The sequence below is a fragment of the Anguilla anguilla genome, chromosome 14 (genome assembly GCF_013347855.1).
Source record: "Anguilla anguilla isolate fAngAng1 chromosome 14, fAngAng1.pri, whole genome shotgun sequence".
In the NCBI taxonomy this organism is placed as follows: Eukaryota; Metazoa; Chordata; class Actinopteri; order Anguilliformes; family Anguillidae; genus Anguilla; species Anguilla anguilla.
Window position 1 is genome coordinate 523,078 of NC_049214.1, and position 51,257 is coordinate 574,334.

Genomic DNA, 51,257 nt, shown 5'->3' on the forward strand with positions numbered 1-51,257 from the left:
GATTCCAGTAAGTAACTTAGGTAACACATTGACCATTGTTGCTTTGTTTAAAGACATACAGGTTTCTATGAAGTGATTTTCCCTGGCTAGCATCATGGTTAAAGAGACCCCACAACAGCAAAGTTTTCTCCATTAAATCTACTCAATCCGTGTTTATATGAGTCCAGTAGGAACCATGCGTACTCTATTAAGAGTTAAATGTGGAATATCAGAGTTGATGTTACACCAAGCTTTTTTTTCTGTGCGGGAAGTTTGAAGGAGAGGTGACTGTTGGGGGGTGCTGACCGGGAGCTTTCCTGAATGTTGATGTTTCATGAGCAATGGCATCTTAAAGCACGGGAATCTTAGGAAAGGAAATAATCATAAAAAACTCCTGGGTCATTACAGACAGCACTTCTCCTGACATGGGGGCTGTGGAAAACAAAACTACAACTCCCAGATGTGATAGTGAGCACGCAGTTAACAAAACTACAACTCCCAGATGTGATAGTGAGCATGCAGTTTAGCAAAATAAATAAGTTTTCTGAGGGCAGCTGTACATATCTGTCTCAACCCTGTTCCTGCAGATCTACCGTCCCGCAGGTTCCCGTCCTAACCCTAACCCTAACCCTAACCCTACCGTCCAGCAGGTTCCCATTTCAACCCTAATCTGGCTCACCTGACTCAACTAATTAGCAGCTCGGCGAAATCTACATCTGTTGAATGAGGAGTGCTTTGTTAGGGCAGGAGTGAAAACCTACAGGATGGTGGATCTCCAGGAGCAGGGATGGACAGCCCTATTCTAGCTGTTGGATGATGTGTGCTTTGTTAGGGCAGGAGTGAAAACCTACAGGATGGTGGATCTCCAGGAGCAGGGTTGGGCAGCCCTGCTCTAGCTGTTGGATGATGTGTGCTTTGTTAGGGCAGGAGTGAAAACCTACAGGATGGTAGATCTCCAGGAGCAGGGATGGACAGCCCTATTCTAGCTGTTGGATGATGTGTGCTTTGTTAGGGCAGGAGTGAAAACCTACAGGATGGTAGATCTCCAGGAGCAGGGTTGGGCAGCCCTGCTCTAGCTGTTGGATGATGTGTGCTTTGTTAGGGCAGGAGTGAAAACCTACAGGATGGTAGATCTCCAGGAGCAGGGTTGGGCAGCCCTGCTCTACTGAGTGCTTACAGAGATGTAGCTGCTTTCCTGGTGGCTTGTGTCTTCCCAGGCGTTCGGTTTGGAATAATGACCTTCATGGCTGATTTAAAGAGTTCCTCCGGAAAATCCTGCTCATGCATCAATGCAAACTAGCCAGACAACCAGTGAACAAATGAGAGGCTATTCTTAGTCTCCCCACACCAATTCTAACCCAGATAACTTCAAACCTACATTCAGGAACCCACTCAGTATATTGGTCTTTGCCTGTCCTCCACCTGAGCTCTTATCTGATAAGGCCCTTGTATAATTTAAAGCAAATATATGTGCCCTCTTTTCATTTTCCTTTAAAAATCTTTGAAGTAATGGTACTTCCATTTTTCGCGATTTGAGTGGGAATTGCAGTCTGAATGTTTTTCACAGGTTCTTTTACGGTAACACATTTCTTTCCTGAGAAGAGTTCCTGGTGGGTTGATCATTAATGAGTGTGGAGTTTACTTTAGTACACATTCATCGACATATACACACGCACGCACACACACACACACACACACACACACACACTCACCTATATGCGTACTGACCAGGAGCGATTCCTCCTTTTCTAACACACACTCCAGCGCATACTCTCAAACACGTACCTGCGTGTGTATGGTGCTCCTGCCCTAAACCACACAGGGGTCCAGCTTCTGCTCCAGTACTCTGCACAGCAGGGGTGAACGGTACCACAGTCCTTCTCCTCACTGCAACACACTAGCACAGAAGATGGAACGGGATTACTTTGGGTTCTCCTGGGTCAGGAGCGCAGAGAACACCAGCTCCACCTACGCCATCAACAACCCGGCCGACATCTCCGTCATAGTCATCTACTTTCTGGTGGTCCTGGCCGTTGGGATATGGGTGAGTCTGAATCTCCTAAAGTGTCAGTGTGCGACTCCCCTGTGATAAGCAAAAGATTTTCCAGACTTGGGAATAGTTAACCTTGATTTAGTTTACAGAATGTCAGGTTTGTAGTCGCCTCAATGAAAAAAAACAAAAAACAAAAAAAAAAACAAAAAAAAAAAAAAAGGTCAGGTGAACACATCTACTGTCATTGGTCACAAAGGACAGAGCATAAGAATTTTTCAGTTCACCTCTAACATAACAGTTGCATGGATTGTCTGTAATTTTCCAGTGAGCAAAAACCTAAATCTAGACATCTAGAGGGATGGATATCTAAGTTGGTTTAGCTCAGGTTTTACCCAGATATAACCTGACTATGTCCTAGTTGGCTAGAAATCTTTTATCTTTCAAACAAATGTAGCCAGGTTTTCACCTGAACGTCTAGACATCTACATTTATATCCAAGTAAAATCTGAGCTAACTGGAGCTAACCTGTGATTACCTTCTATGTTTTTGATCAAAAAATCTCTCAACCTAGATATCCACCCCTCTAGATGTCTAGTTTCGGGCTTTTTCTCACTGAGTTACTGGTTACCCATTAGTTGGAGATGTACTTGTGTAAATAGAACAGATTTGGTCTAAGAGACCCCATTGTGGAATCACTCACTCTTTACCTATGTATTTAGCATATTCGATAGTGTTTTGAAAGTAGAAATGTTGTTCCCTCAGATTTTGTGTTCTGTAGCTGCGAGTTAAGATATGATGATTGGCCTACCATACATGTGGAAGTTCTCTGTGGAAGTGCTTCCCTGTTGCACATGCAGAAGTTCTCTGGGGAAGTGCTTCCCTGTTGCACATGTGGAAGTCACTGCACCCCCAGTACTGGAACTTACTGGAAGTGGCTGGTTTTTTTAGTAACAAGGCAAGTTGATTATACAGTGACTCCGCTCAAAGGTTTTCTGGGCCTAATATGGTGGCTGATTTTAAGGCGTAAAAAAAACCCCAACAAAGAGCCTGTGACCTCTGGTCAAGCTCTCCAGGGTTCTACAGTACCCTGCATTGTAATACACATAACCCATTGTAATACACATAACCACATCGTGTTGCAGGTTTCATATATAGAGTATAACATTACATGCTCCTTTCCACTCTTTCCATAAGTTTAATTAAATATTTTGTACCAAATTTAATTAAAGAAGTGGAAATATGCTGTTGATATCACTGCTATCACTGAGGGATACATAGATGTATGTGTTTAAAAGCAAGTGATAATCATCTTAGATGATTTTTATTTGTTAAAATTTTTCAAAATTTCTCAACTTCTTTATGTACTGTCCCCTTTATTTGTCTGATGAAACTCGGAAACATGCCGGTTTTAAACACAACTTAAAAAAAAAAACTTCTTTCTTCCACTGAAAAAAAAAAACTCAGTGGTGTTTTTTTCCTGCTGATACTGTTGTACTGTTCCGTGCACTTTGATCATTCAGTGAAGTAGCATCAGAGTCCCTTACTTTTATTCACAATTTAATCTCAAAACCAGAACATTCAAGTGCTCAGAACACTGTTATTTTCCAGTGTAAATGATTGTCCTCACTTACGTCTGATTTGTTGTTACACATACTGATAGCAGCAGAAGCATATGGTCAGGGTGCGACTGCTTCTACAGCTAACGTCAGACTGCGGAGGAACATAAATGAGGCATTTCTCTAAACCATGGTAACGAAACTACCATGACACAACATCCCATGATGCTTTTCCAGTGATGACCCAAAGCAAGATGTTAAGCATTAAATGAACTATTATGAGGTAGTTTATTCCACTGTAATGCAGTACATTTAATCCCCTACAGACTCATGTAACCTGCATTAAGAGTGTGAGGATAAATAACACTGTATGGATGCACTGCAACTGCTGAGATGGCTCCTCCTCTTCTGTCTTTGACAGGCAATGCTGAGCACCAATCGTGGGACAGTGGGAGGGTTCTTCCTGGCAGGACGCAGTATGGTGTGGTGGCCGGTGAGTGAGTGTGGTTCTAAAGAGGATGGAGGTGACGTGAGGTTGATGGAGAATCGCAAGCATTGCACCCTAAATCTCAAACAGACAATACATCCAAATGTTCAGCAAGCATTACACCTGAAGCTAAATCAGGCAATACACCTCAATCTGAAGCAGGCATTACACTGGAAGCTACTGTAAATCAGGCATTACACCTGAACGTCAAACAGGTATTAAATCAGAATCTTAATTGACATAATTGGACAGAGAGAGAGATAGAGAAAGAGAAAAAGACAGAAAGAGTGAGAGAGAGAGAGAGCAGCTGAAAACCAAATGACAGCAGAACCAGTAAAAACAATAAAACATTTCTGGAGTGGGAGATGTAACGGAGGGTGGATATCACAGCACTGTGCCATCGTTCCTCTGTAGAGCTGCCTCATCTGCAGAATGCCTTCATAACATCCGAAAAGATGAGAGATTCAAGTTCTCAACTCTGCTACTTTCAGACAGCCATTCCTGTACACAGCAAAAAATAAAAATAAATCTTTTGAAGTAATATTAACACTATTATTAACTGTAATATTATCACCAATATGAACAGTAATATTAAAACTAACATTAACTAATGTTAACAGGAATAATACCCTGTGATGATGTCATTAAGCTTACTGTGCTCATGTGATCTGCACTGACCAATGGCTGATGTGCCCTGTCTCTGGCATCCTGCAGATTGGCGCCTCTCTCTTCGCCAGTAACATCGGCAGCGGCCATTTTGTGGGCCTGGCAGGGACGGGAGCAGCTGCTGGCATCGCCATTGGCGGGTTTGAGTGGAACGTGAGTCATGGAATGAATGCTATTCGCATATTATTAGGATTATGATCATTATACAGTAATAATAATGATGATGATGATAATAATAATAATAATAATAATAATAATAATAATAATAATAAAATTCTAATAGTATTTGAAGTATACTACTACTACTGTACTAATAATAATAATAATAATAAAAATAATACTTTTAAAACTGTAATTATAATTTAAATTGAGTAGCAGTAGTGGTGGTCATAATAGTTGTTATAATAATGATAATATTCATCTTCATGGGGTCACTGTAGCCTTGGTGGGGACGTGCTGTACTCCAGTGTGAGTAAGACTTACGGGGATGATGGGTGTGTTTCAGGCCCTGGTGGTGGTGGTCATCCTCGGCTGGCTCTTCGTCCCTATCTACATCAAAGCTGGGGTAAGTGTGTGTCTATATCTTTATCCCTTATGTGTCTGTATCTTTTATCTGTTATCTGTATTTGTATTTCTGTCCATTTCTGTTTTATGTACTTGTATCTGTGGTTGTGATTTGTACTCAGGCTATATCTGTATCTGTTATCTGTTATTAGTTCTGTTACCTGTAGCTGTTGTTTCCTGTGTGTGTATAGTGTGTGTGCCCTGTGAAACATGCCTGTGTGTATACGGGGTGTGTGCCCTGTGAAACATGCCTGTGTGTGTATATGGTGTGTGTGCCCTGTGAAACATGCCTGTGTGTGTATACGCTGTGTGTGCCCTGTGAAACATGCCTGTGTGTGTATATGGTGTGTGTGCCCTGTGAAACATGCCTGTGTGTGTATACGCTGTGTGTGCCCTGTGAAACATGCCTGTGTGTGTATACGGGGTGTGTGCCCTGTGAAACATGTCTGTGTGTATATGGTGTGTGTGCCCTGTGAAACATGCCTGTGTGTGTATACGCTGTGTGTGCCCTGTGAAACATGCCTGTGTGTGTATACGCTGTGTGTGCCCTGTGAAACATGCCTGTGTTTCCTCTCTGGGCGATGCACCTGTGTGTTATCTGTTTTTTTGTCTGTCAACACCTGTATCTGTTTCCCAACACTCTGTGTTATCGGTAACTGTACCGGAGTCTGTATGTGTTTCTGAACTTGGTTTGTGAGGTCCGTGTTAATGCCCTGTGCTGAACACTGCCCAGGTCGTGACTCTCTTACTAAACGCAGTTTGTGGAGTCCGTGTTAATGCCCTGTGCTGAACACTGCCCAGATCGTGACTCTCTTACTGAACGCAGTTTGTGGAGTCCGTGTTAATGCCCTGTGCTGAACACTGCCCAGGTCGTGACTCTCTTACTGAACGCAGTTTGTGGAGTCCGTGTTAATGCCCTGTGCTGAACACTGCCCAGGTCGTGACGATGCCAGAGTACCTGAAGAAGCGGTTTGGGGGCCAGCGCATACGGATCTACCTGTCTGTGCTGTCTCTGCTGCTCTACGTCTTCACCAAGATCTCTGTGAGTGCAGCGCTGGGCACTGGTAACCAGGGAGGGGGCCAAACACATCAGGGTTTAATAGAGAGAAGTCAGACGAAGACTCTTCATTTAGAGCTTAACATTCGGAGACATGCTCCCCGGACTGGCCAGTAGGGGGCGCTTGTGGGTGATGGGACATTGTCATCCCGGGCAGATGAAACAGAACCAGCTGTGCCCCCCCTTGCACGGCTGCAGACCAGAGTTTGGCTCTGTCACAGAATCGATACCAGGCCGTGGGGCCCAACCACACTGTAGAACAGCGCCTTAACTGTGCCACCCAAGTCCTTACATTCTGGAGCTGCATCACTCAGCAGTTTACAGCCATAAACCAGAATTTATGGGCATAACAGCTTTAGCACCTTAGACAACATTGACAAACATTAAAGCAACAAGCAAAGAAAACACAACACACTTCCAATTAGATTTAAAACATGTGATTCCATCAAGCCTACTATAAAACTTGATAACAAATACCTTTTAAAAAAAAAAAAAAGAATTCCAGAAACATGTTTTATTTAATATTCCCTGTAGAATATTTCTTGTTGTTTATTTACTTTCCCTTCTCTCTCTCTCTCCCTCTCTCTCTCTCTCTCTCTCTCTCTTTCAGGCAGATATGTTCTCAGGGGCCATTTTCATTAACCAGGCACTGGGGCTCAACATTTACCTGGCTGTGGTGCTCCTGCTTATGATCACTGCTCTCTACACCGTCACAGGTCTGTCCGTCCGTCTGTCCATCTGTCTGTCCGTTCGTCTGTCTGTCCGTCCGTCTGTCCTTCCCCTCTCTGCTGCCAGTCCCTCTGTCCGATGTTCATATATTTCCATACAGCAAAATAGGCCAATTTTTTTAAAAGAAAAAAAAAAGAAGCATAATGTACATACATATAAACAGAGACACGTTATATTTATTTTTTCTAGTTAAATGTGAATGTGCTCATTATGCAAAACCGGGGACATCAAACACTCGCGCATGATTGCCACCAAATGAGGTCACTTATTTTAGTTTATTATTTCTCTCATTTCATCACTAGCTATGTTTCCCCTTCACATAGACTAGATACACAGCAATGTTCACAGGCTAATATTTAGCATTGCCAGCTAACAACTGCCTATCGGCTGTATTGTTAACAGTGCATTTGTCAAATAAACTTTGATTTGATTTAATCACTCGGCTATCTCCAGTTAATAGACTAGACATGTTATCTCATGTTATTAATAGGCAGATTATAGCTTGCCTTCGTGCAAATGTGGCAAACTGTATCTGTCTGTGGTATTGACCACATGTCCAAGTTTTATCCACAACAGACACTTTTCCAAGTTTGCGTTTGGCTTGGAGAATGGAATAAAAATATCCCCCTCAGGGTAACGCGTGTCATTTTTGCAAGTTCCTAAAGAGCAGCTTTTAACCACCTACAGAAGCTTTGTAACTTGTAGCTAACTAGCTAATGAAAGTTGTTTTGCCCCTCTATCAGCTATACTGTTGCAGACATTGTCGGAGCTAGATGTCGGAGGAAGTAGTATAGTAGTATATAGCAGCCGTTTCTAAGCAGGGATTGGTGGACTGCAGTGTTAATCGTTAATTTGCTCTAGGTCTACATTCTTTGCGGCATTAACTCTGCAGGGCTGGACTTATTGACAGTCTCTCTGACCTTTCGTGGCCTTTTCTACACACGTGAACAATTGAATCTTGCTGGCGACCGCTGCGCCCTGCCTGCCTAAAATCCACATCATGTCTGTCGGCGAACGATGAAAGGTGACGTTTGAAAACAACCGCCAACAGTGGGTGGGAAAAATAAGCATTTTTGAAAAGTAGGGGGGGTACGCCCATGCTCTCCAGGTACAGGACGCTGAGTTATTTGTGCCCACAGCAGGTAAAGCCCTGAGTCATGCTGTTGTTGTACGCTTTACGTAACGTTCAGGTGGTCTTGAGGAAATTATTTGCCACAGACACACCCAAGCAGACATGTCCATTTCTCAGCCAATAGTGGCTTGCGTTTGGCCTCGGGAGGTAATAGCGCAACAGGCAATAAAGGTGCAATTGCCTCTGCAATCTCCAGCACTTATCTTCACAGAAACACGAGACTGAGCAGAGTAAAGTTCATCCTTTTAGCTTTACGACATTAAAATCGCTGCAAGATGAATCTTTAAAATACACAGTGCCTTGCTTACAACATTTTATTTTATCAACCCAATGAGCGATTAACCTTATCTTGCTGGCAGCAGTTGGCAAAGTGCTCGCTGTAGACCTCCTTTATTCATGCTCTCCTACGTTTATCAGTTCATCAAGAGTGTTCTCCGACACGATAAAACTTCTAGTGGTCGTTGTTACCACGTTAATACTTCACCTGATTTTATTGATTATAAAATTGCAAAAATACATTTATTACAAAACTTTCATTGGAGATGTTCATGTGTGAACATTGTCGACTGATCTCATGATGTGATCTCGTGTTCTGTGGGTTTTTGGAGGGAACCCGTTCCCATCGATGATTGATTTCTGAACAACAAGCAAACTGAATTTGTGTAAAAGTATGTATGGTTCCCGCAGAAGTCTGTGTGATTATTAACTTGCAAAAACGAGTTCCATCAGCAGAGTTGAGCTAGGATGGGACATGTACAGTAAAGGCTGCACATCTTGGTCCAGGATGACATCTTTCAGATTGCTGGAATATACAGATGTACATAAAATATATGGACACTTATCTATGCATAATCTATTAATATTTTCATTTGATTATGCTGCCTTGTATTCAGTGAAATTTGGTTTTGATTATAAAACATTTTAAGGGGCCATTCCAAACATGGAGCCTCAGAGAGCAAAATAATGCAAATAAATACCAATGTATTGTTTTCAGTTCTATTTACATAACTGTCAGAGCAAAGAATGGATGGATGAGTCATTTTTATTGGGCTGAAGTTTACTGACATCGCTTGTTGGTTACATTCATTATTTTCATACCTGAAATCTCTTGTAGCACTGCGCATTTACATCTTTATACAAAGGCAACCAAAAGAAAAAACAGCGTATTAGAAATGAATTGTAACATCACCATGGAGATAACCAGCAGACACTGAAATTAGGCCCATTTTGGCTCAACGTTGCTTAACTTTTTCATTATTATGTATTTTAGTCTATGCCTAAAAATGAACTGTTGAATTGTGTGCGTATAACGTGTGTGTGTATAACATATGTGTGTATTCCTGTGTGTGTGTGTGTTTGTGTGTGCAGGGGGTCTGGCTGCAGTAATCTACACGGACACCCTTCAGGCGATTATCATGGTGATCGGGTCCTTCATCCTCATGGGATACGGTGAGTGCCCCTCCCTTTCTGTACCAGTCTCCCTCTCACTCTGCTGACTCTGGATCAGTGTTCATGTTCATAAAGCTGTCATAAGGAGTAGGAGAGCTCTGACTCTGGATCACTGTTCATGTTCATAAAGCTGTCATAAGGAGTAGGAGAGCTCTGATTCTGGATCACTGTTCATGTTTATAAAGCTGTCATAAGGAGCAGGAGAGCTTTGACTCTGGATCAGTGTTATGTTCATAAAGCTGTCATAAGGAGTAGGAGAACTCTGACTCTGGATCAGTGTTTGTGTTCATAACTCTGGACTCTGGATCTGATTCTAGTGCAGTGATCCTCCACTGTGTTTCTTTATGCCCAACCCTGTTCCTGGAGATCTACCATCCTGTAGGTTTTCACTCCAACCCTAACAAAGCACACCTCGTTCAACAGCTGGAGAACTTGTTGAGTAGAAAGGTGTGCTAAATTAGGGTTGAAATGAAAATCTACGGGACAGTAGCTCTCCAGGAAGAGCATTGGGCAGCCCTGCTCTATGAATACATGCCCAGCAGTATCACCACAGCCCACGAACCCTTCCTGTCTCTGCAGCCTTCAATGCGGTGGGCGGTTATGAGAACTTTGTGGATAAGTACATGAACGCCATCCCAACACTCGTCAGCCCCAACATCAGCGCGAGCTGCTACACCCCCCGACCCGACTCCTTCCACATCTTCCGGGACCCCCTCACCGGGGACATGCCCTGGCCCGGCCTGGTCTTCGGGCTCACCATTCTGGCCACCTGGTACTGGTGCACCGACCAGGTATGGCGCCCCATAGATCAGGGGTGTCCAGTTTCATCCGAAAAGGGCCGGTATCAATGGGTGCAGGTTTTTGTTATAGCCCCGCTCTGCAACACCTGCTTCTACTTATCAACGTCTCAATTGAAGACCGTGATTTGTTAATTAGTTGAATCAGGTGTCGTAGTACTGGGCTACAGCAAAACCCTGCACCCTTTTCAGATGAGATTGGACACCCCTGACATAGACACACACAGATTGCCGCCCCCCCCGCCTTTCCCGAATGGACAGGAATGAAAGTGTCATTTTTAAGTGTCAGGTTTAAGTTTAATTTTGATGTATAATTTGTGTAATATTGGGATGTGAGTGCACCAGACTGCCCTGTGGCTAATGTTGCGGCGAAGGTTGTGGCTAACGTTGAGGCTAACGTTGTGGCTAACGTAAGTGTCTTGTCCCAGGTGATCGTGCAGCGCTGCCTGTCGGCTAAGAACTTGTCGCACGTGAAGGCGGGCTGCATTCTGTGTGGCTACTTGAAGCTGCTGCCCATGTTCATCATGGTGTTCCCCGGCATGATCAGTCGCATCCTGTACACAGGTGAGGGCGGGGTCAGGCACGGGGGGGGGGGGGGGGGGGGTGGAGTCAGGCATGGGGCAAAAAAATAAATTTAGAGCCCCTTAGTGTTTTACTCTGTATTCATCTATTTTCAGTCCTTTTATTTTATTGTGTTTAGTTTCTTGTACTTTTCTACTCACTGGCTCTAGGGGACTCAAGCCTACATGGCCCAATGATAATTGTAAAAGCATATTATAAGGTGCACTTAAAATGAAACTGAGAGCTTTGACAGTGTAGAGATATTCACAGTAAAGCCAGCCGATGGATGGGTGGGGTTCTGAGGTGAACAGGTGTGAGGCTCACCTGTACCTATCTGTCCGTTTTCACCACAGATGTGGTGGCCTGTGCGATCCCAGAGGAGTGCAAGAAGTACTGCGGCACCACGGTGGGCTGCACTAACATCGCCTACCCCAAAATGGTGGTGGACCTCATGCCCCGAGGTAGGACATCCTCTTACGTCTGCAATGCAATAATAATATGCTTGCACAAGGTCTTTAAGGTATTGCTTTTCATTGTGCATTTAATAGTGTTTTCCTGTAAATAAAACTATGAAAAGTACTATTCAATTCTCAGCAGATGCTTTTAGCCAAGACTACTTTCAGAAGGTGCATTGAACATGTCCAGAAAACCCACCACTAAAACTAGAGATAAATAAATCGATCAAATCAGTGCCATCATACAGTTGTGCTATCTACAAAACAATGGGAGAGGAAGGTTTGTTTATTTTAAAAAAGCATTAATTAAGGTGTAGTCTCAAAGGCAGCCTTTCAGGGTATTGTGGAAAGCAGCCAGTGTTTCTGTCCTGACCAGGCAGGGAACGGTGTTCCACCACTGGGGCACCAAAGTGGAAAAATGTTGGCTGATGATGGTTGTCTGTTTTCTCTGGAGTAAACTCCCCTGCTTTTCTCTGTTCCTCTGCCTCCCCTCCACCCCCTCCACCCCTCCTCTCCCCCTGTCTTCCTCTCTCTTCCCATGACGCAGGTCTCAGAGGCCTGATGCTCTCGGTGATGTTGGCCTCGCTCATGAGCTCCCTCACCTCCATCTTCAACAGCGCCAGCACCCTCTTCACCATGGACATCTACACCAAGATCCGCCGCACCGCCTCGGAGAAGGAGCTCATGATCGCCGGCAGGTAACTCTCACAGCCGAGGGGCGGAGTCAGCCCGGGCTCCATGACCAGGCCTGGGTTTTTAACTGAGGGTCCTTGAAGGACCAGTTGGGGGGCCCTGGCCAAACTTGTTATGCAATAATTAAAGACTTGGGAAAATATTTGAAAAATATGAAACCTTTTTGGGTCCCCTGGACCCATTTGAGCCAGGGTGGGGTTCCCTGGATCAGAAAAGTTTGAAAACCCCAGATTTATTTGATTTATTTAATCTCCCATGTTTGATATTCAACATGGGAGATCGAAAACTCAGCACACACAAAACCCCCCCCCCCCCCGGAAATAAAATGGTGTCCCCCTAGCCCATGTTTTGCTGTCAGACCAGGAACAAATAATAGCTTGAAATACTGGAAGGCATCAGACATAAACTCTGTGTGTGCATGTGTTTGTGTGTGTGTTTGCGTGTGTGTTTGCATGTGTGTTTCCGCGTGTGTGTTTGTGCGCGTTTGCGCGTGTGTTTGTGTGTGTGTTTGCGTGTGTGTTTGCGCGTGTTTGTGTGTGTGTTTGCGTGTGTGTGTTTGTGCGTGCGTTTGTGTGTGTGTTTGCGTGTGTGTGTTTGTGCGTGTGTTTGCGTATGTGTTTGTGCGTGTGTTTGCGCGTGTGTTTGCGCGTAGGCTGTTTATCCTGGCTCTGATTGGTGTGTTTGCGCGTAGGCTGTTTATCCTGGCTCTGATTGGTGTGTTTGCGTGTAGGCTGTTTATCCTGTCTCTGATTGGTGTGTTTGTGCGTAGGCTGTTAATCCTGGCTCTGATTGGTGTGTTTGCGTGTAGGCTGTTTATCCTGTCTCTGATTGGTGTGTTTGCACGTAGGCTGTTTATCCTGGCTCTGATTGGTGTGTTTGTGCGTAGGCTGTTTATCCTGGCTCTGATTGGTGTGAGCATCGCCTGGATCCCCATCGTCCAAACTGCTCAGAGTGGTCAGCTCTTCGACTACATCCAGTCCATCACCAGCTACCTCGGGCCGCCCATCGCCTCCGTCTTCCTCCTCGCCATCTTCTGCAAGCGCGTCAACGAGCCGGTAGGCTGCCATTGGCCGTTACACCCGCTCCGTCCCGTTCCACCTCTGTGAATGCATGCTGAGAGTACTCTGGCACAGAAGGACAGGCTCACACCAGCCACACGCTGTAGACCGGTGGTGGGCGCAGTGAGCAGCGTAAAGCACTGTGAGAGTAAAAGATCATTGTCAGTGTCAGCGTTAGTTCATGGCACTCTTGGGCAAGCTGCATCTTGTGTCCGCTTATGGCTGGTGCCCCCCCGCAGGGCGCGTTCTACGGGCTGGTGATTGGCCTGCTCATCGGACTGTCCCGCATGCTCGCCGAGTTCGCCTTCGGGACGGGCAGCTGCGCCAGCCCCAGCAACTGCCCCAAAATCATCTGCGGCGTCCACTACCTCTACTTCGCCATCCTGCTGTTCGGGATCACCTGCCTGCTGGTGCTCGGCATCTCCCTGATGACCAAGCCCATCGAGGACAAATACGTGAGTGCTGTGGAAGGAAACACACACACACAAGCACGCACACACACACACACACAGACACACACATTACTGCCCATCGCAGGAAACACACACACACACACACACGCTCACACACACATTACTGCCCATAGCAGGACACACACACATCCCCATTACTGCCCATCACAGGAAACACACACACACACACACACACACACACAGACACACACATTACTGCCCATAGCAGGACACACACACCCCCATTACTGCCCATCACAGGAGACACACACACACACACACACGTTAGACATTTCCAGAAGGTTTAGTGTTATCTCTTTCTCTCCTCCCCAGCTGTATCGCCTGGTCTGGAGCCTCCGGAACAACAAAGAGGATAGGGAGGACCTGGAGGAGGCTGACTGGACCGAAAATGCAGATTCTGAAAGCATGGACGTGGAAGGTAGGGCAGGAGTCCCCGTAAAACGGTCTGCAGCCCTGCTCCTGGTGGAGTTCCAGTCCGGTTGTAGTTGTACCTGTAGCCAGTCTGGCTGTAACTGTTTCTGTAGCCAGTCCCACTGTAGTTGTTCCTGTAGCCCTGATGTAGCTTTAGCTGTAGTCAGTCCCACTGTAGTTGTTCCTGTAGCCCTGATGTAGCTTTAGCTGTAGTCAGTCCCACTGTAGTTGTTCCTGTAGCCCTGATGTAGCTTTAGCTGTAGTCAGTCCCACTCTAGTTGTTCCTGTAGCCCTGATGTAGCTTTAGCTGTAGTCAGTCCCACTGTAGTTGTTCCTGTAGCCCTGATGTAGCTTTAGCTGTAGTCAGTCCCACTGTAGTTGTTCCTGTAGCCCTGATGTAGCTGCCCGTGTCTCTCTCGCAGAGGATCCTGAGGAGGTGGGCCGCTGCAGGAAGGCCTATAACTGGTTCTGCGGCTTCGAGCAGAAGAAGGCCCCGAAGCTGAGCGAGGAGGAGCAGGCCGAGCTGCAGAGGAAGCTCACCGACACGTCGGAGCACCCCACCTGGAGGAACGTAGTCAACGCCAACGGCATCATCCTCCTCACCGTCGCCGTCTTCTTCCACGGCTTCTATGCATGAGCCCCCCAAAAACTCAGGGGCATGCAGCTCGACCCTGGGGGCTGGGGCTCATCTGCGTACTTTGCTTTTTTTTTTTTGGTCCAGCTAATTATTCCAGCTCCAGGTTTACTCCCAAAGCAGACCTCGGAAAAAACATTTTCATCGAAGACGTGCATTTCTTCTCCTTAGCCGTAGCTCATGATTGCGGAAGAAAGACGTTGAGATGAAATAAATGATTTGACGCCACAGAAATGATTGAGAGCAGAAGGTCTGTGTGAAATCCTAAAATGGATGCCATGGTCTCGCTCTCCCGGGCGCAGCTATCCTCCTGTTAATGTGCGAATGATTGAGATCTCAAACAAATCCAGACCTCCTTGGTTCTTGAGCACAGCCAGTCGTCTGGTGCAGGAGTAGCATCTTCTCTACAGCAAAGGCGATAGATGAACTGTTTACTTCAGAAGGTGGAGATGAAGATGAGACAGTGGACTGTCTGGACCTCTTCTGAAACAGCTTGCGACTCATTTAAAATGTCTCCAGTTCATTTGTAAAGAGGCTGATGTAACCAAATTCCCTGGGGTTGGTGGTTGAGTGTTGAAACAGCGTAATTTTAACCAACTTTCACTCCAGTTTAAACTCCTCCCTGTCTCCTATTTTCTCATTTTCATTTTGTGCTGGATGCTAATTTATTAAAGGGGTGACACAAAGGGACATACCACCCCTGCATACACTGAAGTTAGCTTTAAAAAAATCAGCTTGTGCTTTTTTTTGGTCTGTTTATATGTTAGCTGAGTCCCTTTGTTTTATTATATAGATCATTTTCATTGGAAATACATTATAATGTCAAAAAATTACACCCGAGGATCACAAATATCATACAAATTTTTAAAAAATTAAATTTAAAGCTTTTTTTATGGTTTCCTCTTTTCTCTCTAATTTGTAATACCAAATCTTGTGTGTGTGTGTGTACTTGTCTGCAGTCTTTGTTTGAATTGTCGCATTTCAGCCTATTGCTGTTTGAACTAAATGCACTGGTGCCACAAAGGTGTCTTTAAACTGGAATCATGTACAAATATTTACAAAGTGAGTCAGATAGTTCTTCATTATGTGAAGAAAAGAGATCACTCACATACACACAATAATACATGAAATACAAGCATAGCTATTTGAAGAACCGGCAGCTTTGCTCATTTCAAATCAAAGTGCTTTGCTTCCTCATTCTCCGCACGTTCTCTTTTATTGAATGTTAATAAGTGACAGAGTGAGTGTTTCTGTGTGAATAAATGCTTTGTGAATGGGGTGAACAGCACAGGCCTTTCTCTCGTTCCCACCTCGTCTCCATGCCAGAAATGTCCCACCCTCTACTGCCCCCTACAGTCAGAGCAGCCCACAGCAGCCTCTGGGTTGGCCAAAACTGTCCATGACACAGCAGGACTTGTACAGACACCACAAAGGGTTATAACAGAAAAATAGTTTAAAATGGCATGTTTTTGTACACCCAGACCGAGGTGGGAAATCCAGGTTGAGAAAGTCCTCCCCAATATTTTGTTCCAATCACCTGGAGTTGCTAATTAGCACAATTCTTCGGCCAGGAAGCAGAACTAATTAGTGAAATCAGCTGGCTGAGTTCATGGGTGGACAAAACACACAACATGACTTTCTGACCCCTGGACTGTCCACCTCTGCACCCTGGTCAGTATGAGGTGATCTAAGGGTGAGAGGAAAGCCAACCAACAGCATTGAAAGGCTTGTAAAGGAAAACACAGTGAAATAGCGCACTGTGTGGTGAATACATGCACTGGCAAGGCCAGCTCAAAATGAATTCAACATCATGTCAATCCACTGTCTTAAAAGTAAAAATAATGTAAAAATAATCAAAAAATTTTGAATTCACAATGAGTACAGAAATGCAATAAGTGAATAGATTTTTCTTCTGGCAAAAAAACTAAACAAAACAGCTTTAATGTTTTTCTGTAACTATATATGCCTAACAATGCATTCATAATTTGGGTCCAGTATAGACAGTCACAGTGGCAACAGCAGTAGGGAAGCGAAGTGGCAGCAGCTGGAGAAGCTAAAGCTAGGGCTAGCGTTAGCCTTCATCACTCTGAATTTCCCACGCTGCAAACCTGGCGTGCTAGCGCCCCCCCCAGCATAGTCACAGTGAAACTACAGCAGTTCCCCCTGCGACTCCGCCCCCGTAGTGCTGCTCAGTGCGTGCCTCTCTTTCATGCGATGAACAATAGCTGCGCTTCCACTTTTCTCTGAGCGAACGGTGATGGAGCAGGTCAGGGCCTTATAAGGCCAAATGGGCCAGGCGGAACTGGCAGAGAACAGGAAGTGAGCGGGTACCTTCCTGACTCACACGCCAGTCTCAGATCAGTTTTTCCGTCAGCGGAAGGCCACACCCTCGGGCTCAGTTTTAGTACAGGGAGAGATTTTTTAAGAAATCTATATTTAAAAAAATTTTTTTTTTTTTTTTTCAAGCTTTGCTAATAATTTGGAATGTCTAATTTTATTCATTAATGCCTAATGGCTGGTGCATACTACAGGACTTTTCAAATCCTAACCGACATTGAAAACGTAGGAGATCCACACAACCACAGATTTCACAGATTATTTTTTTGTCTTTCAGTGGTCAGAACACACAAACTAGAAGATTTGGCCAAGATCACACACTTAACATTCAAACTCAAGAGCAGAGTCTGAACTCTCAGAACCTGGGATCTTGCAGAAACTTGTGTGATTCAACAAGACTTTGAGCAGTGTGCACCAGGCATAATTCTGAAACCTCTGCCATTGATTCGGGATAGAGCAGATGTAAGAAGTTAGAAGCACTGGCCCAAAGTAAGATTTGAACACCTGTCTCTCACTCACCCGAAGGCTCCAAAGAGGAAAATGTGACCAGTCAGCTAACTGGCGAAATCACCCCTAGCCAAGGGCAACAACGTCATTTTAAACCTGAGGGTTGTGTCATCAGAGCGTTGTCATGGTAACCCGCTATTAGGCCTTCACTTTGCTGAACATCACTGTTTCACTGTTTCGAACCAGCCGAGCTACACCCGCTACACCAACACCTGCTCTCCCCTGAAGCACGAGATGTCCGCCCAGGCTTCTCATCACATCCCAGTTTGCAAGGCGCATGCGCACAAACATGAGGGGGAGGAAGACACTTCAGGGGCAGCTCAACACGTGGACTTCACGCACCCAATCAACCAAAAGGGGGCGCAAGAGAGCAACAAGATGCTCCCTGCTGACTGTAACCCTCCCATCGTTGGGCACTGCCCCGGAGTGGCTACTGGCCACAGGCGGCTCGGTCCAGTCCAGTCCAGTCCAGTCCGGATTTCACACCAGCCCATCCAACGGAATCTGAACAATGAGCCAGCCAGCAGTCCCTGATGAGCTGTTTATTAAACGCACACATCAACTTACAAATCAGACACAATCAATGCATTTAACAACTTTGGCTTACAGCACTAATATGCTTTTATTGAACAGTTACAAGGATTCTACAGAAGTTATCCTCCTTAATACGGAAGTACCCCCAAGGTAAGTACTCAAGGCAGTCATACTAGTGAATTACGATACAGTACTATGAAAAAATAATTTAATTTGTAAGACTGTAATCTGCATAATTGCAACCATTCCAACTTCATGAGCCATTATTATTGCTTATTTCCTCTGCTCAGAGAGCATTAAGGTTATTGTTGTTTATGTATTTCCGTTACAGACAGGCTGCTGACCGATGCGCACACAGTGCGCTGATCACCGTGCCCACGAGCAGCGAGCAGCGAGCAGTCTGCTTCCATCGCTCAGCGTAACCCACTTACCAAACCAGCCCTCTGTTTAAAAACGGTGTCATTTCTGCGTAGGTGGCCCAGTCTTCCTGCCCCGGTGCGAGCCTGCAGGTTTGGCATGTTATTAATAACCTCAGCAGATACGCCGCAGTCACAGCGTTACTTCCACAAGCAGAGAGCCCTGTGCGAACGGCCAGAGAGAACAGCGATTCGTGGAAGACAGAAAGTGCGCAACACATTCGGTGACTCAACTGACTGCAACCAGTTGTGTTTCTTTTTTCTGTGGAGAGCAAAATGTTTTCAAACAGGGGTTCTCAATCTTATCTGGAAAGGGCTGGTGTGGGTGCAGGCTTTTGTTCCAACCAAGCAGTAACACACCTTATTCTACTAATCAACTACTTGGAATCTTTGCAAAGCACCTTGATTAGTAGAATCAGGTGTGTAATGTTACGTCCCCAGCCTCTGCTTGCCTGGGTAGCGCAGGTGGAGGTAATACCTAATTGCTTAATTGCTTGATTGCCTCCACCTGCCTGTGGCTCTGCAGTATGAGGCTGGGGAGATTCTTCTTTCAGGTTTCTTTTGTGTGCGGCTTGTGGTTTGATTTGTGGTTTTGGGTTTGTAGTTTTTGTGAAGACTGCCCAGTTGGAACAAAAGCCTGCACCCACAATGGCCCTTTCTGGATAAGATTGAGGACCCCTGTTTTAAAAGAACAGTGATTGGCAGATTGTTTTACCCCTACCCCTACCCCTAGCCATAGTCCAGTACCCAGATTTCAGAGAAAGCACTGAATAGAGTAACTGCTAAAATAAAGAAAGCATGTGAGTAAAGGAGGGATAAGAAGTTTACTGAAAGCAGGTGCTTCCACACAGGTGTGGTTCCTGAGTTAATTAGCAATTAAGGTCTCGCTCGCTCAATGACACCTAACTATTGCCCTCAGGGGGTGAACTGAGGTCAGTTTTGAGAAAGGCTCTTTAGTTAAATTTTTGCAAAATCAATAACACTGAACCATTTTAAATTGAAGATTTTTTTTTGGCTGAAAATTGATTTGAATGCTAATATCAGAACAAACATTTACGGCATAATATATGCTCTTTTTATAGAAAAAATGTGTATTTATTCATTAAATAGCAGGGATTTCTGACAGACGCTGAAATGAAAAGCCATGTGACTTTGCAGCACACAGCTGTGAGGTTAGAGTACCGGCTGACGAGCTGTAAAATGCCACCAGCAGCATTTTGTGAACTTGGTGAGGTCGCCTTGCTATGGAGACTAGGAGGTTTTTCCACTTTAAAGCAGTACTCCAGGAAAACAAATGCCCAAGCAAAAAATAGATTGCATCTTCATTGCCCACCAGCCCAAAATGCCAAAGATGACCGCGCCACCCCCTGTTCTGAATCACATGCTGTATTTATTTGAACTATTGAAAAAGAGAATGTTGATGCCCATTTACCTCGTTCTGCTAATATTACAGGGAATGTCATCAGTTATCAGAAAGTCATTGCTGGATGCTTTCATTGAGGGCAAAGATTGTGTCTGTTTGAAACCACTGACATGGTCAAGTGATTCTAGCATTCAAGCTAGTAACAGAGGACTTTGATAGCAAACCCATAGTCTAAGATCCTAAGATGATCTGGTCCATGTTACTAATGGACAACAGCTTCAGATCCTAAAATGTGCTCTCCCAGGTTTGTAAACAGCTTCAGATCCTAAAATGCACTCTCTCTGGTTTGTAAACAGCTTCAGATCCTAAAATGCACTCTCTCTGGTTTGTAAACAGCTTCAGATCCTAAAATGCACTCTCTCTGGTTTGTAAACAGCTTCAGATCCTAAAATGCACTCTCCCTGGTTTGTAAACAGCTTCAGATCCTAAAATGCACTCTCTCTGGTTTGTAAACAGCTTCAGATCCTAAAATGCACTCTCTCTGGTTTGTAAACAGCTTCAGATCCTAAAATGCACTCTCTCTGGTTTGTAAACAGCTTCAGATCCTAAAATGCACTCTCTGGTTCGTATCTCTGACAGAGAACAGCTTCAGATCCTAAAATGCACTCTCTCTGGTTTGTAAACAGCTTCAGATCCTAAAATGCACTCTCTCTGGTTTGTAAACAGCTTCAGTTCCTAAAATGCACTCTCTCTGGTGCGTATCTCTGACAGAGAACAGCTTCAGATCCTAAAATGCACTCTCTCTGGTTCGTATCTCTGACAGAGAACAGCTTCAGATCCTAAAATGCACTCTCTCTGGTTCGTATCTCTGACAGAGAACAGCTTCAGATCCACGTCTCTGTTTTCATTCCTCGCTGCCCGGCCAGCCTATCCCGGAACACTTCCCACAATGCCGCTGTGGGCTCTACCCTTCCCCGGAATGCTCCTCAGCGTTTCCCAAACGGCCTGACCTCTCGGGCACCTTGTTTATTTGTTACTTTCGAACGGCAGTGTAAAAGCTCAATGCTTTCCCCTCTTCTCTCCCATTCAAAGCAAACATGGCACGTCTGAACCATGGCTGTAACGGCCTGAGGTAGAGGATGATAAGAGAGACTGAAGCACGCTAAAATAGTTCCTCTGAGTGTTTGTGGAACTTCTGTTTGCGGAGCCGGAGACAGCACTTTGACCCGAAGGTGCGCATACATCCAGTGTGTGTCCATCGCATTAATAATGAGCCCAATGTAACCAAAGCGTGCTCGCCAAATTCAGAGTGTATGTGAGAAAGTAACCCCTTCCTCTCATTGTTGACTTTCTGAGTTTTGGCAGAAAGAGTTTGGCAGAGACTTATGCTTCACTGAAATCAATTCATTGTACTTCTGGTTCCCTCAATCATGTATTCTTGAAAAACAGAAGATAAAAACAAAAAACTTCTACATGTTAAACTGTGGGTAGCATCTCAATGTACACTCCAAACCAATTGTGAGAGGGTTTTTGTAAATGAAATGTGGACATACTGTATTTTGTCATACATTGTCTAGTGTAAGACACAGTCTCTTATAATTGTATGTTTATTACACACATGCACGCACATGCACACACACACTCACGCAAACGCACACACACACATGCACACTCACGCACATGCATGCACACACGCACACACACACACACACACACACACACACTCACGCACATGCACACTCACACACACACACACATGCACATATGCACACACACATGCACACACACACATACACACAGTAGCAGATGCTAGTGTAGCATAGCTTGTCAACATTCAATGTTAGTGGAGTGTAGCTTGTTAACAGTAGTAGATGGTAGTTTAGTGTAGCTTGTTAACAGTAGTAGATGCTAGTGTAGTGTAGCTTGATAACAGTAGATGCTAGTTTAGTGTAGCTCGTTAACAGTAGTAGATGCTAGTGTAGTGTAGCTTGTTAACAGTAAATGCTAGTGGGGTGTAGCTTGTTAACAGTAGCAGATGCTAGTTTAGTGTAGCTTGATAACAGTAGATGCTAGTTTAGTGTAGCTTGTTAACAGTAGTAGATGCTAGTGTAGTGTAGCTTGATAACAGTAGATGCTAGTTTAGTGTAGCTTGTTAACAGTTGTAGATGCAAGTGTAGTGTAGCTTGTTAACAGTAGTAAATTCTAGTGGGGTGTAGCTTGTTAACAGTATCAGATGCTAGCTTAGTGTAGCTTGTTAACAGTAGTAGATGCTAGTTTAGTGTAGCTTGTTAACAGTAGCAGATGCTAGTGTAGTGTAACGTAGCTTCTTAACAGCAGTAGATGCTAGTGGGGTATAGCTTGTTAACAGTAGCAGATGCTAGTGTAGTGTAGTGCTAACAATACAAAAAAAAAACAGATGCTGGTAATATAATAATCCCCCGCCACTGTGATTTATTTGAGGAGAATACAGATTAATAGAAGAGCTGTCCCTGTTGATGCTTTCCCAAGATCACAGGTGATTAAGCTACTGCCACATCACATGCAGCATCTGTTTCAGTGCCGCTCCAAATGAACCATCTCAGAGTCTGCTAATCAATTAGGAGAGGGGATCCAGCTAATGATGCCAGGGGTGGACAATAATATGTGAATATGTATCATTTCACAAAATACAATCCACCCCCCCCCCCAATAAATTGTATCTGTGCACTACATTCAAAATGGTGGAGGTTGACGTTTTTCTGCAGATGGCACGAAGGTGTAATCCACACAGTGAAAGAGGACAGTGACTCATATGTGCCGTAAATACAAGCAGACACTGATTTCACATACATGCACAATGCTACTCCTGCCTGCCGCTACCTGCCTGATCTCACGCATTGCTATGGAGACACACGATGCATTCGGAGCATGTGCAGTTCAGAATCAGGTCAGATGATGTATGTTTGTTTAATGGATCACAAACGTCACGGTCAAGGACCTGTCATGTTCAGTGAGCCTGTAGGAGGGAATAGGCTGCCTTTGACCGCTCTCGACAGCATTTTTGTGGAACATGTGGATCTTGTGACAGCGGCATTGCCTACGGGGGTGGGGGGGTTGGGGGTGGGGTACGGGGCGGGGGAGGACATGGGGGTCTTGGCTGTGTTGACATCACTCTGTCTGACTTAAGCTCTGTTCAGTGGTGATTTCTGAATGAGTTCCTGATGCCTTTGTTCACCTTGAGGAGCTCGCTGCTGCACGTGTGCCGACTGAAGCGAAGGATTCTGCCTGAGACTGACGATGCTTTGTGTGACATACCAGCGGCAGATTATGCAACATATCAGTGACCACTGTGTTTTCTGTGGTATTTTATTATGATGACATCTGCTTCCGATAATGAGTGGCAATATGCAGTGTTCTTACAGTGAACTGTGTCTCAAATAAGGAAAAATGGTTTTTACATGGAATGTAAAGTGAGTTGCACCACAGGGCACACACGCGCGCACATGCACATACACACACACACACACGCACACACACACACACATGCACGCACGCATGCACGCACGCACACACGCACGCATGCACGCACGCACACGCACACACATGCACTCACACGCATGCACGCACACGTACGCACGCACGCGCACACGCGCGCAAGTGCGGTGCTGCAGCCCACGGCAGTGGAGTGTTGCAAGGTGCCCTGCAGCAGGGTTGTGTAAGAGCCCGGGTGCTCAGTCAATGTCACGCGCTTCCCGTCCGTCTCTCTGCTCACAAATTTCACAGGACCCCACAAGAACCCGAGGGACACGATGTCAGGGGCCCTGCAGCCGGGAAGGCTGCCAAAATGGCGGCACGCGCTTATCCACCGATCAGCGATTTGAATCAAGCCAGCGTGCTTCGGTGTTTTTTTGTTGTTGCACGCGGTGGATGTTTGCCCAAGGTACACTGTGTGCCAGGCTGCATCGCTAGCGTTCCCAGCCTGCCGTGTGCAGGGAGGCAGGAGCCACACTGTCAAACGCACACGCGCGCTTTCATCACCATCATCATAAAAATATGATCGTGCTTTCTACAGAGGGCTGTGTGGAGAGAGAGAGAGAGAGAGAGAGAGAGGGAGAGGGAGAGGGAGAGGGAGAGGGAGAGGGAGGGAGGGAGAGGGAGAGGGAGGGAGAGAGAGGAAGGGAGTGGGTGGGGGGGGGGAGGGCGGCAGGGGGCTGTAATTGCTGTCCGCTGATTCCAGGTCCCTGGTGTGTGTAGAACCGAAGGCCTGCCTTAGTGCACACATTTGTGTGCATGTGTGTGAGAGAGAGAGTGTGTGAGTGTGTGCATGTGTGTGTGTGCGTGCGTGCGTGCCTGCGTGCGTGTGTGTGTGTGCGTGTGTGAGAGAGAGAGAGAGAGAAAGAGAGTGGTGAGTGTGTGTGTGTGTGTGTGCGTGCGTGCGTGTGTGTGTGTGCGTGTGTGTGAGAGAGAGAGAGAGAGAGAGAGAGAGAGAGAGTGAGTGTGTGTGTGTGTGCTTATCTGTGTCTGTGTGTGAGAAAGAGAGAGAGAGAGTGTGTGTGTGCATGCGTGCGTGCGTGCGTGTGTGTGTGTGTGTGCGTGTGTGAGAGAAAGAGAGAGTGCCAGTGTGTGTGTGTGCTTATCTGTGTCTGTGTGTGAGAAAGAGAGAGAGAGAAAGAGAGAGAGAGAGAGGAAGGGAGAGGGAGGGGGGTTGGGTTAGGGGCAGAACCCTCATTGGCTGGAGATTTTCACTGGTGATGAGAAAACGTGATCCAGTCTGCAGTGGCACTGCAGCAAGGTACTGCAGAGAGAGAGAGAGAGAGAGAGAGAGAGAGAGCGAGAAGCAGTGAGAGAGAGAGAGAAGCAGAGAGAGACTGAGAGAGCGAGAGAGAGAGAGATCGAGAGGGAGAACGAGAGAGAGAGAAGCAGAGAAAGGCAGAAAGAGAAGCAAAGAGCACGAGAGAGAGAAGGAGAGAGAAAAAGGCGAACTGCAGAGAGGAGTAGAGGATACAGTGCAGTGTGGAATCCAGCTGCCATCACTGAGGAACAGAGAGAATAGAGAGGGGACTGCGTGATAACAAAACAGAGAAATTAAGAAGCCCCCCCACACCCCCTTGCAGCAGGATGGAGGGAAGGAGAGAGAGCTGGCGGGTTTCGCGGGAGGTGTAACGGCAGAGAGGCGTGGACCGCGGCATAAAGGGAGAGAGAGAAACGGCCGAGGGAAAGGAGGAAGAGGAGGAGGGGAGGAGCTGAAGAGGGCGCTCCATGACGGCTGCGTTTTTGTCGGCGGGCTATTTCTAGCGGACGGAACAGGCGCTGACGCATCGCGACATCTCTTCGTCTCCGTCGTTCCTTCCCTTCCTCCGTCCTTTCCTCTTTTTCTTCTCCCCTTTCTGCGATGCGGGGAGCGCGGGAGCGGGAGAGGGACTGCGGGGCGCTGGGGTCGTCTCTCTGAAGGCGAGCGGCTTCGACGGCATCTCTGAGCACGGCGTCCTGCACACGGCTGGGGACCCCATCCTCACTGAGACCTGCACACGCACTGAAGCCCAGGTCAGATCAGAGATGGGCTCCTGCAGTTGTTAACAGTGTGTGTATGTGTGTGTGTGTGTGTGTGTGAGATGTGTGTGATGTGTGTATGTGTGTCGTGTGTGTGTGTGTGTGTGTGTGATGTGTGTGTGTGTGTGTGTGTCGTGTGTGTGTGTGTGTGATGTGTGTATGTGTGTTGTGTGTGTGTATGTGTGTCGTGTGTATGTGTGTGTGTGTGTGATGTATGCGTGTGTGTGATGTGTGTGTGTGATTGTGTGTGTGTGTGTCATATGTATGTGTGTGTGCGCGATGTGTGTGTGTGTGTGTGTCATGTGTATGTGTGTGTCTGTAAAGGGTCTGAAATGCCTGTGTGAGTGTTCAGTGCATGTGCATGTGCATTTGTGCATGTTTTTGTGTCTGTGTGTGTGTGTGTGGAGTGCATGTGTGTGAATATCCATAGACTGAGTGTGCATTTGTGTGAGTCTGTGTGAATGTGTGTGCGTGGGTATGTGTGAGTGTGGTGTGTTTATGTGTAGGTTTGCGCGTGTTTGTGTGTGAATGTGCGCGCGTACAAACAGCAATAAAAAAATGAGAACAGACAGGAAACAGGCGTGTTCGTAGCGAGCTGCGCGGTTTCACACGGACGCCCCGGCCGCGGCTGTGTGGCTGTTTCAGACGTGGAAGGGCCAGGCGCACAGCTCATTATCTGATCTGAGGCTGGATTTTTCTCAAGAGAAAAGAGAGAATTTCGACTGTGAAAATGTCACGTCCGCAAACATCTTGGTTGCGGCAGGGACGTCTGCGCGGTGGATGCGTCCACGCTGGCTGCTGGGAGACCCTCCGCAGTGGGGTCTGGTTCCTGCTTACATAACCCACAAATTACCACAACTGCCCCAAATCCGCTAATTCGACTGAGCGAGCTGGGCTCTGCAGCTAGGACGGGTTTGTGAGGACCCTCTAAGTCCCTATAAGGCTGTGTTTATTCAGCAGATGAAAAAAGTGTTTGTGTGTGGTTTTTGCTTTCAGTTTTAAGCTGAGCTTCCTGTCAACAGAGATTCCGTATGATTGACTGTGAAATAAAAGCTTGGGAAATATAGATCATATACAGAAAACGTTTATACGTATATACACAGGATGCTCGGCGACAGCGGGCAAAGTGTTTTGAAAAGGATTCATGCGTCACCTTGGCCAGATTGTTGTATTCTTGAAGTCGTTTTTGGATTTGTGCTCAGTCAGTTGAAGCGAAAACAAACAGTTTTGAATTAATAATAGGCAGGAGATGATTTCTAACTCGTTTCACATCACCCCCCACCCCCCACCCCCACTGCTACCATGGCCAGCACACTACCACCCTGCCCCCCACCCACTGTTTCTGAATGGAGAGTTTTTTCCAGAATGGTGTGGCGGTTGGAGAGGCAGTGTAGGCGGGGTGAGTCATGGGGGGGGTGTATTTGGAATGAGGTGGGGGGGGGGGCGTGCGAGAGAGAGAGACAGCCGTTCGGCGATAGCGCATCTCGACTCCTCGCTGGCTGGAGGATGCACAGGTGGAATGCTCCCGGGCCAGATTGCACAGGAATGTGCTGGAAAGTACAGCAGGGTTCGGGGGGGGGGGGGGGGGGGGGGGCTCATAGTACGGGGGGTTAGGAAAGGAGATGGGAGAGCTGCTTTTTGAAAATAAGCCTCTCCAGTGGCTTTTTCCGGTTTGTGCCTCCCCCCGTGTTTTGGTTATTCATGCAATGTTTCATGTTCATCATGTTGTGTTTTCTGAAATACTGCGCGCTCCTTTGTTGAATGTCTCCAGTGGTGCTGGAGACCCTCACATTCATTTACTCTTACATGTGACTCCCATTTCGCTGTGATCTGGCCAGCTGTGCTAACATATTGTGTGGCTAATGTGTGATGAGCCGTTCATGTAATGGAGGGATTTAGCAAACGACAACGCCAGTGCAGCCAAACAGCATTTTATTTTTTAGTGAGATTCAGAAAGATCTGAGCTCAAAGGTGCTGTGATTACAAAGACTAGCACTGTGTTTGTAATTGTGTGGGTGCATGTTTCAGAATGTTCGCTTGAATTTCTGTGTGCATGTGTGTGTGAGCATGAGCATGTAGGTATGCTTGTATGAGTGTATAGGAGTGTAGTGTGTGTGTGTGTGTGTGGGTATGAGTGTAAATGTGCTAATACGTATTAGTATATTCGTGTCTGTGCATTATGTTTTTACATGTGTGTGTATGTGTGAGTGTGTATATATGTATTTGCGTGCATGAGTATGTGTGTATGTACACGTGCATGTGTGTCAGTGTCTTAGTGTGCATGCATGGGTGTGTGATTGTAAGCATGCATGTGTTCGTACATTAGGAAAGATACTCACAATCATCACACCCACTACCACTACCCACTACCCAGGAGACAAATAACCAGAGAGAATGAGGGAGAGAGAGAGAGAGAGAGAGAGAGGCTGAAGATTGTAAACATATTTCCTGCATAACACAGGGGTGCACAGCTCCAGTCCAGGGGAGTAACTCCATGTCCTGTTTTTTGTTCCAACCGATTATTCTGCTTTGATTTCATTCAAACAGCTGCACACGCCAGTGCTGGTTGAGACCAGGGGCAGACATTTTCACCCTGGATGCCTGGCCAGTCGGGAGCTGTAGCACTTCCCTTTGTGAAAAATGGCAGATCACATTAATGACTGGGCTGATTAATTAAATAATCAAAAAAAGAACTGCAATCCTGGAACACGTTAAAAATATAACTCTGTTCGGAATGTGAATTAAGTATTAATCTGGAATCTTGCGTTTCACAAGAGCCTGTTTCACATTGTGTGTGTGTGTGTGAGAGAGAGAGAGAGAGAAAGAGGAGAGGGAGAGAAAGATAGAAAGAGAGGGGGAGAGATAGAGAGAGAGGAGAGGGAGAGATAGAAAGAGAGGAGAGGGGGAAAGAGATAGAGAGAAGGGGGAGAGAGAGAAAGAGAGACGAGAGAGAAAGCTGAATGGAGAGTAGGTGTGGTGTAGATGAGAGGATGTGGGGGGGTGGGGGGGGGGTTGGCCATGTGAGCTGTGAGCCGACGGCACTCATTTTGTGCCTGTTTTTACTGTGGTACTGTGGGGGGGTGGGGGGGGGGTGGGGGGGGGTTTTACTGTGGTACTGTGGAGACAGCTGGCAGCGGTTCCTCAACCTTTAGGGGAAGAGGGGAAGGGAAAGGGATTGTGGGTAATAAAGAGAGTGGGATTGTGGGTAATAATGCTGACAGGCAGGCTGAGAAAGCAGTTGAGCTGGCAGTCTCCTGGGCATGTGGGGGGGTGGGGGGGGTGGGGGGGAGCGAACCCAGCCTCTCCGAGCTTCAGTCCGCTAAAGACAGGAAGCCGCTGCACAATCACACAAGATGCCTGATAAGACCCAAAAATAGAAATTCCTGCAGAACCTGCCCCGGACTGCCCCCCAACCCCCCAGCATTTAGGCCGCTCAGTTTTATTCTCATTATTTTTTAATGAACGGGGGGTTGGGGTTGTGCGTGACTGGTTGAGACCTGGGCATTTAAACAAAAGGGCAACTTTTAAAAATGCCACAGTAACTATCCTTGGGATTGCTATGTCTTTGGCTAATGTGTGAGAGTATGACGTATGTACTGTGTGTGTTTTCTTGTTTTCAGACAGCTGAGCTCAGTGACTGGCGAGGGAGACTCTGGGTGCAGTTCCACCCCAACCATACAGAGGGCGCTCTCTGGAAATCTATGGCTGCGATGGATATGCGGCCGGCCTGGGTGTGACTCTCGTGGACATCTTGAGACGTCAAGTGGGCAGTACCTGTCCCTCGCTGGGAAAAGGCACACAACATTGCATTCCCAAATAGCTTGGGACAGTTGCATTGCCGTTTTAGGAGCTGGTGCTCCTGTTCCTGTTGGGGTCCCTTTCCAAAAAAAGCCCCCAGATCAGCAGCTTATCAACACAGCTGCAGGTTTGCCAGGATATCTGCACTGAACTCCAGCTTAACGACTAACTGGGACACAGAAGATCACACTTCTGCTCCTGTGAGAACTTATTCCAACTGGATGGGACAGAAGAGAAATCCGAAAGTGTTGTTTTCGCCTGCTGTTCCCGACAGAAGTCAAATATACTGTTAGACCTGTTATTTATCTGTGTCAAAAAAAGCCAGCAGAAAATACCTGTTCTGGATCTCAAGACCTCATAATGCATCTGTGTGCGTGTATGAATACGTGAATTATATATACAGTCGAATATTTAATGATGTAAATACTCATTGTCCTGCTGAAGGCTTGTAGCCATTCTTGGTTGTTTGTCTGCTGTAGTGTCAGAATTAACTTTGAGATATTAATTTCTCTTGCTGTGTGTTTCTCTGGAGACTGTGGTTCTGCGTGACCCAAACTGCACTTTGACACAGTCGAGTCCGGAGCACTGAAAGGGGGTGCTTTTGGGGCAGCAGACTCGGGATCCTTGGGTTCTGGTCCTGTTGAATTTGTACGTCCGTCGGTCCGTCCGCTGAGCTCCTCGCTCGGGTTGTTTCTGCTGAGGGGGTTTGGGGGTCTGATCTGAGCATGGACAGAGTCATCCGCCCGCAGGTCCCCTCCAATGGCTGAGGGGGGCAGCACTGAGAGCCCTCCTGACCGGTGCCCCACCGCACTCCCAGCAGCCCCACCCCCCAGGGCCCCCCCCAGGGCCCCCCCCAGCTGAGCGCATGTCCTGCCTGAGGCGCCAGCCCGTGGCCATCCCCATGGACACCGTCAAGATCATCCAGTCGGAGAAGATGGGGCGCGAGTGTCCCAGCCCCCCCGTCACCCAGCCGCGGTATGCGCCCCCCCCGCGCGTGGCCTGGGACTGCGGGGGGACCGAGGGCGAGGTCATCGTCAACCAGGCCTGCGGCGACCTCCCGCTGGACCTGACCCTGAGCCGCGCCATGGCCACGCCCCACCACCACGCCCACCACCGGCCCCCGGCCCCGCCCGCCACGCCCGTCCGACACGAGCGCCCCGCCTACCTGTCCCAGCGCAAGGCCAGTGCCGGCCCCGCCGAGCTCTGCTACCACCAGTTCCACTACAAGATGGAGGACGTCATCGTCAACCAGTACGTGCTGCGCTCGGCCTCCCCCTCCGCCCCCGCCCCCTCCAACTCGGTGGTGCCCTACGAGCCGCTGGACTGCCCCACCTGCGGGCACACCTACAACTTCGCGGGCAAGCGGCCGCGCATCCTGTCCTGCCTGCACTCGGTGTGCGAGGAGTGCCTGCAGATCCTGTACGAGTCCTGCCCCAAGTACAAGTTCATCTCCTGCCCCACCTGCCGGCGCGAGACCGTGCTCTTCACCGACTACGGCCTGGCGGCGCTCGCCATCAACACCAGCATCCTGAGCCGGCTGCCCGCCGACGCCGCCAGCGCCATGCAGTGGGGGGGCGACCCCGACCGCAGCTGCTACCAGACCGTGCGCCAGTACTGCCAGTCCGCCTGCACCTGCCACGTGGGCAACCCTCTGACTTCCTGCGGCATCATGTGAACAAAGGGGGGTTTACCCTGGAACTGGCAACCCTGAACCCCCTCCTCCCCCCGCCCCCCGCCACAGAACACCCGTATATTATATATATGTATTTATCAGCACTGGAAAACGCCACAGAGGCGATAGACTCAAAGCAAGACTTGAAAAGACTTGACGTGCGCAGTACTGCTGAAGAGACTGGGACGATTACCCAATAAATGTATTTTATGTATGAAGTGCAGTCCTCTCTCCCCATCCCATATTTGTGTTTGCGCCCCTCGTGCTCTCAGAGTTGGGGGTTGGGGGGGGGGAGGGAGGGGGGTGCACTGGCACGGCCCAGGAGCCAATCAATGAACAAAGAAATAATGATAATAACAATAATGAAAACAGTAATAATGACCAGCCATTCAGTTTGAACTCTGAGGACTGCTGAGCTGTCCATCTGACTGTTTAAATAAAGACAAACACACACACCGGCCAATTAAAGACAGTGTTACACTCTTCAGACCCTCGATTAAGAGCATTTTACAAAGCATAACAACCGTAGATGCAAAAATGGAAGAGAAGGTAGATACTTTTTCTGGATCTGCTCCTTGTCCTGAAGTGTCAATTGAACTTTTGCTCCTATTTATTTGAATATATGTAGAAATGCAAATGACACATATCAAATATAATATATTGTTCCAAGCAGTGTAGTCGTCTTGTATTTGTAGTTCATTCCTAAATGTTGTTTGAGTGACGGCTGTATTGCGGTCAGTTCTGTGGCTGTTTCCCAGCCCTTGGATCTATGAGCAGGGGTGCAGGGGTGCGGGGGTGCGGGGGTGCAGGGGTGCAGGGGGGCAGGGGTGCAGGGGAGCAGGGGTGCAGGGGTGCAGGGGTGCAGGGGTACAGGGGAGCGGGGGTGCAGGGGGGCAGGGGTGCAGGGGGTGCAGGGGGGCAGGGGTTCAGGGGTGCAGGGGTGCAGGGGTGCAGGGAGGAAAGGGAAAGGATGTTGGGGGAAGTTGTGGAACTGACTACCCAAGGGGTGTGGGGAGGGGGTGCAGGGGTGCGGGGGTGCAGGGGTACAGGGGTGCGGGGGTGCAGGGGTGCAGGGGGGCAGGGGGGCAGGGGTGCAGGGAGGAAAGGGAAAGGATGTCGGGGGAAGTTGTGGAACTGACTACCCAAGGGGTGTGGGGGGGGGGGGGGTGGCAGGCTCAAAAGGCCTTGCCAAAAAAGTTTGCTTTGGTCTACAGCTTCAAGGTGGCCCACAGAGACTACATAAGCACAGGGCCCAGAATTCCCTGCTACCTGCCTGAGTAGATCCATATTGTTTGGGTCGAGAACGCGGAGAACGAGGCGCGCTGATCCAGCTGATCCAGCTGAGATATACATCAGCCCTACACAGAATGAATCCCCAGGATGCCTCACAAGGTCAATAAGCAGATAAACGCACCACCGCCAGCCTTCTCAGTGTCATTAGACAGGCGTGATGTCACCCCCGTCTGGCGTACACTTTCATTCATAAAACCAGAAGTGCAGACATGCAGGAATCCCGTGATGAAACATCGATATGCATTCCAAATAAAATGTCCACGATTTTCATTCATGCAACAGAGTTACTTAACTGACCTTGGATCATTACTGTCAGCAACGAGGGGCCTTTTCTTGGAATGAACAATGATTTTTCCATGCTGAACTATTGGCACATGAATGAACTAAGCTGACACAAAGCAAAGCCTGTTGTCTCTCCACCAGGCTAGCATCTCCTCACATGTCACATATATGAGGATGTATGGTAAGGGTCAATGGACAAAAAGAGGACTGCACAAAGCACTTTATTACAAATGCCTCTTATTCACCCATTCACACGCACACACACTCACATGCACACACACACACACACACTCACTCACACACACACACACACACACACGCACGCACGCACGCACGCACACACACTCACATGCACACACACACACACACTCACACACGCACGCACACACGCACGCACGCACGCACGCACGCACGCACGCACGCACGCACGCACGCACACACACACACACACACACACTCACACACACACGCACGCACGCACACGCATGCACGCACGCACGCACGCACACACACTCACACACAAACGGTGAAAGAAAGCAGGAGCATTGGGGGGTTAGGTGTCTTGCTCAAGGACACTTTGACACGCTCAGAAGGTAATGAGTGAGTGCCTCTCCCCCCCTCCCCCCCCCCCCCCCCCCCCCCCCTGCTCTCTGCTTCCCAGTTCAGAATGCTCAGTCTTGCTCAGGCTGCAGTGCTCATTGCAAACCTCTGTGTCGATTTGCGAGTGCAGACAAGCATCTCCCCGAAGCTGTGACGTTAGCCACCAGCTGTATGGCTGGTGGAAAAACTCCAGCACAACATTGTCTAATTTTTTTTTAACAACAACAAAAAAAGAAACAAGGACATTTATTCTTTGTGACATTCACATGTGCAAACTAACCAGGACTGACAATAAGCTTCCCTTTTCATGAATATTAATTGATTATTCACATTTTTTGGCTTAGGGGCTGGTTGCAGCACTGCTAATGAAACTTTGAGCAAAATGATTTGAATAAGAAATTAATATTCATTCAGAGGGAAGACTAGGAGGCATCTCCAGTTCTTTTTGTATATTTTGTATAAACATATGTTGCGTGGTAAAATGAATAAACCCGTGTTTTTCAAACAGTTCAGACAATAAAATTATTGCATGCACAAACAGACACCTGTTCCTTTTGGCAGGGAATTCTTGTGTATTTCTCTTTGCGAGTTTTAACGAGATGAAGTCGATGCCGGTCTGGGAAGTTCCACTCATTCCCAGTCGCTCAGTCAGAGGTGACATCCTGTTGAAATGCGGAAGTGTGGATGACTGGCTCTTCTCCTGACAGAAGGTCTCTGATTGGGCGGCAGGGCAGGGGGTGGGGCTCCCAAAGGCACACAGTTCACTCTCTGTAACTGCAGACAGATTTGAAAAGAAACAGTCACAGGGTGGACCGAGCCTGGCGCCTGGGAGAATCTCCCCAGGAAAGATGAGCCAATTACTGAAAACAAACCAATTAGCAAAAGCAAATGTCATTAAAGCGACCTTTGACCTCCTGCAGCTGCTCTTGTGCACTGTGGGGCCTGGCAGAAAGCTGTTTTTTTCAAGGCAAAAGAAGAAATGATCACAAGGCCAACCTAAGATGAAACACACATGACATTAAGCCCAATTAAAGGCATTATAGAAGATTCAATTATTGGTTTTAGTATAAATAATATATTTAATATGATCTCTTGCTCAATCATACAATGTATAGCATATAACACATATGATGCAGGGAAATATAATAAATACTAGTGGAGCCAGAACTCCAGCTTAAACTTCAGTTTGCCGATTTTCTTTGATAAATACAGACTATTCATGGTGCATATCATTTAGCTCGCCAGCTAGATCGGTTAAGTAACTACATACCAAGTGCTATATTGACATAAACTGGCTTTTGAAACAGGCTTTCTTGAGGATCAATCTCAAGGTTTTCTGTTTGTTTTTACAAAGCTTATCGCTCAAAGGAAGGCATGTTTTATAAGCTGACTAGCAAGCTAGCGTTAGCTGCCTCAGCACAGAAGCTAGGAATGCAATGGAACATAGATGAGGTGCTTCACTCATCAGCCTTGGCCAATTCACCAATTCACCAATTCAAAAATTCACCAATTGACCTCACCAATTCAGACCAGTGAGGTCTGCATATGTAGCGTGAAGCTAAATGTAGTCTATGCAGTTTCTGTGGCCTTGCACTCAAATCACTTCACATAGGGAAAAAAGGAATTAAATATTTTTATTACATTAAAAGAGTAATTCTTTAAAGATTAAACATATTTACATTTTAAAACATATTAAACATGTAATGATGTTTGTCTGTCTGCCCTGTCGTGTTCCCTTGCTTTGTGGAGTCTGCATACCTGTCTCAGTCCGGCAGGTGGAGCTGATTAGGGCTCGATTACCTGACGATGCGCACCTGTGTCCACCTGCCAGCCAAGCGGATAAAGCCTGAAGACACCGCAGGTGGAGAGACTCCCTTTGACTCAGACTCCCTTTGCGGCTGTGCGGTTTATAATGTGCAGCTCCTACGGCTCTTTTCTTTCCTGTGTTAACATGTTTTTAGATGGCTAGGCCAGAGCAGGAGGAAGTTTGCTGGAAGACTCACTCCTTTTGCTTTGCCCTGGTAGTGAGGTTTAGAACGGTGCTTTCTTTTAGCCAAGGAGTAGCCTAGCGCTGGCCTGTTTTCTGCCTAGACCATCCTGTTAACCTACACAGGGTTTTTTAAAATTTGATTTATTTAGTATTAATGTTTGTAGTAAATCTAATCTTTTTGTTATTGTATGTAGATTTTGACTCCTTGTTTGGTAAGTGGCATTAGTTGTGCTCCTGCCAGTTATAGTCCCTGGTTATCAGAACTTGGGCTGGCTTTTGGGACGTAACCGTCCGGTTGTCGGTCTGAATGTGACCGACCTATTTGGGAAAGTAATGGCTGGGTTGGCATGGAATTTGCTTTTTCATGTTTCCAAGAGGAAAACCTGTTGTATTTGGTGGCCCCCTGACCTCTCCTCTAGCGCCACCATCAGGCCAAACATTCAATTTGTGATAAGTTAGATGCAAAAGTACTGGGACGGTGACAATTTATTTTTTATTTTTGGCTTAATACTCCAGCACATTAGATTTGATAAAACGATTATTAAAAGGTTGAAGTGCAGGCTGTCAGTTTTAATGAGAATATTTGGGTGATCTGTGTACATATTACTACCCTTTTATTCATGAAAGTATAAATAAACAAAATGGTAGATGCATCAAATATATTATATATACACGCATTTCATTTTCTAATAATTACTCTTCCATATGTTATTCCTTTAAAAATATTGCAAAAGTCTGCAGCAGTATATATACCCAGTCTTCCAAGTGAATTTAAGTTATATAATTTTACAGAACTGTAAAAACTGATGGAAAATTAAAAAAATATAAAATGGAAGTTATTCTTACATTTCATTGTGAAAATATTTTAATTCACTTCAATAACAATAATACAATTGGCATATTGATGAAGGCAAAAAACATGTAATTACAATTAGCAATTTCATCTCAAATAAATAATTTATAGATGATTTAAAAAATGTATAATGTCCAATCGTGTGTATACTGCAGATAGCATAGATAAGCTAGTGCTGTCCCCCATCGCTTCTAATCACAGCTCTGTGTGCCAGTCAGACTCACTCACACAGACATGAGTCAGAGGAAGACACTTAATATGAAGCTGAACAGGCAGACTTCTGGACTTCTGATTGGCCAGTGGGATTCACTGGCGTGCAGTGAGACCTGCATCTCGACCAATTAAACCCTCTCATTCCTGCTGATGTCAGAGCCCATTGTGACATCACGCTGGGGAGCTGGCAGACATAGGGCTCAGCTCAGGTCCAATACAATCTCATGCAGATCATTTGAAGTATTCCAGGAATTCAGCAGCAAAAAGGAGCTTATTCTCAATAACTGTACAGATGTCCTGTGTACATCACATTAGAGGCATTTAGCAAACACTCTTATCCTGAGCGACTTACACAACTTTTTTTGTACATAGCTTTTACATTGCATCCATTTATACAGCTGGTTATATACTGAAGCAATGCAGGTTAAGTACCTTGCTCAAGCGTACAATGGCAGTGCCCTACTTGGGAATCGATCCTGTGACCTTCATGTTACAAGACCAGGTTCCTTACCCATTATAATACATCGTCGTCCTAAGTAGGTGGAGACATAGTTATTTTAAATGGATTCTAACATAATTTCAAGATTATTTCTTGAAGAAGAAATCATTGCACCTTTATATCCTTCATTTTCTTTTGTGAAGCTAAAAGGCTTCAGACGTCTCAGCTGTACACAACCTCTGTGCATAAATAAAGGTTAAAAACTCTTTAACAGGTTCTAGTAAGTGTAATGGAGCCATAACCGTTTGGGATAAATGCTGTGGGACCAGTTCCAGCGTCCTTGATTTGAGCATTAAGAACTTGGAGTGCACCACTGTCAGGCAGCTGAAGACAACAGTGCTCTGGCACACTAAGATTAATGCAATAAAAATCCAGTTCAGCTGGTAGACTTGTTCTTCGCCATTTTCCTGAAGATCAATCCAATCTTCTTTGGTACATTTTTTCCAGCGGGAATCGCCGATTTCCTTTGGAGAAAATAAAATAACAGAAAAAAGAGAACATAAGTATCTGAGACCAGGTTTCAGCTTATCTTTTGCATTTGTTGGCCTGACTGTGTGACATTGCAAAGTCTATGATTTGACGTTAAGCAGAAGGGATTATGAGCAGAAGGGTCTCCCTGGTCCTCTGAGGAGCTGGAAGATGACTCAGAATGACCTGCAGCCGGATGACCCATGACCCATGCAGAAGATCAATTAGCCAGACAAACGAACAGAACAAAATGGCAGAATATGAGAACCTGCAGCTTCCTCCCTCATCTCCCCGCGCTACACGCCATTTCAAGGGCATCGAGCTCCCAAGGCACTGCTGGTACGTCTAAAACAGCTGACACGATATTACATATTATCATGTATCATAGAAACGGCAAAATCTTATTTGTTACCTTTTTGCCCTAGAGGATGGGGAGCAATGATGCATTTCTCTGTTAAAATTTTCTGACATAACATAACGTATTTCAAATGAATTATTTGAATTTAAATCAATTATATAACTGTGCTCTCCTATGTTCGGCAGTTATTACTTTTCTCAAAACTGTCCTGAACTCTATTTTTTTATTTTTGCTGCAGGAAGAAACATCTGCAGCTGAGATGAAGGGAAGAGGAGCAGTGTTCTGTACATCGCCCCCCCCTCCGACCCCCCCGTACAGCGCAGTCAGCACCGTTACATAACAGTGTTGCGGAGCGGCAGTGCCAAGGACAGGCAGCAGTGATGCTGATGCTCTCTTTACAGAATGAGAGTGCGCTGGTCTCCCCCCGCACTGCTGCACAGGAGGAGCCTGAAACAGCCCAGTCACTGCATTATTCAGCAGGCGGAGAGTCCTCAGTGACACGGGGGGGGGGGGTGCTGTGATGCGTGCTCACCTGAGCGGCTCCTGTACGGCGGCGGCCTGGTCTGTCTCCGGCTTTAGGACCAGCTGAATCCTGCCCTGCTGCTGCTGCTGCTACACACACACACATACACGCATGCACGCACACACACATGCACGCACACACGCACACACACACACAGCACGGTCTTTAGTATCTAAGCTACACAGGCACAGTGAGCTGAATCAGTGTGTGCTGTGGATGTGAGTCTGTGTAGAAGCCTCACACTCCGTGTTTGTCTCACCGCTGAAGGGAAATGGCCGTCACACTCATCCCGCATCACCGTCTCCTTCCAGCTGCACTGTCTCTCCACCTCCCCTGCCACACAGATTCACCATTACTCACTACAGTACCACACACACAGCAGATTCACCATTACTCACTACAGTACCACACACACAGCAGATTCACCATTACTCACTACAATACCACACACACAGCAGATTCACCATTACTCACTCCAATACCACACACACACAGCAGATTCACCATTACTCACTACAGTACCACACACACAGCAGATTCACCATTACTCACTACAGTACCACACACACAGCAGATTCACCATTACTCACTACAGTACCACACACACAGCAGATTCACCATTACTCACTACAGTACCACACACACAGCAGATTCACCATTACTCACTACAGTACCACACACACAGCAGATTCACCATTACTCCAATACCACACACACAGCAGATTCACCATTACTCACTACAATACCACACACACAGCAGATTCACCATTACTCATTACAGTACCACACACACAGCAGATTCACCATTACTCACTACAGTACCACACACACAGCAGATTCACCATTACTCACTACAGTACCACACACACAGCAGATTCACCATTACTCACTCCAATATCACACACACAGCAGATTCACCATTACTCACTCCAATACCACACACACAGCAGATTCACCATTACTCACTACAGTACCACACACACAGCAGATTCACCATTACTCACTCCAATACCACACACACAGCAGATTCACCATTACTCACTACAATACCACACACACAGCAGATTCACCATTACTCACTCCAATACCACACACACACAGCAGATTCACCATTACTCACTACAATACCACACACACAGCAGGTTCACCATTACTCACTTCAGTGCCACACACACAGAATCACTGTTCAAGGTCACCCCCTTTTCAAATTAATATTTAGCTAATTTCTGAAAAAGGCATTTTTTTGAGTATCTACAGTAACATGCAACCCCAAATTTCAACTGCTGTTTGAATATGAAACCCCAGGGAAAACATTTTATCAACAACACAGCAATCAGAAAACAGCCAAGTGTGTGAGTGTGCTTTGTCAAATACCACAGAAGGCTGCAAAATCAATATTTCTAATTAATTGGAGAGGGTTACCTCATTTTTATTAATTGCAACTGCATTTTCAAACGGCTTTTCAGCCACAATACCACAGTGATCTTTCTGTGTTTCTCCAAAGACATTCACTGGAGAGCTGCATGAGGCTACTGCTGTCAGAGTACCTTCTACAGTTACACCCTTTCACCACAAGGGATGCCAAAGGACAAAAAGCCTGCATCAGGGCCTGCTTGATTCTTGATTATGTAACACATTTAAATGCTGATCACTACCCACTGCTGTCAGTCAGCATTAAAATTACAGGAAATATGTTATTCAAATTTTTATAAATATTTTATTAGCCAATGTGTTTGCCAAACCATTTTATTTGCGTATATGAAACACACATCATCTCTCAGACTCTCAGACCAAACTTAGTGTCATTTACACAGTGAAAATCTCCTACAGCATGGAACAGCTCTGAGTATAATCTGCTACTCACCCTTACTTCTGGGGAACTCCGAAATGTCAGACATAGACCTTTGTCTAATGTGGGGGGGCAGACGTTGGGCTGCTTGGGATGGCTGGCTGGATTGACCTTCAGACCCCTCGGTGTCCGGGCTGTGTCTGACACCAACAGGATTTTCGGGAGGAACGGAGAGACACTGAGATAGGAAAGGCACTGTTCAGAATCTGCAGCCTTCGTGATTCACTCAGATATGGGGCTCAGACTTTAAAGATGGGTCCACACAACCAACTCGTAGATTGTCGGGGAAACTGTCAGATAATCTGTAAACCATCTTTCTGATGTGGATGTTTGGTCTTTTTTCATAAACATTTCTGTTTGTAAATTCATCATTCTTTCCTTCTGTACTTTCATATCCTTACAGGATAGGTTTGATGTTTTTGAACCCAGGCCCTGTTTTCATCTCATCTGGGATTATCCTGAGTAGTGGAGACCAAAATTTCACTGATATCTTAAAGGTTTTACACCTTTTTGTTGCATCCGCACACACGACTCCCAGAGTAATACATTGGGGGCAAATTAGCAACTTGTATCCACAAGTTCTATGGGCTGCATGCATTGATCACTGGCTGCTAGGTACAGTCACAGATTAGTAAACAAACAAGCTACCTCACAACCACACCCCCCAGCATGCACAAAGTCCTGTGTGGATGTGGCCAAAAATTATAACAGTCGAAGGAAGGCAACTTCTCAAGCTCATAAATTTTGATACAGTGCTCTGTTGCCCATGATTTTTTCCAGTAGAACATGGTAAGGCATATATAGAAGAACATACTGTGAGCTTCCCGTTTTTGAAAGATATGACTATGGTGGTTTTTGAAAGCTGCAATATTTTACCCCCAAGGTATTCCTGGATACAACAAAAAGGTATAAAACTCTATTCTTTAAGCTATCAGTGAACTCTTGGCCTCCACTACTCACGATAATCCCAGATGAGATGAAAATGAGAAACACAGAACCGCATCCTTCCCTCCGTCCCGGGCTCCACAGTACCTGGCAGCCGTGAGCATCCTGTCGGTTCTGGGCTCTCTGGCTCTCTCTCTGCAGCTCCCGGTTTCTCAGCTGCAGCCTGGCGATCTCCTCCAGCATCCTGCACACCTGCTCCAGGTACCCCAGCCCCGGGGAGAGGTCCTTTCCAAGAGACGAGCGGAGGCCGGCCTCCTCCTCGAGCTGCGAACGGGAGTCGGTCTGGAGAGGGGACATCTCTGTTACTAGCATTATCTCTGTATTACACATCCACATATAGAACTTTTCCACTCCTGTGATTGGTTACTGTCACGGTATGTTAACAAACATGTGCTATATCTGCGGTTCCCAGCCCTGTTACTGGAGCTCTACCATCCTGCAGAGTTTTCATTTCGACCCTATTTTTGCACACCTGATTCTACTAATTATCAGCTCAACTAGATCTCAAGCTGTTGAATGAGGTGTGCTTTGCTACAGATGGACTTCTTTGTTACAGTTTCCTTTTAAAATAATGCCACACCTGAATTTCTGTGCATGGGCCTGTCCTTTATAAAGTAGAATCCATAGTGTGTCCACACAGTTAAAAAAAAAAAAATCTTAAAAATGCAAAAGATAATATCAACCCACGTTATAATTCTGTCATATGAACATCTGGGCTAGCTTTATTAGTTAAGACACATATTTACAGTAAAAAAAACTTATATTCTGACTTCCTGTCCATCAGGATGGAAGTGTAATTTGTACTTGGTCCAGTTATAACCAAGAACCTAGATGAGCACAGTCCGTATTAATGAGAGGGTTCATTCCTGTTTTAAACAAACAGTTACAGTAAATGATTCATAATGACATCTCTACCTCTGAATTCAAAATTCACCATGAAAATAACTGGGCCAAGGACAGGTGAGGATTCACAGTTTGTCAAAATCAGTACAAGAGAATGTCATTTGTTTATGACAATTACTGTACACACGATAGAATGACGACAGAGCTATTTTAAAAGCCTTTGTCATGTTGTCTTTGTTCAAAGACAACAAAAATGAATCATCCATCCACCCATCCATCCATCCATTTTTAACCCCTGACACCTGGTTAGGCTTGTGGATGGGCTGGAGCATATCCCAGGATGCATTGGGTGAATGTCAGGAATGCACCCTGGACAGATCGGCAGCCTATCGCAGGGCACACACACCATTCACACACACACACATACTCACACATTCACTCACACATTCACTCAAACATTCGCTTATACATTCACTCACTCACACACTCACTCACACATTCACTCACTCACACACATACTCACACATTCACACACACACTCACTCACACACTCACTCACACCGTTTACTCACACATTCACTCACACCCACACACACTCACACACTCACTCACTCACTCACTCATACCCTCTCCAGTTATCCTAACCTGCATGTCTTGTGGATTGTGAAAACCCACATGGACACAGAGAGAATGCAAAAACTCCACACAGAAAAGCCCTCTGCTTGGATTCAAACTCAGTTCCATCTTACTGTGAGGAGACAGTACTAGTCACTATACCACCATGCCACCCAGTGAATGGTCCATTTGCCAAAAATGTATAAACAAATGTATAGATCCATCTAGAATCACAGATCACTGCTGACATCGCAGATTTGAGCCCAGATCTCACGGTACAGTGGACCCATCCAGAAAGACGTCTTGGTCCCAGACAAACAGATCAAAATCAAAAAGATTAAAATCCAGTTCAGCTGCCTGGGTTTGGCCTAAGTAGCATACGTACCTCAAGTTCAGTGCCACAGAATACTAATTCCTGCTAGATTGCCAGGTTCAGTCAATTAAAAACAGATAAACTGAAAAGTAGCAGCTGACAATAGCTGACAAAAATGAAATTTAAATATGATTTTGACTCATTGCGCACATTGTTTATGTACCTTGCTTTTTATTGCCATTTTATGATTAAATTCATTTTGTTCACATTGAACATTCTTGTATAGCTCTATGCACTAAAGTAAATAAAATCACCAGGAAATGACTGACTTTCCTCATTGCCCTTCCTGTTCACCCCTGCCTGCATTTCTTCATTAATCTGAGTGATGTCACTAACGTCAGATGTGCGTCTGTTACTGGTCTCCGGGGCGAAACACGCCTCCGGCAGACTGGAGTGAGACCTGCTGGCGCACGCTGCCTGTCTCCAGCTTTCAGCCGTCCCACAACAACAGGCCCTGATTAGAATAAAGGACCAGCGTTTTAAGCGTTTCGGCTTCCTGTCTATCTCAGCTGAGAATCAGCAGAACAGCATGTTTCCCCTGGGTGAAAAGTATGCGGCTTCTAGCGCACGTAGACGCCTGCCTCCGTCACGCTGTTATCGGAGAGAGACGGACGGCAGAACGCACGTCACCTGCACCTCTCCGCTCAGTGCGCTGGATTCCGCTCATACCTGCCGCACTGCTCACCTGGACGGACTGGTTCCATCGCTAAAACCTCAAAATGAAAAACACAAGAGTGGCGAAAGACGCCTGGCACGACAACCCTTCAGGAACGAAGACTCGTCCCCATTAGGGGTAGAAAGTACATTCTGCCCGACTGGTATAAATAGACCATTTCCTTTTTACGATTCCAAAAATATTTCCTCATATTGCCCTCTGATTCAGGACTATATTAGTGCATAGAACCTGTTAAAAATAAAAGTAAATAAAAATGTGAATTTTGGCCATCTAGCTGAATAATAGTAAGTGTGACATTTTCCATTTTTACAAAGGACACCTATTTTGAACCCGTTTTGTTTCTGCCATTTTGTACAGAATGTTTTTTTCCATTTGAGAAATACTGGCAATCAAAATTATATATACACTGTATATCTGTATAATGTATTCCTTTATATTATTATTCTATAATTTATTATTAATAATGCAGTTATTTTATTGACAGGCCAATGATCACAAAAATCTTCATGATAAGAGGGAATAACCCGGTTCTGTAAACAGAACATCCAAATGAAATGAAATGAAAATGCTCTTACCTCAGTTATGCTCGAGCAGGGCTGTGGAGGTCCGGGCTGTGGCTCTTCTGCAAAGTCGCAGAGCTCTGACGATTCCGGCGTGTCCTGAGGAGCGGGGGGAGGGTGGACTGCTGCTCTCAGTCCTAAATCCCCTGACCTCTGACCCGATCTGGCCGGCGAGGTCAGGGAGCGGCAGCGGAACCGTGCCGGCGCGTGGAGCTGGGGGTCCGCTCTGAGGGGGGGCGGGGTGGTGGGGCGCTGGCAGGACGCGGCTCTGAGGGGGGGTGGGGGGGCGGGGAGCTGGCAGGACGCGGCTCTGCGAGGAATCCGCTCGCCTGTCTGTGCGGCCCGCCTTAGCGCCTCCTCCACCCTCACGCACGGCGGGGGCGCGGGGGGGTCCGGCTCCTGGGGGGGCGCGGGGGGGTCTGGCTCCTGGGAGAGCGCGGTGTCCAGCGAGGAGCGGGAGGAGAGGAGGGCGGGGGGGTCCGGCTCCTGGGGGGGCGCAGAGCGAGAGGAGAGGAGGGCGGAGGCGTCCGGCTCGTGTGGGGGCGTGGGGGGGTCCAACTCCTGGGGGGGCGCGGAGTGAGAGGAGAGGAGCGCGGGGGGGTCTGGCTCCTGGGAGGGCGTGGGGGGGTCTGGCTCCTGGGAGGGCGCTGTGTCCAGCGAGGAGCGGGAGGAGAGGAGGGACAGAGAGCGTCTGTCCCTCCCCACACCCCCCAGGTCACACGCCCCGTGCGCCTGAGAGAACGAGCTCAGGCTCCCCGGGGTGGACGGCGCGTTCTCCGTCTCCACCCCCGAATCCTCCGACTCCGACCGCAGAATGGCCCCCGCCACTTCGGCGACGCGCCGCCCCCCCGCCCGCTCCGCTTTGGCGCTCGTGGTGGGACGCTGGCTGTCCACAGCGTCTGCGTCCTCGCCGTTCTCCTCAGGGTCCGTGATCGCCACCCAGGTCTCCAGCATACTCCCGAAATTTCGGTACAAGTTCATCTCCGGAACTTTCTCTGTGCCGCGTTGCTTTGTTGGCTCCTTCTCCTGTGGTGTGTGATGTCACGGCGCTGGCGTTCTGCACGGCGCCTGTCTGCCAGCGGACGGTGAAGACTGACCGTATCAGGCGAGATGCCGTGCGTGTGTGCGTTCTATGTCCCGCCCACAATCCTCAGCCACGCCCCCCCACCGTCATTCATCCTGTCAGACTCGTCTTGCACTGACTTCACCTTCGGCATTCTCTCTCAGAGTCCCTCCCTCCAGCTCTTCACTGCTCTCACCCCGCTTACCCTCCAGGCACACCCCCCCCCCCCTCAAGGCACCCCAACCCCCCCATGCCGGCCTAACTCTGCTTCACACACACAGACCTCCAGAACATTCCAGATTGGATGGATCGGGGTTAACGTCACCACCAGCCTGGCTGCTCGCTCACATGCCGAGTAATAAACGTGTTGCACAACATGCCCGCAGGCGTCCAAAAAAAAAAAACATCACACAGGCAAATGAGTCAATACGTCTTTTGTTGTCTTTCAAGATGGCCGTCTGTCTTTCGCAGCGTATATGCGGAGGAGTTATTACTGCAATGAAAGACCAAACTACATACCGCCACGTACGCTGTGACACATTCTCTGCTTACTGAGCTGTGACATTTCACGCACACAAGATATCACGGTCTCACGCACTCATATTACGCATTCTCAAGTTCTTTCGTTCATGATTTCTGTACTCATGAAGTTCGCTGAATGTAAAAAGAAGGCTGGAGAAAATGATCTGAATGCTATGACATAATGCTCTGGAAAAGACCTGAAAACTGCAACCAGAAGACAGGTGTGCTGGCAGCAGGTGTGTTCAGAGGAGGCAGACATTTTTGGTGTGCTCTGGGAAACCATTTTAGAAGTGTTGCGGGAGGACAAGCAAAGTTCTGGAATATTAACAGAATGGCTGTACCAATGACAGTGGCAGCTAAACTTTTACAAGGCAAATTGACATGCTCCTCTATTGATACACAAATCATAATGTTACATTTCCAGCACAGGTGTTGAATGCTTAACAGTCATCACTTTAGACAGCAGCAGGTGCTAAACAAATAATATTTGGTAGAACAAATGTACATATTGTAACATCATACCATCATGTACTCTATCAGGGCTGCCCAACCCTGTTCCTATCATGTAGGTTTTCCAACCAGCCCTGACAAAGCATACCTCATTCAACAGCTAGAGATCTCCTTGAGCTGCTAAGTAGTAGAATCAGGTGTGCCAAATCAGAGAGGAAAGGTAAACCGGCAGGACAGTAGATCTCCAGGAACAGGGCTGTGAATTCCTGCATTAGACACACAGACATATAACCACAGTCACACACATATAACCACATGTAACTTGATAACTTCCTTGTTACAGACAATTATAGATAATTCATTAGTTAATGGACGAGTCACTTGTGATACACCACAAGTACACAGACACTTCTAATTAGTGGTTTCGGTAATTTCAGCCACACCCATTGCTAACAGGCACATAAAATCAAGCGTACAGCCATGCAGTCTCCATTGACACACAATGGCAGTAGAATGGGTCATGCTGAAGAGCTCAAATGCCACCTTTGCAACAAGTCAACTCATCAACTTTCTGCCCTGCTAGAACTTACTACGGAGTTCCAAACTACCACAGGAAACAACGTCAACACAAGAACTGTTCGTCAGGAGCTTCATGAAATGAGTTCTCATGGCCGAGCAGCCATGCACAAGCCTAAGATCACCATGCACAATGCCAAGTGTCAGCTGGAGTGGTGTAAAACACACCACCATTGTTCTCTGGAGTGATGAATCATGCTTCACGATCTGAGGAGAAATAATGGTCTGGGCTTTTTTATGATTAGGGCTAGGCCCCATAGTTCCAGTAAAGGGAAATCTTAATGCTATAGCATTAGATATAAAACATGAGAACTGTGCGCTTCCAACTTTGTGGCAACAGTTTGGGGAAGGCCCTTTCCTGTTTCAGCATGACAATGCCCTCATGCACAAAGCAAGGTCCATAAAGAAATGATTTGCTGAGTTTAGTGGGGAAGAACTGGACTAGCCTGCACAGTGCCCTGACCTCTACCCCATCAAACACTTTTGGCATGAATTGGAATGTCGACTGCGAGCCAGGCCTTACGCCCAACATCAGTGCCCGACCTCACTAAGGCTCTCGTGGCTGAATTGAATCCCCACAGTCATGTTCCAAAATCTAGTGGAACGCCTTCCCAGAAGAGTGGAGGCAGCCACGGGGGGTCCAACTCCATATTAATGCCCTAGGTTTGGAATGAGCACATATAAGTGTGATATTCAGGTGTCCACATGCTTTTGGAAATGTAGTGTATTTTGTCTAATGCTTTTTTAAAAACCCAATGATATAATAAGTTCAGTGTGAGTTAGAACATGTCGTAGGATCACTGAAGAAGTCCTGCTGGATCGTTAAGCAAATACTTTCCCTGTTGAAGTCATATTGTCTATGTTGTGACAGTGTGCTGTTCTTTTATGGGGGGAATCTGGAATAACAAAGGCGATGTCTACATTGCAGATGGAATCCCATGTTCTAATATAGTTTTTTTTGCCTAACTGTCCTCCTTAATGGCCTAGTAGCTGCATGCTGACATGACACTAATGTAATTCAAAGTTAGCTGAGGTAACACATACACCTGTGTCATTTGTCAAAAAGCAGACAGTAGACAACAAAGAAAAACCCAACAGTTAAAATTAAGATTTTATTTTCTTCTGCTGCTGAACCTAAGATCTGCACTTGGGTGTACAAACCTGGTACAAAGAAGCCATTGGATTTTGTGATTGAGATGTTGAGCAGTGTTATGTAAAATAAACTGGATTATGTCACTTGAATTGAAATTGAAACAGCCAGTTTAAATGTAGCACAAATTAAAAATTCTAAAATTATACACGGGATTGGGTAAACTAATGGGCCTGTAGTTCCCTGGATCTTCCCCTTGTACATCAGCATTTCTGTTACCAGTCATCATTAATTTGTCAAATTTTATTACATTTTATCACATTGCATACAAATTACTTGAAATGGCTTTAAAAGCAACATCCACTAATCCCATCGGTACACTGGGTATAAATCATAAGATAATACACATATAAATTTCAGCTTTTGTGAAAGTGTGAAGTGTGGAAGCTTCAAAAGACATACCCAGGGCTGTTCACGCTCAGAATGCTTCACGTTTATCTTTAAAAATAACACACATCCAGCCCAGAATTCCCACACACAGCCAAGGCATAGTCATCTTCCATCTTTATTAATACACATACTGTACATTTTAATGGCCTGTCAAACATTAAATATCACAACTAACACATTATTCATATTTACATAAAAAGGCCACATATTATCAGTGTCCTCATGAAAGTGTGAAATTTGAACTAAGAAGCTGGATCGCTCAGTTGTAGTCACTGGCCTGTGGGACTCCCTCCTTCAGTTTGGGAGAGCGCAGACCAGCTCATGTTCTCCCCCAAAAGGGGGCTCTTTTCACCCTGTAGTCCAAAAGCAGAGCTGCGCAGTTAGGCAGACGTGGTGCCGGCGGACGGCAGCTGCCTATTCGACCGGAGGAGTTCCAGTGAAGAGATGGAATCAGAGCGAAGGAAATACCCCCCCCCCACCCCAGGGGCACACCGGGGCACACAGGAATAAACTCCAGACCATGAGCGTGTCGCTAGCCCAAAAAAGTGTTTTTAGAAGAACTTGCCACTTGGCAGACCCTACAACATGGGATTCTATAGTGCAATGAGACTGGTATATAAGGCACTGACAAATGTATCCCTCCTAACAAGACAAAACTTTTTTTTCCCCAGATATACTATTGTTACAGACACCAAAATAAAAACTAACGAGATGCGCTTTTCAAATATTGCTGTTTCTGGTCAGACATTATAGTCTAATAACAACAACACTTAGCTTGCCCCTTTGCTATCAGTTACACCTCTATAGCCCAGTGGCAACTATCCCTGTTGCTGGATGTCTAAGATGCTGTAGGCTTTCATTTCAACCCTTATTTGGCACAGCAGACTACTAATTAGCAGCTCATAGAGATCTCTAGCTGTAGAATGAGGTGTGCTTTGTTGGGGTTGAAGTGAAAGCCTACAGGACAAATTTATCTCCAGGAACAGTGTTGGGCAGCCCTGTTCTAGCTGTTGAGTGAGGTATGCTTTGTTAGTGTTGGAGTGAAAACCGACAGGATGGTAGATCTCCAGGAACAGGGTTGGACAGCCCTGCTCTAGCTGTTGAATGAGGTATGCTTTGTTAGTGTTGGAGTGAAAACCTAGAGGACGGTAGATCTCCAGGAACAGGGTTGGGATGCCCTGCTCTAGCTGTTGAGTAAGGTGTAGTTTGTTGGGGTTGGAGTGAAAGCCTACAGGACATCAGATCTCCAGGAACAGGGTTGGACAGCCCTGCTCTAGCTGTTGAAAGAGGTGTGCTTTGTTAGTGTTGGAGTGAAAACCTAGAGGACGGTAGATCTCCAGGAACACGGTTGGGCACCCCTGCTCTAGCTGTTGAGTCAGGTGTGCTTTGTTGGGTTTGGAGTGAAAACCCACAGGATAGTAGACCTGCAGGAACAGGGTTGGTTACCACTGCTATAGTTTCTCAGGCAGCTATCTTTCTAGGATGCATGACAACAATAAAAACAGGCAGAACTGTATGTAACTATTCACACTGTGGAGACATTGGGAAATGCCACCCTAAGCAAGGTGTTTGGCCAATCTAGACTCAAAAGTACACTGTTACTCATGTTTTGCCCATATCTACGGACTCTGATTTAGATTTAGAGTTTCACAGTGAAAAGTTTTATTTCAAATATGAACATTTTGCTCAAACCTTGATTAAAGCTCATTCTGATCTAGTAGTATACTCCATAATTTGATCTTCCATTTGACCTGGACCATTCTCTGAAAAATGCTTTGTCATATAGCGTGCTACATAACAGTAAGACCACAGCCCAACGGTTAGAGAGAGGAGCAGAACATGCCCTCTTGAACACTTCACAGCAAAGTTATAGGAACAATGCAGGATCAATAAAAAAATCACTCTTCTAAAAGTCACAATTACTTACCAAATATCATAAAAAACAATCTCCCCATCACTCCCCAAATTAAGCCAAAAGCTTATATATATAAAAATCTATATTATCTAATATCTATATAAAATATAGAAGATAATCAATGGGTACCTTCCTAATCTCTGTGAATGCAAACATAACCACTCCCCAGATGACACATCTGTGACTGAGGCATGGACACACCAACCCACGGCGACAGGATCAGCATCCAATCATAACTGACACATCCACCCACAGCGACAGGATCAGCATCCAATCATAACTGACACATCCACCCACAGCGACAGAATCAGTATCCAATCTTAACTGACACACCCACCCACAGCGACAGAATCAGCATCCAATCATAACTGACACACCAACCCACAGTGACAGGATCAGCATCCAATCATAACTGACACATCCAATTGAAATGCCACCCTAAGCAAGGTGTTTGGCCAATCTAGACTCAAAAGTACACTGTTACTCATGTTTTGCCCATATCTACGGACTCTGATTTAGATTTAGAGTTTCACAGTGAAAAGTTTTATTTCAAATATGAACATTTTGCTCAAACCTTGATTAAAGCTCATTCTGATCTAGTAGTATACTCCATAATTTGATCTTCCATTTGACCTGGACCATTCTCTGAAAAATGCTTTGTCATATAGCGTGCTACATAACAGTAAGACCACAGCCCAACGGTTAGAGAGAGGAGCAGAACATGCCCTCTTGAACACTTCACAGCAAAGTTATAGGAACAATGCAGGATCAATAAAAAAATCACTCTTCTAAAAGTCACAATTACTTACCAAATATCATAAAAAACAATCTCCCCATCACTCCCCAAATTAAGCCAAAAGCTTATATATATAAAAATCTATATTATCTAATATCTATATAAAATATAGAAGATAATCAATGGGTACCTTCCTAATCTCTGTGAATGCAAACATAACCACTCCCCCAGATGACACATCTGTGACTGAGGCATGGACACACCAACCCACGGCGACAGGATCAGCATCCAATCATAACTGACACATCCACCCACAGCGACAGGATCAGCATCCAATCATAACTGACACATCCACCCACAGCGACAGAATCAGTATCCAATCTTAACTGACACACCCACCCACAGCGACAGAATCAGCATCCAATCATAACTGACACACCAACCCACAGTGACAGGATCAGCATCCAATCATAACTGACACATCCAATTGAAATGCCACCCTAAGCAAGGTGTTTGGCCAATCTAGACTCAAAAGTACACTGTTACTCATGTTTTGCCCATATCTACGGACTCTGATTTAGATTTAGAGTTTCACAGTGAAAAGTTTTATTTCAAATATGAACATTTTGCTCAAACCTTGATTAAAGCTCATTCTGATCTAGTAG

At 46.3% G+C, this 51,257-nt stretch overlaps 3 protein-coding genes and 1 long non-coding RNA gene across 4 annotated transcripts; 2 read left to right on the forward strand and 2 right to left on the reverse strand.

Annotated features, from left to right (window-relative positions):
• Positions 1 to 1,664: 1,664 nt before the first annotated feature.
• Positions 1,665 to 15,974, forward strand: slc5a1 (solute carrier family 5 member 1). Its single transcript, XM_035389988.1, has 15 exons — positions 1,665 to 2,023; positions 3,950 to 4,021; positions 4,730 to 4,834; positions 5,187 to 5,246; positions 6,183 to 6,287; positions 6,913 to 7,018; positions 9,532 to 9,612; positions 10,192 to 10,403; positions 10,838 to 10,973; positions 11,324 to 11,431; positions 11,973 to 12,123; positions 13,005 to 13,173; positions 13,416 to 13,631; positions 13,962 to 14,067; positions 14,483 to 15,974. Exons 1-15 carry the CDS (start codon positions 1,889 to 1,891, stop codon positions 14,695 to 14,697), a joined length of 1,977 nt encoding a protein of 658 aa, XP_035245879.1. The 5' UTR covers positions 1,665 to 1,888; the 3' UTR covers positions 14,698 to 15,974.
• Positions 15,975 to 24,542: 8,568 nt separating this feature from the next.
• rnf208 (ring finger protein 208) lies at positions 24,543 to 31,522 on the forward strand. Its single transcript, XM_035389862.1, has 2 exons — positions 24,543 to 25,374; positions 29,001 to 31,522. Exon 2 carries the CDS (start codon positions 30,044 to 30,046, stop codon positions 30,851 to 30,853), a length of 810 nt encoding a protein of 269 aa, XP_035245753.1. The 5' UTR covers positions 24,543 to 25,374; positions 29,001 to 30,043; the 3' UTR covers positions 30,854 to 31,522.
• Positions 31,523 to 33,421: 1,899 nt separating this feature from the next.
• Positions 33,422 to 34,375, reverse strand: LOC118213205. The gene is made up of 3 exons (XR_004762360.1): positions 34,296 to 34,375; positions 33,930 to 34,021; positions 33,422 to 33,799 (listed from the first exon to the last, which is right to left on the reverse strand). It is a non-coding gene; the product is annotated as an uncharacterized LOC118213205 (long non-coding RNA).
• Positions 34,376 to 35,862: 1,487 nt separating this feature from the next.
• On the reverse strand, positions 35,863 to 44,744 carry si:dkey-106l3.7 (WAS/WASL-interacting protein family member 3). Its single transcript, XM_035391548.1, has 7 exons — positions 44,498 to 44,744; positions 43,806 to 44,437; positions 40,811 to 41,005; positions 39,794 to 39,956; positions 38,189 to 38,262; positions 37,939 to 38,018; positions 35,863 to 37,044 (listed from the first exon to the last, which is right to left on the reverse strand). Exons 1-7 carry the CDS (start codon positions 44,742 to 44,744, stop codon positions 36,957 to 36,959), a joined length of 1,479 nt encoding a protein of 492 aa, XP_035247439.1. The 3' UTR covers positions 35,863 to 36,956.
• Between the last annotated feature and the right edge of the window lie 6,513 nt (positions 44,745 to 51,257).

Coding starts and splice junctions, on each gene's coding strand:
- slc5a1 (XM_035389988.1), top strand. CDS start 1,889: ATGGAACGGGATTACTTTGGGTTCTCCTGGGTCAGGAGCGCAGAGAAC. Junction 7,019..9,531: donor TGCTCTCTACACCGTCACAG/GTCTGTCCGTCC, acceptor TTGTGTGTGCAG/GGGGTCTGGCTGCAGTAATC. Junction 9,613..10,191: donor CTTCATCCTCATGGGATACG/GTGAGTGCCCCT, acceptor CTGTCTCTGCAG/CCTTCAATGCGGTGGGCGGT.
- rnf208 (XM_035389862.1), top strand. CDS start 30,044: ATGTCCTGCCTGAGGCGCCAGCCCGTGGCCATCCCCATGGACACCGTC.
- si:dkey-106l3.7 (XM_035391548.1), bottom strand. CDS start 44,744: ATGCTGGAGACCTGGGTGGCGATCACGGACCCTGAGGAGAACGGCGAG. Junction 38,019..38,188: donor ACGGCCATTTCCCTTCAGCG/GTGAGACAAACA, acceptor GTGTGTGTGTAG/CAGCAGCAGCAGCAGGGCAG. Junction 37,045..37,938: donor GCCGTACAGGAGCCGCTCAG/GTGAGCACGCAT, acceptor TTTTCTCCAAAG/GAAATCGGCGATTCCCGCTG.